The following is a 71,396-nucleotide window of genomic DNA, read 5'->3' on the forward strand; positions in this document are numbered from 1 at the left end:
CCACATAACTCTACAGGCTTGGGGCAGAGTGGCTGGAAGGCTGCCTGGTGGGGAAGTACCCTGAGGGTGAGGATTGACAGATGGTTGAGCATGAGCCAGCAGTTGTGTGCAGATGACCAAGAAGGCCAATAGCATCCTATCTGGTATCAGAAAGAGCGTGGCCAGCAGGACCAGGGCAGTGATGGACCCCCTGTACTCGGCACTGCTGAGGCCACACCTCAAACAAAGTGTTTGTGGTTTGGGCCATTCAGTTCAAGAGAAACGTTGAGGTGCTGGAGTGTATCCAGAGAAGGGCAACAAGGCTGGTGAAGGGTCTGGAGCCTTGCTTGGATGAAGAGGGTCTGAGAGGACTTGGCTTGTTCAGTCTAGAGCAGGCGAGGCTTCAGGGAGACCTTTATGCTCTCTAGAAGTACCTGAAAGGAGGTTGTAGATGAGTGGGGGTAGGTCTCTTCTGCCAGATAACAAGTGACAGGACAAGAAGCAACAGCCTCAAGTTACACCAGGAGAGGTTCAGATTGGATGTGAGGAAAAACATCTTCACTGCAAGGGTGGTCAAGCATTGGAACAGGCTGCCCAGGGAGCTGGGGGAATCTCCAGCCCTGGAGGTGTTTCAGAAATACACAGTTGCGGTGCTTAGGGACATGGTTCAGTGATGACTTACTGATACTCAGGTTACGGTTGGATGTGATGATCTTTAAGGTCCTTTCCAACCTCAATGATTCTGTTTCTGTGCTTCTATGGTCTTGGAAGCCTACCTAGACCACTTGCTGAGCAGGCTGCTCTAGCTGACCCTGCCTCAGCTGCGCAGTTAAAGGTCAGTCCAACCAAAAAGCAAACCATAGAGATATAAGAGCATCTATAGAATGTGTCAACACAAATAGAGGAGCTCATCTGAAGAATGTTTCTCCACTCAAATGGATTGCGGGAAAGGTATTTGATAAATCTGAGAAAAACAAACTTGTTTTTTGGTGGTCACATCCCTGGACAAAAGGAGGGTGATGGAGGGGTCTGGTATTAGGAGGGCACCTGGGTCTCAGGAACTCCTCATGCAGGAGGACGTGCCTGACTGTGAGGGGCCTGTGAGGTCAGTTCTGCCTCTGGAGGTGACAGGCCAGCATCAGGAACGTGGCTGGGACAGTCCCTCTGCCAAGGGACCCCACAGGCCCCATCCAGGAGAAGGGCTGGGATAGGGCTTGTCATGTCCATTTTGCCTGTGGACATGACAGGACAGCGGCAGGCACAGGGCTTGGTCATGTCTCTGGAAAAAGCTGAAAGGCCAGCAGCAGCCATGTGGTTTGGAAGACCATGTGGAGGTGACTTCACTTTTTTGAGGGGAAAGACCACCAAAAAAACCCTAACAGGTTGGGTTCCCTGCTTGAAGCGTAGTTTCTGAGATGGTAAAGCTTTGCTGGGCAGTGGGAAAAATCTCAAGAGAGGAAAAAATGTGACAAAGGCAAGCTCTGATGGTGGAGAGTGGCTATCGGGAGGAAGAACTGTCACTCCAGGGGTCCTGCTGCGGTGCAAGAGCTCAGCCAGAGGGAGCCTGGATCAGCCCATGGCAATGTTGGGGTGAGAGCAAGGCAGGGCAGCGAGATGGTGCCTACAGCCTGCAGGGAAACAGGGACATGGGTCCAACTGCCGCGATGAGAGACGGGACGCTGCTTGATGCAAGCAAATGTCGATTTATTGTATACAATCACAAGTTTATATACGTTATCAGAGGCCGCGCGCTTTAAACAGATTGGTTCTTTAAACTACACATTACATAAGGCAATCCCTCATCGGTTAACTACAAACAAAGAGCGCTTTAAGTAAGTTTCAACAGTCATCAATCAGCACAAACTTGTTACTTCTCTTTTGGGCCATCTGTTCCTCATTCCCTTATCTTTACTCAGCCTGACTCCTCCTGTCAGTTGTTACCTATTCACATGCCTTGTCCTCCCGAGGTTTGTAGCCATCCTGCCAAGGTTTTATGGCCGTCCTCCCAAGGTTGATGGCCCACAAGCTCCAGCACATCCCCGCTGATCAGCTGGACCGTACTTGGAGACTTGCCTCTCAGGCCCTGTCCCACATCTCCCCCTTCCTGTTGCACAAAAAGATCTTTCTTCACAGACTGTGTTATCCACTTTTGTAGACACCGCAACAAACAGGGTAAAAAGAGTAACAAGAAGACACAAACGGCTAAGGCATAAACAATCATCTTCACTAAACTTCTTAAGCATCCCGACAGTCCCCATCCTCCAAAAAGTTTATCCAACCAATCCCAGCTGTTGTCTTGTGAAAGTTTAAAGACTCCAGCTTTAAGTTGTTGAAATGCTGGTATGAACCGGTTCCGAGTGGTCAGAGAGATTCATGCAGCACATGCCATCAAAATCCTCACAGCCGTGTCCTTGCGCTAAAAGCAAAAAATCGATAGTGGCCCTATTTTGCAATGAAGCATGGCGAACCCTGTCTACATCTAATAAAAGACCAGACAATACATTGCTAGTAGCATTCCCTTGTTGAGCAAGCCAGCAGCCAAGCTTATCTAAAGTTGCTAATGCTTTTCCAGTGGCCGCTCCAGGTATAAAGAGGGAGGCAGCAAAGCGTTGACGAAAAGACCAAAACTCCACGTGGTCTTCACAATCGGGTGCATATGCATGAATGCTACACTTTGCCCTATGAGAGAGACGGTGCTGTAAAATCAGAGATGTATTAGGAGTCAGGACAGAAAGGCGGCCGAGGCTACGTGGACCTCCTATTATGAGAAGGGATGATGGGCCACGCTCTGTCCCCACAAATAAAAAATACTCCCGATGGTAATGACAAGGGGGCATTGCTAGACTTGGACAAGTTTGTTGCCGTGTAATTACACCAAACACTAGCATTCCTAAAAACGGGATGGGCAGGAGAGACATTGCATGCTTTGGACTGATTTTTCCCTGTATAGTTCAACTTCACACAAATACCCATTTTCACTGATCCAAGAAGCTCAATCTCTTGTGGTTCTAGGGTAGCCTGCGGGAGACAGGGGACCCATATGTCCCAATTCTCTGTCAGATTTTGTGACCGATTTGGAAAAATTGCTTTTAAATTTGTAGGTACCGGCCACTCATCTAGCGGTAGGCCCACGAGGCATGTGGAAAAGGGGTTATTAGGTGAAGCAGTGGCAAGACACCAAGTGTCTTGTCTGGTCACATTTGCCAATGTAACCCATACATTAACCTTAGGAAGTGCAGGAAGAAATGGGTAGCCTTGCACAATCCCTACTGTCACCATGAAGATAAGCACTATTTCAAAAATTGTTTCTGGCCTGCCCTTAGCTTCCATGCAAATCGTTTTTCACATTTTTCTTTAGTCTACTCCCAGTTTTGTTTAAGAACAGTCCAAACAGCAGGCACCAGGTTAGTCTTACTGCACTCAAAACCACAGAGCAGGACTCTTTCTGCTTGTTTATATACAGATAGGGTCCAGTCCCGGGAATATCCCCAATATCTTTGTTCTTCTGCTGACTCGTGACCTGAAGTAAGCAGAATTTTAACAGTATTAATTCCATTAACAAGACAGCCTTCACACCATCGTTTGGCTAATACTACTCTACACCACCATTCCTTTTTACAGTTAGAGCACACACATAAGACCCAAGGCTTACAGTGCCCGCATACAGCACATGAAATTCCCGTGACTGATACTTCTCTACGTTGATTCATTTAGTTATTTTCAGTCCACAGCGTTCAGTTTATACTGCTTCTTCAGTTATTTGTGATCCCAGAAGGTTCAGAAGCTTGTCGATCGAGGTGATGATGCAGGGGATGATCCGGAGGATGATCGGAGTCCTCACCAGATGATTGTGGTAGGGATTCATGGAAGGGTCGTATGTTCTTCACCAGAATCCACCCGGGGCATTTTTCTGTGGAAACACAAGCATAACCTCTTCCCCATGTCACAAGAGGATATGGTCCCATAATCTTACCTGTTTCTGGATCACGGACCAACACCGGAGGTTTAATTCATGCCTCAAGTGAAGCATTCACATTAAAATGCCCAACTATCGGAGGATTATTATCTATTAAAGAACAATTCAAAAAATTGAAAACACACAGAGCTTTCTTTAGTCGTTCCTCAGGGGTTGCAGTCCCCATTCCCCCTTTTTGTTGTTGTAGTAAGCGTTTCAAAGACTGATGAGAGTGTTCAATCAAAGATTGGCCAGTAGGGGAATGAGGAGTACTGGTAATGTGAGATATGCCCCATGAGTCAAGAAAGCCCTTTGTTGCAGCTGAGATATATGCGGGACTGTTGTCCGTTTTTATTTGGGAGGGTATGCCCAAGGTGGCAATAGCATGCATCAAACTGTCCCTGGACACACTGGCCGAGCTCACGTGTGGTGCTGCTAACCCCCGGGCTTGTGTCATAGGTCCATTTTAGAAGATGATTTCTTCGACAGACTCCCTGCGAAGGACATAAATTCTGCAGAGGTGAGTCCAAGGTTCAGGAAAGAGCCTGGGAGTCCCGAGGGCTGGGGCTGAGCCGGGCCAAGGTTGCGGCGGTATCACCCCGGCCAGGTCAGCAGTGGCGTGCCAGCGATGAGCTGTGATGTCTGGCTGAAGAGGTAACCCCTCTCCAGCATCCCAGTGGGGTGGGGAAGACAGGACAGGGCGGGGGTGGTGGTGGAAGAAGGGCTTCCTGGTGCCTTGGGTGAGATGGAGCAAAGCTGGGGGGCACGTGCTGCTGCAGCCCAGCCTTCCTGCGTGCACTTTGGGTAAAGTGTTGTAGGAAGGACCTTCACCCAGAGCAACGGCCTTGGGTTTTCCTGATGCTTCTCCTAGAGGCAGCAGGATCTCAGCAAAGGAATTGGGGCACAGGGGGTTTCCAGAGAGGAGGACACCAGGAGGAGTTGGGCATGTATTCTTCTATCTCATAAAACGGATATCAAGGGATATGGGGTAAGGGGTGAGGAGTTTCCAAAAATCTCTTCCCCTCTGATGTCTCCCCTCCCTGGCATGCAGGGATCCAGTGTCTCCGACACAGACCCACAAGCTGTGCTGCAGACCCTGAAGGCAAGTCCTTAAATCCCCTCCATCTCCATCCATCCCCTCCATCTCCATCCATCCCCTCCATCTCCATCCATCCCCTCCATCTCTGCCCCAGCGCGCTGCCATGGCCTCCAGCACCAGCCTCCGAAGGGAGAAGCAGCTCTCACCCTGCTCCCCATCCTTGTCCTCTTGCTTTCCAGGATATGGACGACATGGAAGCTGATCTCCTGGGAATCCCGAAACCCAGTTCTGGGCCAGGGAAGGCAACTGTGAAAGGTCCTGGGAAATGTGACTTCTTGGGAGGAGGAGTAAAAAACACAGGGAAGCTGGTAGCTCCTGAGGAAGGTAAAAAGAAGATTCTGCTATTCTTTTCACACCCTGATTGTAAACGAGCAGGGATATTTTCCTATCCTTATCTGGGATACGGAGCAAAAAGTGGATTTGTTCCCTAAAATGCTTTTCCTGGTTGCTTTTTGCAGGAGTGTTATTCTGGCCATGTGTTATCCCTTAGGAGATCCCTGGACGTCACTCACACCAGCAGCCGCTGCCACCTCCCACCAAACACCACTCGGCTGTTCCCTGGGGCGGTGCAAAGTGTTTCTGGTGGGGAGCCCCCTGCTCTGGGGGCAAGGAGAGCCAGAGGAGCTGCATTTCAGATCTGCCAGCCCCTAAAGTGCCCTGATCTTCCCCTGGCCCTTTTCTCCTCTGCTTGCAAGGAGACCCCTCCGGAGAGATGTGCACCTGGCAGGGCTGTGGGGGGGTCTGTCCATCACAGCGGGTGCTTTTAGGGGGCTGCCACCCAAAAAGCGACCCTTAGCTAGGGTGGGACCGGGGCATTTCTGCAGTACCTTGTCTCTGAGAGCCGTGGCCTCTCTTTCTAGGAGAGAAAGTGCCTGCGATGGAAAAGAAGGCGCTCTCATCCCCTGCCGCTCCCCGACACAACAAGAAATTTAACTTTGAAGGTGGGATCTCACTTCACGCGGCTGCGGGGGGGCACTGGGGGCTCTGCCCGTGCTCTTTGCCTCCTCGGTTAGCTGGAGGCTTGACTGGTTAATAAGATACGGAGTCCTTCACCCCTATGATGCTAGTGCAAATGTAATCCTTCAGAGGTGACCAAAGGGAAAAAAACCTCTGCATTCGAGGCCCTCCCCAGGACAGGACTGGGGGGTGATTCCTGGGGGCATTTGCATTTTTATATGTGCTTTGGTTTTTAATGATTGTAACACTTGGGAGCCCCTGTGTCAGGGGGGATTCTGTCCAGCTTCTGAACAGGGGAGTGGTTTCCTGGCACAGCTGAAATCTGGTTCTCAAAGCCTGTGCTTTAACAAAGATCAGGATCTGTTAAAATCTGTTAAAAAAAAAAAAACAAAAACAAAAACCCTAATGGGCTTTAGGTGATTTAGGTGGCCTTTCTCCCCTTTTTCTTTGCCTAAGCTGTGTTCAGGCATTAAAGCACCCAAATTTTTGAGTTATTTTCTTCTGGGAGGATGAAAATGTGGAAAAACTGAACGGAAATCTAAGTCTTTGAGTGTTTGAAGTTCAGGGAGACTCAAGGGTATCCCAGGTCCCTGCAGGACCCGCGCTCATGGCTTTGGGCAGATACACTCTGCTGTCCCCACGTGCACGTTGTGGGGAACAGTGGCTGGCGTAGTGCAGAGCTCTTCTTCTAAATAACGTTGCGTTTGTTTGTTTGTTTTGTTATTCTCTTTTCCTGTACCTGCTGGGTAATTCCCAGATTTAGATGATCCTTTGGCAGGACTTTTGTCTGATGAGGAGCAGGATGCTCCCAAGAAACCAGCTCCAACAGGTGCTAAAAGCAGCTCTGAGGAAAAACCAGAACAGAGCAAAGAGAAAGGTAAGTGGGGTTGCTCAGTGCATCCTCTTTGTATTACATAAATCAGCAGCATGGATTAGTCTGTGTGAGATCCAAAATGATTACATTGAAAGCCACCTAGTCCTACCTCTTATTAGCCAGTAACGTAATTTATAGAGCAGCTTGGTAACAGGGTTAATTGTGCCACAGCTCACCAAGTGCTTGATACTTGCAGTGCGCCGCAGATTATGGAGCTGAGCTTTCCTTTCCAGGAATGGAGGCTCTGATCTTACCTTTGACCTCATCCAGCCCGTTCTGCACGCATTGCCAAATGAGAACAAATTTTCTGGGTCAGGATTTGCGTGTCTGAGAGCAGCACCAGTCCGTGCCACACCACAACTGGGGCACCTCTGGGTGGGATCCAGCTGTGGCTGTGTTACAGGCACTTGTCCCTCTTGTTCCTGCAGCAGGGATGCTAATGGGTCTGAGGGTCCCCTAAAATCACCTTTCACCCTGATAAATCTACTCTGGATGCAAGTAGCAGCTGGTGGGTTAGGGCAAGGTCTAAGGTGTGTTGGTAGAGAGGGACTTTAGGCAAAAGGGGACAGGAATTATCTGACTGGAAACTTTCAAAGCTAAAGAAGCTCCTGGCGTTATCCAGAGCTGGAAACCCCAGTGTCAGTGGCACCCAGCAGTGTCCCAGCAGTGGATGCATGGCTGCAGACCAGGCAGTAGTGCATTGCCGCTGTGTTACTTGCTGTGAGATCTGTTCGCTGATCTTAAAAATTACTTTTTAAATGGTCCTGAGAGATAAGAGCAGGCAGGGATGCTTTGATCTCCTGTTTAAAAAAAAAAAAAGCCCTGATCAAACCTTTACCATGTGTGATCCCATCCACAGAGCCACCTCCACCCCAGACGCCCCTGCACACCGTGGCCCCGGTCCAGAGGAGGGCTGAGCTCACTTTTGAAGATACTGATGACGACCTGATGCATGCGCTGGGACTTGGCAGTGGCTCAAAAGGAGCTGAGAAGCAGGGAAAGAAGGCAGAAAAGTAAGGGCAATGAAGAGGCAGTGAGAGTAAAGCAGGGGATGGCTTGTGCGTTGGGATGGTGCCAGCATGCTGTGGGGGGGGGGATGCTGGAGCTTCTGCCTGTGGGTCCCAGAAAGGGGCAAGAGCAGCCTCGTTTCACAGAGAAGAGCCAGAGCACCCTGGCAAGGCTGTGTGACAAGAAACAGCCCTGCCTCCCAGGGAAACCTATCTGCCACTGTGTCACCAACAGAGAGGTGCTCCGGCCAGCCCGCTCCAAGCTGGATGAGTTGCTGGGACAAAATTCCGTGGCCAAAATCCTGGAACAGCCAGGCACAGGAGAGCGCAGAGAGTTCAAACTGGATAAGAAGTACCAAAAGCAGCCAGGTGAGCGTGGCCAGGGATGCTGGGAAGGTCTGCAGAGGTGATGGCGTTGGCTTGGGAGGGCGAGATTGATTTCTAATGTCCTTGAAGGGGAAATACCCTTTCTGTAGTGGTCAGCAGGGTGGCTAATGGGCTCCCAGTCAGCTCTGGGGCAAAGGTGACTGATGCAAAAGTGTTGTACCCTGCCTTCGAGGCAGCCTGGGGGCATTTGCACAGCAGCTGTAACTCAGTTGCCTTTGGACATGGACTGATTCTCAGCAAAGCAACTTTTCCCAGCCACGTGGAGGAGACACGTTGCTTGCAGGTTTCCAGGGAAGATGTTTCCAGCTGTGTCTTCCCAGAGGCAGCAATCGCAGTGGGAATTGCAGGGGAGGAGGAGGAGGGCTGGTGTCTTTGCAAACAGCCGCTCCTCTAGGCGCTGACTCAAAGCTGCTTGTCTGAACAGAGAAGGAAGACGGCTGGGACAAGGAGGATTTTGTCTTTGGAGCGTACCAGCCGACGGTGGCCTCCATGCCCAAGGGCCAGCCGGCGAGGAGGCAGCCTGTGAGGTATTGTGCTCTGCGTGTGGAGCTCCAGCCAGCAGCCACGCTGCCCCCGCGGCAGAGTGGGCAGGGTCCCCGGGCAGGGTCCCCGGGCAGGGTCCCCGGGCAGGGTCCCCGGGGTCCTCTCACAGGCACGTATGTGACTGCTTCTCCTTGCAGCAGGTTTCCAGCCGAGAACAGCAGCGAACCAAAACCAGAACCCCGCTCCAAATCTCCTCCTTCAGCCAGGCACAGCCCTGTGCGGAGCAGCCGGACTCGAGGTGACTGGCTGGGCTTGAAAGATGAGGATTTTATGGATGCGAAGCCAACATCTGCAGCAAAAGCCAATCCTGCAGTGAGCTACCCCAGCCCTGGCACAGCCCAGCAGCCCGGCCCCACCAGCCAGCTCCCGGCTGCAGAGGTAGCGCTGGCTAAACCTGACCCGCTGGAGGAAGACAACTGGCTGAGCGCTGCCTTGTCTCGCAAGAAAGCCCAAGCACAGGCGAAGGCTCAGGAGCAAAGTGCCAAGCCCTTGGAGTCCCCAGAAGGAGGGCTGGATCCCCACGCTCCTGTCAGGTAAAAGCACAGCTGGTGGCCACAGGGCTCCCATCATGCAGCTGCTCCAACAGGACGTCTCAGAAATCCTCTGCTCGGATTTAAGAAATCCATTTTAAGTGCTCTCTTGCCTCGGGTTGGGTTAATAACGCAGAGGTTTCTCCCACTGGTGCAGCCTGCAGGGCCATCGCACCTCTGGGCTCTCCTTCTAGTCATGGCTGAGATTGCATGTGCTGCCCCAGGTCCTGTGGGATTGTCCTGGATCAGCATACCCCCACGAGCTCCACGCATGCTCCTCATTCCTGCCTTCTTTCCCCTTCGTTCCTCCTAGTTCCAGGAAAACCACCTCCTCCAGCTGAGTTGGCACAGACAGGTTAAGGCTTGTGCCATTGGGATGGGACTCAGAAGTGAATTGCAGAGAAGCAGCCGCGTGTGTCGTGGGCAGGGGCATGTTGCCCAGGGGAAGGGGGTGGATGCAGCAAGGAGGAACTGGTGTTCCTCCAGAGATGGAGGTTCTGAGGTGTCTTTGCTCCCTCTGAAGCCAACAGGTTGAATCCTGCCGCAGCTGAGTGGGATAGGTTTTCACCTGCAAGGCAGGAACTGGTGTTGAGGGAAAGGATCTTGTCTTTCCTTGCCTCCTGGGCTCTCCCCCATGGGGTGTTTTTTGCTTGCAGCCAGCCAGCCAGCCCCACAGGAGCACCGCAGCAGGCAGCTGTCCCGCAGGACCAGGCAGCGAGTGCAGATGGCTCCAGGTGAGGCCTCCTTCACCTTTCAGACACCTCCACAAGGGAGAATTCCTGTGGGAAGCGGCTGCATGTGTAGGTGGGGGAGCGGGGAGGGCTGGTAGCCAGCCGTGACCACTTTGGTCTGGGACCTGTGTAACCGGGAAGGAAGGCAGTGCTGAAGGATCGTCGGGCCCTTGCCTGTTCGATCGCAGTGCGACAGCCAAGCTTTAAACTTGCAAAAATGCCAAGCGGGATAATGTCTGCGTGCCTCTCCCTGCGCTGTGACACTGCTGTGCGTCACTTGTGTCTCTGTGCCCACGCAGGCAGCCGGTCCCCTGGCTCAGCACCACGAAACAAGCCTCGGTTCAACCATCGGATCCTGCGAAGGGGCATCCCTCCAGAAATGCCGGTGCCTTGGGTGCGTTTCCTGTGGTTGTACGGTTCGGGCAGCAGAGATTTGTACAGTTTGGTATGCGGAGAAGGGTCTCCCTGCCCTGAAAAAAAACCAAAACCAACCCCCCAAAAAAAGGCAGGAACCACAGCACTTCCCTTGGCCACATGAATGCTGCCCAGGCTTTGACCAGCCATTGTCGGAGCAGGTTGCTGAGCTGCAGGATCCCACCATCCCCATGTCAGCTGGTGTGCTGGGGCACACTGAGCTCCGCAGTGCTGCCTTTGGGGTTTCGGAAGGCTGTGAGGGACTCGCTTTGCCGGAGCAATGGGTGTGCATAAGTTCACGCTGCCCCATCTGTCTTCCCTTTGCTGCCCCCACACTTGTCCCACCAGTGCTATGTGCTGGAAAGACCCCCTTCTGCTCTGGGCTGTGGCTGTGCGCCGGTTCAGAGGCCGCTGAAAGTGGCTTAGGGGACCCAGTCTCCTCCCTAGGTGATGGAGATGGAGGAGGAGCTGTGCTTTGTCCCTTGATTTACTCTGCAGAGCAGAGTCCCACCGTTGTGTGTGGAGTGGGGATGCAGACACGGACAAGCCTGTCTGACCCTCTGCCCTCATTGCCAGCTCCCAGAGCGGAGCGCGACCCTCATCGCTGTGCCCAGGAGACCCAGGCCCTCATCCTGCTGGGAGGGGATGGTTCCCATTGCTATATTCAAATCATGGACTTGTCCAATTTTCAGCCTCTACAGGCTCATTCCCAGGAAAGCAGGAGGCACCAGGCCCTGCCCCGCTCACTCAGGTAGGTGTGCTGGGTCCGTGCCCCGAGCGGTGCAGGATCAGGGCAGCGATCGCGAGCCCTCCGCTGCCGACTCGCCGCCATCCCGCTCTGTCCGTGCTCCCTCGGCCTGAGGAAGGATGTGCCCCACTTTGCATCTCTGGGAAGCCGTGTCCATGGAGGCAAAGAGTTTGGAGCTCCCCGAGGTGCCACAAGTTGCGTTTATCAGGCCAAAGCATGGGTGCTATGGATGCTTTGTAAATCATGTGTGTTTATAGCCCTGCATGGCCTGAGCAGCATTTACACAGTTCCCCAGGCATATATACATATTATATTAACTAGACAACAGAGGCTCCAGGTGATAAAGGACTTTTTCTTCAGTTGATTTTCCCCAGTATAGTGTTGAAGATGCTCTGAGATTATTTCTAGACAACTGAAGGAGAATTGAAGCCTTTCACAGAGAAGGCAGCTCTTGCTTGGTCTTTGAAGCCTCTCCTTCTCATCCAGCTGGGCTCCTCGCCCTGCCCTGGTGGTGGGACACATGTTGTCTCCCAGAGGGCTTGTGGTCTCAGCCTTGATTCTGCCCCCAGAGAAGGAAGAGCGCAGCATGCTTGTGTCTGGGGTGGGGGCTGCCGAGTGTCACCTGGGGAGAAGGGACCCACGCCAGCACGGGGATTGGGCTGGGGAGGGGGTGGGGGTGGTACTGCAGTAGGCTGGAGATGGATCGCCGTTTCCAGGCTAGGAGGAGATGTTCTCCCCAGGGCTTTACCTCCCTGAGAGCATCCCTGTGTCTCCGCAGGTTCCTGCACCCAGGGCACATGTCCAGGCTGCCCCGCAGCTGCAGGTAAGGCAGGTGCCTTCTTTTGGAGGCTGATGGCCGCACCACAAAGCCACTGATCCTGAAGGGCCTCGATCTTCTCTCTCCATCCTTGTAGGCAGAGTTCTCAGCCCCGGGCTTGCAGCATGAGACGAGGCAGGGGGCTCCCGCAGCCCAGCTCCATGAGGATGCATCAGGCTGCCAGGCAGCGCTGCTGAGCGCCCAGGCCCGTGTGGCAGAGCTGGAGAGCCAGGTGAGCCCCATTGCCTGCTGAATGGGGGACCACGGGTGACCCAGAGGGAGGAGAAGGAGCCATATCCTGTCCCAATAGCATCAGGGTGACAGGGGAGAGAGGTGAAACCTCCCTGTCCAGAGACGCCTATGGCCACCAAGTGCTGCTGTGGGAGTTCTGTCCCCAGGGCAGCACAAGGACTTTCTCTCCGGGTGCCTGGCAGGTCCGAATGCTGGAGCTGGAGCGGACACAGCACAAACTGTTGCTGGAAAATCTCCAGCAGCGGCACCAGGAGGAACTGAATCTCCTTGAGAGCACCCACAGGTACCAGCCTCTCACCTGTGCTTCCCTCCTCGCCTACAGCTCTGTCTCTCCTGGGGTGGGAGTGCTGGGATGCTTCCCAAATCCGCCCCTGGGGCAGGTGGGCGCAGAGCCATGTCGATGTGGACGTGGTGGGGGCAGAGAGCAGCCCCACAGGTGAGCCAACATGGGAGTCCACTCTCACCACCACTGTCCCCTGGGTGACAAGGAGGAGGGGCTGGTCCCATTGCCAGTGCACCCCCAACCAGGCAGCACAGTGGGCAGTAGCAGGAGGGTTCAAGGCTCAGGTCTGCGTGTTTCGCCATGCACACAGCAACACTGATCTGCTCGCAAACCCCTGTGTGCGCTCTGCGGGGGGGGGGGGGGGGGAGTGCTGGGTATTGCTGTGGAAGCAACACTTCTTCCTGGCTGTGACCTCTCGGGGCAGGAACCAGGTGAAGGTGGTGGAGGACACCTACGGGCAGCGGGAGGAGAGGCTGCAGCTGGAGAAGGAGCAGCTGATGGCTCAGCTCCTGCTGCAGAGCCAGGATGCGGAGTGGGCACGGGCAGAGCTGCTGGCGCAGCACCAGCAGCGCCTGGCCACGCTGGAGCAGCAGAACAAGCTGGAGATGGAGCGTCTGCAAGAGCTGCAGAGGTGAGAGTGGCACGAGTGGCACACACGTGTGGCTGGTACCCACAGTCTCAGCGAAGGAACCAGGGAGTGGTTTGGGGACATGGTGAAAGGAGAAACCAGACTCCAGAAGCACTGGGTTGTGGGCAGCTTGGTGCCTTTTGGAACGGGGATTTGCTTTGTAGGTGGACACAGGGAGATCTGACTGGAGACGTGGTTTCAGAGTGAATGCATTGTATTTTGAAAGATGCTGAACCCAATGTTTTATCTTCCCCCAAATCTCTTTTATTCAGGTCAGTGAGTTCAGTGAGTCACTGATGTCCACATAGTTTGGGTCAATGACAAATCAGTTTTTGGTAGAGGAGCTCATAACCCCAGAATTGGGCCCATCCCAAATGCGGATGCCTGTCGGTGGAATGCCCCAGGACAGACCCCCATGCCAGCTCAGCTCCTGGCACCTGATTCTCAGCGCCACAACCAAGCCTCTCCCACAATGCCTATCATGGGGAGCACTGGTTTGTGCCAGCCTGTGGCAGGCTCCTTCCCCGTGTCCCGCAGGGTGTCTGTCCAGGAGATGCGCAAAGACCACGAAGAGCAGCTCCAGCGGCTGAAGCGGCTGAAAGACCAGGAGATCGATGCAGTGACCAGCGCCACATCGTACACCAGGTACTGACAGTTGTGTTCCCACATTGGTCCCTGGCCACAGCATTCCCTGTCCTACACGAACCAGGCTTGGACCATGGCAACAGGGGCCATCCCCTCTCCCACCCACTGCCTGCGGGGATGCTGAGCTGTGTAATACCCGTCAGTGCCCCCCGGAAGCAGGAGCTGCATCTTCCTACTGCTCTGCTGTGACCCAGAGAGGTTCAGGGCAGGGCTGCCCGGCCTTTGGGCCACCAAATATCCCCCTCTCCATTGCGGTGAGATGAAGCGTGTCCCACAGGGGTGACCCTCCCCTCACTTCTCTCTGCAGGTCTCTGAATGGCATCATCGAGCGGATGGAGAAGTTCTCCAGCAACTTGCATGACCTCTCGCGAAAGGTGGAGGCCACACACCACACCACCTCCCAGGAGCTGGCCATGGGGGTACGGCAGCGGGACGAGCAGCTCAAGGGTATGTCTGCTGTTCCTCTGTGCCGGAACGGCTGCGGGGTCTCCACCGGAGCTGGGGGTACCCAGAAAACAAGGAGAAGTTGCTCTGAGTCAGCCAGAGGCTGGGAGCTGAGGCTGGCAAAGCCTTGCCTGCCTTGGTCACTGGACATCTCGGGGTCTTCCCTTTACAAAGCAGTGTCCTGGGGATGTGCCAGGGGTGATGAGCACAAACACACACAGTTTTTCTGTGAACATGGTGTGGACAGAAGGGAAGAACTTCCCGCCTCATGCTGCTCGTGCCTCTCCCCAAGTGCTCCAGGACAGGCTATCGCAGCAGCAGAGGGACATGGAGGAGGAGCGGAGCCAACTCCAGGAGGTGATCGCTAAAATGGAGGCCAGGCTGAGTGAGCAGACTCGGCTGCTGGAGCAGGTGAGCCCACACTGTGTCCTCTGCCCGGGTCGGCCCTCCTGTCTGGGTATGGGGTATGTGTCTCACCAACTGGAGGTTCCTGGCCTGGAGGTTGTGAATAGCATCTGTCACCTCTGTGTCTGAACGCAGGAGCGATGGAGGGCAACGGCAGAGCAATCCAAAGTGGAATTACTGCAGCACTCACTGGAGGAGCAGCGGCGAGTCATGACCCAGCAGCTGTCCATGGAGTGAGCAGAGCTGGAGAGGGCGAAGGTGAGGTGGGGCAGACATCTCCAGGGCTGCACTGCATTGTGTGGTGGAGGCAAGAGCTGGGTGCTGGGCTGCAGCATCCTTCTGCAGCTCTCTGCCTCCTCAGCCTCACACAGGGGGAATCGCAGTCAGGCCAGCCCTCTGGCTCACGGATGCAGGAGGCCGCGGTGTGTGCGCATGGCACGTGCTGGTTCTTGAGGAACACGGGACCAGAGCTCACGGTGACAGGGTTCACACCAGGCACCGTGGGCTTGAACCAGCCCCTAGATGTTGCACGGCAGAGATGGGTTAAAGGAGAAAAATCCTGTGGCGAATGGGACTTAGTGCTTCTTCTCTCCCTCTCTGGCAACGCTCCCCAGAGTGCTCTGCTGGAAGAGCAGAAGTCCGTGATGCAGAAGTGCTCGCAGGAGCAACGGAAGCTGGCAGCCGAGTGGGCTGAATTTCACACCCAGCAGCAGCTGAGGAAGGAGCAGATGGAGCGCAACATGGACCGAGCCCTGAAGATGGACTCACAGAGAGAGGGCACCATCATGAGCCTGGCCAAGGTACCACAGTAGAGCCCCTCTCCATGGCCTCCAGCACCACCTGGCAGCTCACGGATGGGTCCTGCCCACCGGGGAGATGTTCAGCCCTGCCTTCAGGTGTTTAAAACAAGTTTTAAGAGACATCACTGCGGTGGTGAGAATCGGGCTGTTCCAGGAGCAGCCTCCACCAGCCTGTTTTAGATGTTGACTGAAGCATCAGTCACCTCTGTCTCTCCCCTTTGCCTGTGAGGAGTTTGGGCAGCCAGACCAGGCACAGCCGCCTCCATTGTAAGTCTGGTGAGAGGAAACCCCCATGGTGGGTTAAACAGAACCTCCCCATGCCATGGGGACATGTTTGGAGCCAGTTCTCCCCCCTGGAGCTGTCCAGAGGAGATATGTGGCACAGACTGTGGCAGGGCTGCATTTCTGAGGGCTACCAGGGTGGAAAATAACCATTCAGGCTGGGTGTTTCCACTGCTGACAAACTGCCAAGCCTTGAGCATGTTTTAGAGTGTGTAGCATGGGTGAGGGGCTCCGTCCTTTCTGGGGAAGGAGTGTGTGTGTGTGTGTGTGCCTGTACAATCCCAGCTCTGCCAACCCTGGTGCCCAAGGGTGGGTGGATGAGAGCATTGGTTGGGTACCTGGTGGTGTTGCTCTGCACCCCAAACTGGCAAACACAAGAAGGAAAACAGGGGCAGATCTCTCCCATCACTTGGGGGGACATGAGATAGTGTCCAGGATAGGGCAGGTAGTGCATTGATTTTCCCCATGCCCATCCTAGGAGCAGGCAGAGCTGAAGATCTGGAGCCATGAGCTGAAAACCAGGGAGGAGCAGCTGGTGAGGGACAGGGAGCTGCTGGACAAGTCCTGGCAGGAGCTGAGGCTGGAGAAGGAGAAGGTGGACAGGGCCACACTGCGCATCCAGCAGCAGGAGGAGCAGATTAAAAGCACGACCAAGGTAAGTGAAGCATCTGCGCTGCAATTCACAGCTGGGGTTTCACATCCCTCCTTGAGTGCTGAATCCCAGCGCTGTCCTGGGAGGGGAACAGGGGGTGCACAAAGGAGCCCTGCCCCAGGGCAGCGAGGGTCCCTGTCCCCAGCCTCCACAGCTGCTCTGCCTTGCAGCTCTCATCCCAGAAGTACAAGGAAGGGGAGCAAGCCCTGCAAGAGGCGTGCAGGATAGAGTCCGAGCACCAGAGGAGGCTGCAGGTCATGGAGCAGCAGCTGGAGCAGCTGAAGCAGCAGGAACAGCGTCTTCACGAGGCAAATACTCCCTTGCCTTTCCTTCTTGGCCTGGGGCCGCTGTGCCAAGGGCCTGAACCTTTGCCAACAGTTTCTCTCTCTTTCTCCCGGGGATGGGGCAGGAGCGGCTGAGCATGGCTCGCCAGAGGAGACAGCTCGAACAGATACGTGAGGAACTGCCCACCAACTCTGCGATGCTGCTGAACACAAACCAGGGCCTCAGTGCCCCTAGGAGAGGCCTCTCCAGCACACCGTGTAAGGCTTCCTGCACGCTGCTGGGGGAGGGGGGGGACGGGACATGCTGGGGGCCAGTTGCACTTGTATTCCACTTCTCAGGAGGCTTGGGATGTTCCTGGGGGCTCATCACACACTCAGATGTGAGTTGGCCTCCTCACATCCTCTGAAGGAGCTCAGCAGAGACCTCTGAGCCAGGGCAGTGCCAGGAGGGGGCAGAGGGGGCAGGAAGGAGAGGCAGGTGGATTAAAGGCCGTTTGCAGTGGGAGGTTGGGGAGGACCCTGCTGCAGGGACATGCAGGCAGCAAAAAAAGGGACACTTGTCCGTCTGCTGTTCCTCTAACGGCAGCGGTACCACACGGTTGGGCTCTTGTTCCAGGTTTTCCACTTCCCACCAGCGCGCTCCCTTGGCATAGCCCAGGGGGTAGCAGGGACACTGGGGCTGGCCCCACCGAGCTCTACGCCACATTGTTGCTGCTGAAGCACAGGGCCCAGCAGGTGAGGTGGTGGGAAACCAGGGCTGGAAAGGGCTTCAGACCAGCTGGGTGGGAGCAGGGCTGGGTGAAGCCTGGGTTGAGCCTGACGGCCACAGGGTGGGTGTGAGATCGTTGCTGGGCTGGGTGGGCTCGCAGAAGCCGTGGGCACCTAGAAGAGTGATACCAGCAGCAAGGGTTGGTGCGTCCTCACGGCTTGTTTCAGGCTGGTTGATAACATCCTTGGCTTGATGGCGTTGCCCCATCCCTGGGTGGCAGAAGCCAGCTCTGCTGGGCTCTGGCTTCATGATGTCCCCATCCTCAGCCCCCTCCTTCCCTGCTGGGTCCTTCCCCAGGCAGGGATGCTCTTTGAGCCTTCCTCTGTGGGCCTCACTCGGTGTGAGGTTATGGGCTCTGTGGGGAGCCCATACACCCCGGGGGCTACCACAGATGGGTACCTGCCCGCTGCTCGCCACACGGAGGAGGGTTTGGGATACTCCCATCACTCGTGAGCAGCACCCTGGCCTGTGACCCCATTTCTGTGGCACTCTGATATCCGTGCCATCTATCCCTCTCTTAGGACCATGATTTCTTAGAGAAGGAGCAGTTCTTCCTGGACACCCTGAAGAAAGCAACCTACAACACTTCATCTCTGTCAGGCTGAGGAGGTGGCATCCCCACGCACCCCAAGGGATGGCTGTGCCTGTCCCCGCAGGAGGCTGCTGTGGAGGAAAACAAACAATAAATAATCCCAGTTCTCTGCTGAGGAAGTGTCCTCTTTAAAAGCAACCTCGGAGTGTTCAGAGCGTGAAATCCATCCCTGGGCTGGGAAGTCTGGCCTCCATCCCTCAGGGCCAGTGTCCCTGGCCACCTGGCAGGCACTGCTGGGAGGCAGTGGCCACCGTGGGTGTGAGAAACTATGGACTAGGGTATTGTTTATTAAGATTTATGTTAAGCTCAATGTAAAGTTTAGGCAACAAAATATATGAAAACGCTTATGCAAACAGCTACCAGACACTGCTTGTGAAAGATAAGATAACCGCCAGATGTCCAGGAACCGACAGAAACAAGACAGACAACCCCACATAAGGATATATGAGTGAAGGGTCAATACCTCCACTACTTCATGAACACGGGTAAAGATGTATAAAAAGGGACTGTTTGAACTGCTCAGGGCGGCAGTTGGTGGAGCGCAGACTCCCCTGCCGTCCAGCGCTGTTTTTGCTCATATTCTACTTGCTATAATTAATAAAATTTTAATTGGATTATGATCCGTTGTGGTCTCAATTTATAACAATTTCTGGTGCCGTGACTCGGATAAGGAACAGTGGGCTTTGGTCCTCCGGGGAGGCGCCCCGCGACATTTCGCGGCCCCGCGACCAACAGCTTACTCCAACCTTACCGACGAACCTAAATTCTAGAATAATGAGCAAAGGAGAAACCGGTAAAATCCCATAAAAATTCTGTGCACGGGAGTCCGGACGAAGACGCAGGACGCGTAAGTATATTGCGAAGTTGTTCGCGGGTTTGCCGTTCGGGCGGGATTGGGTTTCCTGGAATATAACAAGTGAGAGGTTCGATATACTGAACCAAGCGAGTGCGGACTCTTAAGTACTGCGTCTCCCATCTCCCGCGAGGGACTGGGCCAGGAACAAGGGGAGCGAGTGAGTGTATGTTTGTGGATATTCCAGAAGATGGGGGCGAAGGGCAGCAAGCCTTCGACTCCCATGGGAAGGGTACCCACTGTACCTAAGAATACCCCTCTGGCATATATCTTGGACAATTGGAGATATTTCCCTGGAACCCTAGGGAAAGATAAGCAGAAAGTGATAGAACATTGTACTAAGATATGGGGAGGGAAGAAGATTTCTAAAAATGTCTTTTGGCCAGTCTATGGGTCAGAAGAAGATTGGGTAAGACAGCAATTAAACCTCTGGGTTAATAATAAAAAAAACCCCTTAACCCGGAGGAGAGTCAATATGCGGAGGTGTGGCTAAAAAACCGGGAGCTAGACTTTACCCGCTGAATGAAATAAAAAAACTAAACAAAAGAAAAAGAAGGGAGAGTTAGACGAAACCCTTCTAACCCCCCCTCCTTACATTTCTCCTCCTGCTCCTGCAGAGGTCCCCAGAGCGCCCACTCCCCCACCAGAGTCGGAACAAGGGTCTCCCCCTCTTCCTAAACGCGTAACTAGAAGTCAAAAAGGGGCAGCTCAAATATACCCCCTAAGAGAAAAGCCCATGGGGGGACCTCAACCTGTGATCGGATATATTTCTGTGCCTCTAAATTCGGCTGACCTATGAGATTTTAAAAGGACCGAGATGGGACACTTAATTGAGGACCCACTCGGAGTGGCAGAAAGATTAGATCAATTTCTGGGACCAAATCTTTATACTTGGGATAAGATGCAATCTATCCTTTGTCAATTATTTACTACCGAGGAAACCCAGGGACCCCAAGCAGATATTAAATGGCCACTCCAAAGACCTAATTGGGATAATCAGGATCCGGCGCATAGAACTCATATGCAGGACCTGAGAACTATAGTAATTCAGGGGATTAGAGAAGCAGTACCCCGTGGCCAGAATATCAATAAAGCATTTAATGAAATGCAAAAGAAAGATGAGAGCCCCACTGAGTGGCTGGAACGACTGAGGAAAGCCCTTCAGCTGTACTCTGGGGTAAATCCAGACAACCCTTTAGGACAAGCGCTCCTCAAAACTCAGTTTGTGGCAAAATCATGGGAAAAACTTTAGCGGAACACTTCAGCAGGAGAGGACAGATAAGGGTGAAAGAAATAATTAAGCAAGAAAAGCAGATGGCCAGCAAGGGCATAAATTACCTTAGACTGATAAGAACACTGCAAATGAGCAAAAGGTGAAAAGTACACCATGAGGAAGACCTACAGCCTTCCTCCCATAGACCACTGCCCACATTCTAAAGACCCCGGCCCACAATTTTTGGAAGAATCTGCGCAAGGGTGAAAGACTGATAAGCTAATTAGCATACGAAGAGAGGGTAGGCGGGTTCAGGTAATGAATATGTATAGGCGTTAATGGAATATTCATTGTTTCAAGCTTATTTGCTGCAGTGTTGCTTATTTTGGTTACTGGATTTATGGAATGTGGAATTTGACTTTGATAATTGTTACTGTGATTTTGGCTATATTTTTGATAATAATAGTGAGCTCTTGGTGTTGCTGTAGAAAGATACCTGTGTGTTGCATTTTGTAAGTAGTAATTCTGTAAGTGATAAGTGTGTTCTGTGAGTGTAAGCTGGGAAAAATGGGAGGAAAGCAGAGTGGTGGGATTTTAAAGAAAAATCCGCTAGGGTGTGTTTTGAGTCATTGGAAGGATATTGGAGGATCCGCTGGTGGAAATGTGAATAGGAAAACATTGATAAAATATTGTAATCAATGGTGGCCGCTTTATAAGCTGGAATGTGGAGAAATGTGGCCTTTTAATTAATAATTACAAGGTTATTAATAATTGTTATACTCATTTATGCTGGAAATGTGAGAACATTTCTGTATTCAGTATATTACAAATGTTGGTATGTGGTTATTGTCTTGAACATCCGAGGGGTGAATGTGAACCTCTGTATGTTTTAAAGTGTATATGGTGTAAAGAATTATTATATGTATGGTGGCGACAAGAAATTGAATGCCCTGACTGTAAGGTTTGGACGCCTTGGGATAAGAGAGAGAGCTGTAAGTGAAATTAGAGTCTCTGTGGCTGGGATAGCGATTGAGATAATAGTAAGAAAGGTCACTGGAAGGAAATGGGGGGGGCAGCTGGGGGAAGCGTGAATAAGAGAACTTTGGCTAAGTACTGCAATCAGTGGTGGCCCCTGTATAAGTTAGGGGACAGAGAAAATGGCCCTTAAACGGCACACTGAATTATAATGTTGTGCTAAAATTAATGTTATTTTTAAGGCGAGAGGAAAAATGGGATGAAGTAATGTATGCTGGTATGTTTTTCACTCTGAGGAATCACCCAGAGTGGCAAAAGAGTGTGGTATTAACCTAGCTCCACAAGATCCCTTAATATTAGCAATGGAAAAGGATCAGAGGGGAGGTTGTGGTTCCTTCTATGGAGCAACCAGAATGAAACACGTTGTAAGATAAAAAACTTGTGCTAATGTATGTAAGATCTGAAGCCGGGGGGGTGGAGAGTCAAAAAACCCTATGAAAGTGTTAAAAGTATTGGGGTGAGTTTGTACAAAGCCCCGTATCCTCTCGAAGGTGCGGCTGAGTCACGCTGGACGCATGGCAGGGTGTTTGCTGTTTGCCTGCGAAGGCTGATATGTAAGAACACAGACTTAAAGCAACAAGTAGCAGATGTGCATTCAGGGTAAGAAAGAGTTAAAATAGAAGTGCTGCTGCAGAGGCAGGCTTGTGTAACCTGCAGAGCAGGAAGAGCATCTCCTGCCCCGAATCCTCCTGATGGTGGGGAGGAGGGGGTTGCTGTTGCTGACGATTGAGCAGAAGGACCTGACAATGTCACCCCGATTGCTGCAGCATTTGCAGCACAACAGGACCGGTAACGGCCCCTCTAGGGCAGGCAGCGGGTCTGAGGAGAGTAAAGGTGAATCTCTGATGGGGAAATTTAGATGTTTGAAAGTCAGTTGTGAATAGGACTGGATAAAGGTTCGAGTTGATTTTTACTAAGGTAATCGTGATGTAGAAAAGTTGGTGAATACAAAACCAACTTATTTGGTGTTAAACTTCAGTGAAAAGAATTTGTTACAGTTGTGGGAGCTGCTGGCCACCAGGAAAACATCCTGAAACCTTTAAAGTACAAACTAAGAAAACAAGTAAGAATGCCAAATTCACCAAAATCTTTAAGTGGAAAAGAAATCTTTAACCAGGCATATCTGGAAATAAATTCCAGGTAAGGAAAAAATGCTTTCCCTGTTACAGTAAAAATGATAAGGGGAAGGTCTGCCTAGTTCAGGTAAAACAATATCCCTTGCTCAGCAAGGCTATGGGGAATATTGGCAGAAAAACTGAAATAAAATACACTCTGTAGCAGTTCTACTAATGTAAATCTGTGTGTTTTACCATGACGGTGACTTGTTATGGGATGTGCAGATGACACTCTGCAGCAGCAGAGGAGGTAGGAAAGGAGGAATTATCCTTAATACCAGATGGTAAAATCCAAACTGTAAGTACAGATCAGGAGCCAAACTATTCTAATGATTCTGGATTACCTGCTAGCCGAAGAAGGAAGTGTTTGTGGTAAATTAAATGTTTCCAATTGTTATTTGAAAATTGATGGCAATGGTGAGGGAGTTAAACAAATCACATCAGAGACAGGGAAGTTAGCCCATGTTCCGTCCGAACTCGGAAAGACTGGAATATTGACTTGTTTTCCTGGCTTCTCGGGAGCCCCTGGGTAAAACGAATCCTATTTTGTTATGTGGTTTAGCCACCTTATTGTTTTTGCCATGTGCTGTTCCATGTTTTATAAGATTAATTCAACACGTTGTAACTAACATGCAATTTGCTATTATGATTTCACCCAATGGCATTAAACAAATTCTAGTAGTACGCCGAAATGTACAGTCGACAATACAGATTATATAGTTAACACAATAACAATTTAACAGCAAACAGGAATCTGGGAATAATTAACTATTAACAATTCATACAACAATGTAGGCTGATGAAGAATACAAGTAGAATAGCAGAGAAAACAACCATCAGGAACGCACAGACGGGGATGTGGTAACATCTTTTATACTTTTCCACCTCCGCCATAAGTTCTTGACGTGTGACAGCAGAAAAACGCATCCTCTGCCTAAACAACGAGGAAAAAAAAAAAAAAGGGGGGGGGTTTGATTCCCCTTTATAATGAACCATACAGGTTAGACGTTTAAGAAACACTCACCTTACGGGATGTTCAGAGGGGGAAATGCGCACTCCAGACCCTTCCTCCCTGGCAGGTGACATGGCGGTCTGATGGTGAGAAAACATTGCATTGAAAGCAAGGACCTGTCATTTGGCCATAGTGCCATAAATGTTACCATTAACAAACTTACCGGAGTGGTAAGCTCGGGAAATGGGTCCAAGACTTCATCTGGACACTCAGCAGCCATCTTTTATCGTGTATGCCTTTGAACATGCGCATGCGCAATTTTAAACCCCACAGAATGTACTGGAACAATCTGGAAAGACCGCGCATGCGAAATCCCTGTAGTCTAGCCATGGTAGTGACGCATATATGTATATATATATATATATATATATATAAAAAATGCTTAAAGAAACTATAGTATTTATAGTTCATTTATTACTTAAGTGGAATGTATAGTTATAAGTGTTGTTTTTAGGTTTTGTTTTTGTAGGTTATTATTATATGTATTACCCAACCCTTTTGATTTATTTTGAAAACCGTGTGTTAGATGTAAAGTAAATTCAATGAATCATTTGACAACCAGTAAACAACAAATAACAATTTCTTAACAAACATGAACTAGAAGTTGAATAACAGAATAACAGTCCAGCAAAGTCTCATGTGAGGTGGAAAACAGGCTTCTTCACTCGTGAGTCCAGCACGGTCCTGAATAATGTCGGGGTGGTAACTCCATCTGTTCCCTCCACGATAGTCTGTCTCTGGTCCTTGGTATTTTTCTTCACGAGGTAACGAAAATGAACAGAAACAAATAACAAGTCACATGGTAACTGCTGGAGGTCAACAGTTTTCTTTTGTTTATATAACAGTCTCTCGCACTCTGCTTTGGTATCCCATGGGTTCCACTTCTCGGGGCGGATTGCGAGGAAGAGATCGCACTCTTCTGTACCGGCGTGACCAAAAACACTCACAAAAGCACATACTGATGGTTACTGTAGTCACGATGGGACAAAGGCTGAACAGCAAAACCGTACAGACTGTGTCGTCTCCTGCTCCCATCTTTTCCAAAATGATAAGGATTGTTTGTGGTGAGACAAACAAATTGGTCCGTGACCCTCCTGGTCAAGATTCAGGCTAACGCCCTGACCAAAACTGCACAATGAAAATGCATGCGCAGCCTAACCTTAAAGGGGCATGAAAATTTACCCCTTTAAATGCCCACCTCTTGGCTCTTGATTCTTAACCCCCACAAACAAACCTTATATATGCTAAGAAATGTTTTATTGTGCTTTGTTATGTCATCCTGTTATGATAATGTTTTGAAATTAGCTTATGACATGTTTGAGTTTTGAGTTGTTAGCTAACGTTTGTTAGGGATTTATAGTTCTTGTTAGTCATTTGTAGTTATTGCCTGTTATTGTTTATTGATAATGGTAAATGGGTTTAATGCTTAGATAAAGATTGTTAACCTCCTTTGTATAGTTGGCAGAATCTTTTCTCTGTCTCTATCTATGCCACCCACGGAGCAGCAATGTTGAGCCACGGGGCGGTGTGAAGGACGTTATTGGGACATCGCTATCTGTCTCACCATTGCTGGCTGACCGCAAAACAACACAGAGACGGAGATACCCGAATCACCCAGAATAGGAGATGTCCGGGGAATACCCTGCTTAAAACACCCCACTTCCAGACATGTATGTTGGGTTGTTTGCCGATGTCTAAATTGTAATAGAGATTGGTCCTGTGTTTCATTTAAGAGACAACCTTACTGTATGAAATGTCACAATGATTCGATACGTACCAGGGGACCAGAGGATCAAGTGGAAATTTGTAAATTATTTTGTGGATGGGAACTGTCAGTACCTGAACTTTGGGAAGTACATGAAACAGACTGGTACAGAGTTTTAAGAAGTGTACTATAAGATTCGCCTGGAAACGGACACAACAACCAAACAGGTGGAAATATATTTAAGAGATAACTAACTCTTTAGACCTTGGAAATTATTGACAGGATAACAGCAAAATTCCCCTCAAGACTACCTGCTGCTGCCGAGAAGATACTGATATCCCGTTGCTCTCTGCAAAAGAGTAGACGAGGAAGGCAGAGAGGTACTGAACAGTGGGGAAATGAAAGCTGGTATCCTATTAATGGTATTGATTACCATGACTTTAAAAAAAAACAAAAAAAAATGAGCATTACCCTTCAATTGGACCTTAGGTTGATGGGAAGATTCAATAGAAGTTCGGTACAACGTGACAGCCGGATCCCCAAAATTCCAAGTTAAATTGGAAGATTTAGTCTTTTATGAACTAGACCCACCCGGTCGACGAGAAAGAACAATAAAACCTTTTTATCTCTGCCCCAGTTCGAATCCAGGGAAAAGCTATTGCAATTTCCCTAATCACTATTACTGTGCATACTGGGGATGTGAAACCATAGCTTCAAACTGGGACGTAGCCATTAAAAATAGATTCTTAACTATAACATGGGGACCCGGAGGATGCAGTCCGCCAGCTCCTAGCTGGGATAGACACGTAGAGGACCCCCATCTTGGCAACTGTAAGCTTGTTATGTACTAGAAATCCTGCAGCCTAATGACCACGGATGGCTATTAGGACGAACCTGGGGAATAAGATATTGGGAACCTGGAGCTGCTAGAGGGGTCTCTTCTATCTAGTTCCCCCAGTCTCTCCCCAAAAGGCAAGTAGTCCTGCTCCTGGCAAAGTTTGATGGCCCTCCACTGAACTCGCTCACGGATGAAAGACCACTCTCTCTTGCACTGGGGCCTCAAAATTATACCCAGGGAGCTGGACACAACCCAGGGACTGCCAGGTAGCAGCGTACAATCCCCTCCCTCAGTCCCCTGGCTATGCTGCTCTTCATACAGCCCAGGACACCGTTAACCTTCTCAGCCGGCAAGGCACCCTGCTGGCTCATTCTCAGCTCGCTTTCTGCCAAGACCCTCTGGCTATTCCCAGCAAAGCAGCTCTCCAGCCAGGCAGCTCCAGCACGTGCTGTAGCAAACGGTTGTTCCTCCTACTCTCCTTCCACGAAGGTACGCTTACCAGACTTCTTCTGTCACTTCACCAATGTTCACTCAGGTCACAAACAGAAAAATGCAGGCAGCTTCCTACCATGCAATTTGATATGCGCCATCACTCCCATCATGTAACATGGACACCACAATTTTGCTTAGAAGATAAGACTTAGATGTGGATGCAGGAGAGCTGTGACACCTCCCCTGTGCACAGCACAGGCTGAATGACCAGCTTTTCTGGTCAACTGTATCTGCCTGAAAACTGGATATTTACTGCAGGTCGATACTTGAGCGTATTCAGGCGAGGGAACAGCTGGGGAAATGGTAGGTGAAGAACTAATTGCTTAGTGAAAAGGCTGCTTATTCCGTCTGACGTGCGGAATTAAACTCTGTAACTCGGGGTAAGTTATAAAGCGGGGTGTTTATTGCGGTGCCGGGTGCAAGGGGGGTCGCTCCTCCTAACTTGCACACGTAGTTTTACTCACGATACTTATTTACACAGTGAAGTTGGTTAGTTCTGCCCAAAGCCTACACCTACGAGATAATTATGGGTTAGTTGCCTTCTCGCTGCAGTTTAAAGGTAGAGTTCATTTTAAATTTCCTCCCCATGCTCCCCGGGCGGGGGGGTTCACTCTCTTCGGGGGGCCATTTGAGTAGGAGGTCGGGATCTCCCCCACCACAGTGATTGTACCCCGGTGTCCTTGAGCCTTACCCCTTCAGCAGCCCGTTTTCTTCCAGCAGCTCGCAGGCCCCTGCCAGAGGCTCCGTATTCACAGGCCGGTGGGGCTCAGCTCCCCCTGCCCTGGCTGCCCCCCGAGGCGCTGAGCGGGCGAGCCCCAGCCCCTCTCTGCAGGCAGGGAGGCTCCTGCCCGCCTGCCGGTGGCTGCTGGCCCCGGGGCGGCTCCTGCCTGCAGCCCGGCTTTCGGGGGGCACCGCGCTGTCTGGGGTCGGGGGGGCACAGCCCTGAGCGCTACAGCTTGCCTACCGGCAGGCAGAGCCGCTCGGCGTTAAGGCCAGCGTAGTTTTTGCGTGTGTTTGGTCGTGATTTGGCTTCCGGAGAATAATGCTTTTGAGGTATGATGGCATGAAATCATGATTGAAACAGAGCAGGCATCTGCAGGAGAAATACCAGCTTGGGTGTAAGTCGGTGAACTGTATTGCCTCTCCCCAGCATTACCGTTGTTCGTTGTTGGAGGGAAATCGGTCGTGCCAGAGGTATTGTTAGAGTTTACCTGTCCAATGAAATGCCAGAGACTGGCCAATTAGAAAATGTGATTTATTAAAGCAAGCGACAAGTAAGCAAAACAGCGCTGGGCGGCCGGGGAGTCTCCTGCTCCACCAACGGCGCGCAAATTCAAGCAAGCTGAGCAAATTCAAGCAAGCTCTTTCACTCACTCTTTGTTGCGGATGTCTTCAGTGAGCTGAAGGCTCTCCCTGTCATGGGCACTGTTGTTATGCTCCAAGGACACCGTGATTGTGGTGTTGATTGGTTCCGGCCCAAGCTCAACTATAAAGTGCCGACTCGAGGGAGGAAACTAGCTGTTAACTTGTCCTGCGATGGAGACATCAACAGAAGTGCCTCGGCTCCTCAGCATGTGACCTCTACTTGGGAGGACTATGTCTGGTTTCAAGCACCAGCGGCGCTCAAAGGCTTTCACGAATGACCCACACTCTGTAGAACTTTAATGGAATATCGAATAACCTTTGGTGCCGCTTTAAGCGATAACTTTATCAAATACAACTGTGTATTCTTGTCTGTCTGGATCCTTTATTCAGGGTGTCTACTACCTTCCTGTAGTTCAACCGTGTCCATCTGTTTTCATCTCCTGAATGGCTGTTGAAAGCAATTACCCTTTAAGGCACAGCTGCACAAAGATACAGTGATTCTTTGGGGACCTGAGTTATGGTACAGGAGACTAATTGGCGCGTTGGGAGTAAAACTTTCCTGCTGTGTACTTGCTGAACTGGCAAATACTGGATAAACCTTTTCCCTCCCGAGTTTTAATGCGGCCATTACTAAATTAGCTGATTGCTTGGGACTCTCTCTGGGTAATGTACATGACTAATTAATACACTTGGCCTTTACTAAAAAGGCTATAGCCATTCTTACCCGTAAAAGGAGACCTTTGTAGTCTGATCAGGCTTGAGTGAGTACTCGAGTGTTTGCCTATCTATTTGATAAAATTAGACTTCTCTATAACTCAATTTCAGTTACTTAATAATCCAAACAAAGAGTGGGACTTCTGAGTAATTGGGAGGTCTTGTACTGGTGACAAAAAGAGATTGATTGGCCCTGTGGAAGTGGGGAAGCACGTCTTCCTATTTTTTTACTAACCTTTAGCCCAACAGCCTTGACGGTCAGTTAGATATACAGTTAGAACTAAAAGCAAGCGGTTTCTGCTCTAACCCTCTTCAGAGGAAGTAGGACTGCGGCGAATGAAGAGACGGGACGCAGCTTGATGCAACCAAATGTCAACTTATTGTACAGAAGCACGAGGTTTTATACACTTTCAGAAGCTGCGCGTTTGAAACAGATTGGTTCTTGAAGCTAAGCCTTGCATACTAGGCAAACCCCGATTGGTGGTTAGCTGCCATCAATTAACAGCAAGGTGTTACCTTTCCTTGGCGCCATCCGTCTCCCACTCCCCTGTGCTCTGCAAACATGCCTCATCATGTTAATTGTTGTCTAGACAAGCTCGAGCACATTCCCCTCAGCAAACGGATTGCCACGCATGGTCCTAGTTTCCAGCCCGCTCCTGCATCTCCCCCTTCCTGTTGCACAAAAAGAACCTTTGAAACCGAACGAGTAAAAACAAGGTATAAGTAATAGAACAAATAAAAAACCAACTGAGACATATTATCAGTGTCAAAATAACCCGCTGTCTCTGTTCCGTACAATTTGACAATTGCCCCTTTTTGTTTTTGAACAGCTAGGACCAGGTTTGCCATGTTCTGCAGGGCCCTTGCAAACATGACAGCAACCAAGGTAATAGCAAACAGCCAAGACTGCCAATTGAGTGAATGGATGCCAAAAAAGGCTGACATCTTCTCAGATTTTGATACCATGTTGCTGCAATGGGGCGCCTAAAATCCCCGCAGCACATACCATCCAAATCCTCACAGCCATGTCCTTGAACCAACAACAAAAAGCAGTGGCAATTTTGACTCACATGCTTAACTGCCTACCAAACAAGGTGATTTAACTCTTTAATGCTTTCCCTGCTGTTACTCCGGATAAGAGAAGAACCGCTGCGACACGTTCCCATCATAGCCTCCTACTACATTAGCATCTACAGAAAGACAATGATCGACATTCAAAGTGTAAACAGTATCATCTTCTTTTGGATTAACATTATACATAGGTGGAAGGGCACACCAAACAAGAACTGGTTCAGTCAAAAAGTTCGAAACATAGTGTGCCTTCTCTGAACATACCTCTGGGGTCATTCCCTTCATTCCCTCTTTTTTTATGCAAAGAGAAACACTTCCACCAAAACAGAGAAGCCCCTATTTACATCTCTGAGCCCGGACACAAACCGCAGCTGTATGCGCCACCAGGCTCAGGGCAGGAATCATTCATGCCGTTGCACAGCTATATATCTCTACAAGCATGCAGACACCTATTAAACACTAGATAACCATGTTTATCTTTCCTATTCTCCTTCACAATACCTAGCTGTTTCTCCCATTAGTTTCCAGCCCGCTCCTGCATAGGACTCCTGCCCCAATATGCTAGCTTGTTCTCACTTAAGACAACAACAATAAAAGTTAGTTTCTTGCTTGCTTTTACTTCTAAGTCTTAGACTCTTCAATGTTTATGAAATGTGAAGAGGCGGTGAGGCGAGTGTGATCAAGTTCAGCACTATCTTTACTTGTCAAACTCCTGTTCAAAGTCAGAAGATATTACTTGGGAGCAGAACTTGAGCCCTTTCTTCTGGCCTGGTGTCTAGTGCAGAATGGGAGAAGGAGGGAGGGTGAGAAACACTTGAGAGCTTTGAACAGTGTGTCAAAACTAGGTGTCTGCTGGACTTAACCTTCAGTCAGCTACTTAGAAGTGTCTGTAATGTAGTGAGCTTAACAGCTCCAAACAGCCCTATCCCATTTGAAGAGAAACTCGAGCCTACTGGTAGCAAGGTTGCTTGCAGCTTCTTGCTAGCAAAAATTGCACGATGGTGTGATAAGAATCGTTTGAAATGAGGGTAAAGGTTGAAGTAACCTGCTACGCTTGGTGCATATTTTAACTTTACCATTTGGAATGGAATGATAAAGAACGAAGAGGAAATTAAGTTGGTATTTTTGAGCTTGGAGCACACTAGGAACGCTGTCTCTGCCTTGTTATCCATTAAACATCTGTTTACATAGTGTAGTAGCTGCTAAAGCTAGCCGTAGGGGGAAAACCTGTTAGAATGAAGAAAGCTGCCTTGTGTGCAGCTGCCCACTTGAATATGTAATTCCTGGTCTCTTGAATGAAACATAACTTGAACGTAGGAGTGTTTGTGCTCAGGAGATCAAAACCCTTTACACTTCCACCAAAGCTGCTTGTGATGCATATTTCAGACGCTAGCACTCGAGTGTTTAAAGAAGCTTTTAAACAGAAGCCTTTGTTCTAAGGATCAAGGGGCTGGTTTCTTTCTACTCTCTTCCCCAGATGAGTGCAGTGTTACTGCAGTAAACCGTTCATGTATTCTGTTACACTTGAACTATGAGTGCAGCAATGATACGGTGCCGGGAGTGAAAGAAGACAAGTTGCTTATTTTGGGTTTTTTTCTTTTATTCTTTAGAAAAGCTTTAGAGCTTCATTAACAATTTTAGTACTGTAATGATTATCAAAATGAAATGTTGTTTTCTCTATGTGATTACATTGGATTTATTTGATCCCTCAAAGTAAAGGTTCTGCTGGTGGCAGAACAACTTGCTTCTGTTCTATATATGTATCTAAAGTGCATGTTCACAGCTGTTCCACCTTTCTGACAAAGTGCATGATGTCTTGTGCCAGAAGCTTTGGTTCCTCAAAGGCAGCAAAATGCCCTCCACGTGGCATGTAAGAGTAAGTGATGATGTTCTTGAAGACCTCCTTTGCCCAGACCCGTGGTGTATGTACTAGCTCCTGAGGAAAAAGCTGCAGTCCCTGTGGGAACATACACTGCAAACCTAGAGGACATTAACTAAGTGCCTTTTTGAAAAAAGTCCTGGGGAAATTCTATAAAAACCTCCTGACTCTAGTAATTGCCACAGTCAGCTGGCAGAGCTTCACCGCAGCGACACATTTTGTGGTTTGTACTCTGCTGAAAAGCTTTGCTTGTATTTGAGTCTCCTTGAGTATGAGAATATTATACCCAAAAACGTAAAGTAGAGCCAACTTCGCACACGGTTCAATCTTGAAACGTTTCCTATTTTTAAACTTACCTTGTTTTACAGTTTTGCGATAAATGGCAAGACGCATCACCTCTTTGTGACAGTCAGAAATGAGCCTGCTCAAGTTTACTTTAGAATTTATAGTACCAGCGTAACGAATGAGTTGAGGAAAGGTAAGCTGGCTCGGTCTACAAAGGAAAAGACTCTTCTATTTGTTTGTGTGATCAATCACATGGAATTCCGTTCTGCAGCATTTTCTGGTCAGCCTCTCTTATAGTCATCTTAAAGTCAGTGGCTGTTAGAAGGTGCTTGGTTTGTTAGAAGGTACTGCTCTCCAGATTGCTTCCCCAAGTTTGTGCTTAACACTTGCGGTCGTTAGTTTTATCCACCACTAAGCCGTATGCTTCCTAATTCAGTTTAAACGTCTCTCTTGGAAATGCTCCTGATTTTCTGTTTTGTTTTAACTGAACTGAGCCAGAGATCACATTTGTTTGGTGACTAAGTATATAGACCTGTAGTTTGAACACAAGACTGAATATAGTTTGATATGTCCGCTGCATTGTCTTGGCTACAAGCTACTTTGTGTGAATTACAGGTTCAAAAGAAAAATGACTCAACTATTTTTATCAAAAGAAAATAAGAACTTAGATTATTTTTTTTAACAACTTAAGTTTGCTGTTTTAAAGTAATCTAAATGTTTATACAGGCAAACGTGGTTCAATCTCATTTGCAAATCTTTCTTACACCTACCACTTCATTACCTGGCATCACCTGTTAGACCAGGGTCCTTGGAGATGTTCTCCTTGTAGAATCGCATTGAGGACACAATGGAGGATGTCACGCAATAAATCATCACATTGGCCAAAAGCTCATCAAGAGTGTATTTGCTATTGATAGAAAAAGATGAAGACGTTTCATTGGAAGCTGTTTCTCAATACGCTATATTGGGCTCATGCCCTGAAGAACAGTTGTTCTTGTTCTCCACTTGTTTTCAAGCAGCAAATTAATTGGCACCCATGTGCCCAGAGCAAAACTGCCCGGTGCTGAAGCAGTAGTTTGCAGGCGGTCTGCTGTAAGTTTACACTACTACTTGTCATGTGTAACCTTTCATGCTCAAAATTCAGCTTTGGCCAGTCTTTTACCTATCTCCTCATTAGTTACCATTGCTCATTCTTTTAATGAGTCCTCTCATGGAAGAGCACCTGTTTTCTTACCTTTCCAAGCCTCCATCATCTTTATGCAGAAATGATTTATCTCTCCAGGTAGAGAATTTTTCCAATATATATGCAGCAAGCCCCACAGGGGAGTCATTCAGTCCACAACCTAATTCAAGAGAAGAAGAGAACCATTGCAGTTGCCTGGCATTGCAAATACTTCAGTGGGAGTTAAACTGGACTTACATCAATTCTTCAGAGTTTTCTATGAGAATTCAGTAAAGAGTGCGTTTTACTAGCCCTGGTAGTACTTTATTCTTGAAAAGTTCACCCCAATGGAATTTTGGCTATAACTGACAGCACTATAAAGTTGAGCAATTCCTATACAAAAGAAAATAGGAGTTAAGAAAATCCTCTGGGCTTCTTGGTAATGTGTGGCAGAAAGAGCAAATTCAGATGTAAAGGGATTACACTCTGAAAAGAAATTTCAGATAAACTGTTTGGGAGCACTGTCCTGCTTAGGATGGCTAACTGGGACCCTGAGTGCTGTTCACTTTCTATGTAATTTAAACAACAGTGGAGTGTTGTGTATCTGCTATCTGCTCCTGCCTTTGGGGAATGCTAACAAACATTATAAACACAGCATATTATATCTGTGTTTTAACCTGTAAAACGGGTGGGGATTACTTCAGCAGTGGTAGAGCTTGCCTTGGGAAAATTCCTGTACCACACTCTAGGCTGTAGTTTTACAGTATCCATAGAATTGCCTACTCTCAAGTGTATTTTAGTGTGACTTTAGCACTGAATGACTGCGTAGAAGATGATGCACAATGTGATTTCAATTTAATAGTGGACATAGTTAATGCAAAGTAAGTTTGTGCATTGGCACAACAGTTTCCCTGTGCTGTCAGGCCTAAAGTGATTTGCTACACATCAAAGTCATGTAAATGCTTTGACCAGCAAAGGTAGGGCAGGCTAAAATGTGCCAGCTAACATATGACCCGTCTGGAGGTGAGCATTTTCTGAGCTGAAAGCTGTCTCCGAATCACTGTATTCAACTTTCATGGACTGGATGCTCAGAAATACCAGTCTTGTTTGCAGCTTACTAATGATTCAACCTGTACACATCTTAGGTACCACAGCTTCTGGTGAGTGAAAATACTGTAGCTTTGCTTTAAACCTGCCTAATGAGAACTAAACTGATAATATAGATATTTTTTGAGACTAAGCAGGGAATATGTATTTTTTCCCCCTATTTATTTTCTGCCTTTCACAGTGTGCTACAAAATCCCTGCTCTTCTTTTTTTCCAGGTTAAAGAGTCCTAGACTACGTACAGTGCTTGTAGGGAAGCTGCTTGGTCACTTTAGGGTTCTTTTTCTCCCCTTCTTGTATTCTTTTGATTATAAAATATATTAATGAAACAGGGGTGGAACAGATTCTAAATATCATGGATTTAGTGTTTTGTCTTACTCTCTTTTTGCTTTCTTTAAGAGTTTGTAAGATTCTCTTAAAGTCTGAGCTGGCTGACGTTTCAAAGCACTGTCCTTGACTCTTGGATTCTCTCACATAGCAGCAACCAAACTAGAGCCCATTGTGATTTTCTTCCTCTGCTTAAATTGCTTTGGTCTTTGTTGACATCAGTTTTTATTGGCCAGTTTAATCAACCAGTCACTTAACTGCAGAGAGTTACCAAACCATTTATCTTTAGATTAAACCAAACCCTGGATAGGTGTCAGATTTTCACTTAACCATTAACTTTTATCTGTAGAGAAATTAAGATCATATTGAAAGGTACAGGTGCCAGCACAGATTTTTGTGATACTCTCTCTCCCCTGGAACTTGCTTACTTATTTATATTCATGAATTCTCATGTTAACTAGTTATTAACCCATGAACTTAATCTTTTTCTTAAGGCAGTTTAATGTCTTTAAGAACACTGGGGGAAGGAACCTCAACAAAAATTTTTTTGGAAATTAAATATGTTCCATTACTAGATCCACAGCTTCTTGATCCTGCCAGAGCTCTGATATTTGAAGCATGATTTCCCTGTGATATTATCACCTGTAAATGAATTCTCCTTTTAAAAACATTTCTGCTAGTTTTCTGATCAGACACTAGACATACTGGTCTTTGTTTTTCTGGGGGCTGTCTTCATTGTTTGGCTTTTGAAAAGAAAACCCCAAAAACCCCAACCTGGTATCTGGTTTGTCTCCTTTTATTTCTCTGATATTGCAATCAGTTCAAGCAACAGACTAGGCATTAGCTGACGTTTCACTTTGAGTTTCCTCTTTTCCAGTTAAATACCAGGATGGGGTGCTATTCCTTCTATGGTCTCCGTACCTGATGCCAGTCTGAGACAACTCTGCTGTCTTTCCTGATGAGGGTTTATTTCAATAAAGGAATACCCCATAATCTTTGATAATATTATACAAATAAATCATGTAACTTTTCTGAGATGGCCATACCTTTCTTCAGACTCCTTATCTACTGGTCCCACTACATCATGCTTCTGGCTTCAGGTATTATGGCTGTGTCTACCTTTCTGCAAGTTTCACATTGCACTTGCTTATGGTATTTTTCTTGTTTTCACCCACATTTATTTCTAGAAGCTTCAATGTCAGGGTCCTGTGCTTTACTTTAAGAGGCTTTTTGCAAAGGGTTTCTTTGCCATAGAGAAGTGGTATGCCATTTAACAGACCTTGAAAAGTGATATTTGTAGTCTCCGTCTTTCTTTAAGCGGTTCCTTTTCACTTCCTTTTACACAGCTCTTGTCCCCATGTCTTGCATTCAGTCACCAGAATTCATTGCTTCTCAAACATGGTTGGCTTTTGTTCAACTATGTGTTTATACGCCTTAAGCAGTCAGTATACAAAGTTCATAGTGATATAGAGAAGGTTCATTACCTGCAGTGTCTGGTTTGGTGGCTTGGATGTGTAAGTATCCAGACTCTCGCAATAGTTCATGTATATTCTTCTGGATGAAAGGATACATACGTCGAACATCTTCCCTAGTAAAGCCTATGAGCCATGGTATATAAGCCCCAAGCATCACGGAAATCATCCTTCTCAAACCTTCTCTGCCAGCGAAGATAAGATTCACAGATCTGAAATCAAGTTAATGAATAGAAGGTTAAATCAAGCCATTTTCTGTTTCCAAATTTTCTAGAAAATAAGTCTGACGGGAGCTGTAATAGAAGCATTTCACTAAGCCAAATACATAAGCCCTTCACATTTATCGTGATTTCCAAAAAAAATTTGGGAGAGTTAAAAATGGTACAGCTGGTGCCATCTCCATCCAGGAAAGTCCTATACTTCGTGGTACTGATCAGCTGCTGAAAGGCTGAGCTCCTTCCTTTTCTCCCTGCCAATTTTAAATTTATCTCCTTCCTGATTTAGAATGATGATCCTTGAGGTCTCAAATCAAAATGCAGCAGAGCTTACTTCCATGCCTAGTGAAAGAGAAGCCAAACAGCACTCCATTTTTCTCTGTACAACTCTTCCCTAGATAAGGGAGGCCAACAGCATCCTGGCTTGTGTCAGAAATTGCGTGGCCAGCAGGACAAGGGCAGTGATGCTGTACCCAGCACTGGTGTGGCTGCACCTCGAATACTGTGTTCGGTTTTGGGCCTCTCACTACAAGAAAGATGTGTCCAAAGAAGAGCAACGGAGCTGGTGAAGGGTCTAGAGAACAAGTCCTATGAGAAACAGCTGAGGCAACTGGGCTTGTTTAGTCTGGAGGAAAGGGGGCTTGGGGGAGACCTTCTTGCTCTCTAAAACTACAGGAAAGGAGGTTGTAACAAGGTGGGTGTTGGTCACTTTTTCCCAGGTAACAAGTGAGAGGATGAGAGGAAATGGCCTCAAGTCGTGCCAGGGGAGGTTCAGATGGGATATTAGGAAAAATTTCTTCACTAAAAGGGTTGCCAAGCATTGGAACAGGCTGCCCAGGGAGGTGGTTGAGGTATTTAAAAGGTGTGTAGATGTGGCACTTAGGGACCTGGTTTAGCAGTGGACTTGGCAGTGTTAGGTTTATGGTTGGACTCAATGATCTTCAAGGTCTTTTCCAACCTAAATGCTTCTATGATTCTATGAAATTTAGAAAGCGTGAGAATGCAAATACCACTGTCAATGCAAAGCACGTGAATATGACTGAATGCACAGGGGTGGGGATACCCCTGGAGAAAACAAAGCAGAAGGCGATGAGAGGCAGGGCAAACAGAAGGCAGGACCCGGACCGTGGAGCCAGAAGGTAGGGTAAGAACTGGAGAAACCTTCTCTGCACTGATTCCCTTTGCTACTCACTGTGGCAGCATCTGGGCCATGTTTGTGGTAATAAGAGATCCCCAGTCTTCTCCCTGTAGGTAGTATTCTTTGGAGCCCAATCTATTCATCAGCTTATGAAATTTCCGAGCAGTTGCTTTGCTGTCAAAGCCTGTAGGTAAAGAGAAACAGAGGAAACCTGTTTGTCTTGGTGTATCATCCCCTGGCCAAAGATCATGGTCTGACAGAGGCACATGAGTATGCTGCTGTGTAAAGGCACAGTGTGCTATGCTGCTCTGCCTTGCTCCTTGGCAATACAGTGAACACAAGATGGAAATTCAGTGGAAAGTGGATAAAGTGGATAAAGTGGAAAGCAGACCTGGTTTCCAGCTACCATTACCTTCCAGATCTCCACAGCCAGCCCCAGAGCCTCAGCCACATGGGTGTTAGTGCAGAGCCAAGCATCTGCATTCACAAACTGCATTCCCTGGTGAGGGCCAGGGATGACTGAGGCTCCAAGAACCTGGCAATTCCAACAGCGCCTTTTCATCGCTCACCTTTCTGGTGTGGTGCCTCAGAGAAGCCATATCCTGGGATGGATGGGCAGATGACCTCAAACACCATGTCACCCTCATTCAGGCCATGCTCAGCTGGCTCTGTGAGTAGAGCGATGGTCTTGTAGAACTCGTAGAAGGAGCCAGGCCAGCCGTGGACCATCAGCAGAGGTTGAGCAGCTCAACTGTGAGGGACATAGGAGGGCTTCACGTGGATAAAATGGATATCAATCCCTGCCACACATCCAGACAGATAAATTAAAGCCTTAGTTCCATCACAGTTTCTGTTCCAAACTCTGAAGAAGGAGGGTGGCAAAACTGTGATTAGCATTCACAGCAGAAGGTACACAATCAACCCATGGCAAGAAGATGCCTAGCTGAAAGGACATGCCTGGTATTTTACCTGTGTCTCATCTTTTACTTACAGACAGAGGTATTGATCCCAGTCCCAGTTACTGGGGTCACAGGAGACTGAGCATCCACCTCCTGAGAAATTGGTCTTACAGTATATAAGTACAGCTGCACTTCAATGAATAGCATAATGCAACTAAGACACGTGCAAAAACATGACTAAATTACAAAATGTGTGGGTGATAAAAAGAGAAACATGGAAAAAGTAAGCGCAGGATATAAGTTTAACCTGCAGATCACTTATCTAAAGTCTGGCTAACCTCACCTGGCTAAACTGGGTGGTGGTGGTGGATATTCCAACCTCAGGGCCTGGGTAAATTTTACAGTTTTCAAAGGTGGCTTCAAGGCAATAGCAGAAGAAAACCTCGTTGTTATTTAGTGCAGGTTCAGAGCCAGATGAAGCCCATCTTCAAGCAGATCTAATCTTATCACCACTGTGCAATGATCTTAATCTATAGAGGGTTACTAATAACATAGCCTCCACTACTGATCCTTCATTAAGCTGTTATGCACACTGTTGTCTTAATAGAGTAACCTCTTAAAGCCCCCCATTCTCTCTGTGCATTTCAGAGTGAGACCTGCTCAAGCCACAGAGACCCCCTCACCTTCAATGGTGGTTCGGAAATGGGGATATTTGTTCAGGATTTCCACTTGCTTGCGTCGGTCAAACGGGTTCCTCCAGTAGGCCACCACCTTCTGCAGGTAGCTGGAGGTGAAGCCGTAGCGGAAGGCAGCCCCTTCCAGCTGCGGTGTGTAGCGGGCCTGCTCCAGGCGGCGATGCAGGTCCTGCGGACAGGAGCTCTTGCAAGGCTGGCCAGATGCCTGCATGTGCCCTATGCTAAGGCAGGCATGAACAGGCTCTCCTGGCTCCACCGGCTTCTGTGTCTCTCTCTGGGACACCACAAGCCCTCCTGAAGCAGTGCCATACTCTGTATAACTTCCTGAATCATTTATATGGAGAATATATTTCTCTACAGGTTAGCAGTTCCCCTAGGGCACCCAGGAGTAGTGGGTTCTACGCTTGCCTTACTGCTAACTCGCTTTAGGGTTTTGGGCACTAGGAACTTGCCAGCACTGCCAGCTGAGAGAAGAATAAGCAGCTCAGCCTGTGCTACCGACTGCTAGTTGGCCAGATAATTAGTGACAGGCTTGTAGGGACAGAAGGAAGGACCCCATCTTTCTTCACCCTTCCAACCCTGTCCTCTGCGGAAGCCCCTCAGTCCTGACCTACTGGTGCCTTTGCTATCCCGGTGCCCTCCCACCCCATTCCACCACTGCAGACCTGCAGTCAAATTCTGCTGCTCAAAGCATGGCCTTTCTGCAGGAGCAGCCCCAGGTTGCATTGAGAGTCTGTGGTCTCAGAAAGCGTAAAGACATTGCAGTGAATCTGAGCTCAAATCCCATTCATAAAGGGCAGTGAGCCAGAGCATCATCTAACGGACCTGCGCTGGCTATTGCCCCCAAGGCATCACCTCAAAGCAGTAAGGTGGGTGATGAACTGGCTCCACCTCGCAGCTTTCTGCCCCTCCTTACCTCCCAGGCACGGGCACCTCAATTTCTTTGTCAGATGTTTCAGTCTTGAAGGGACAGATACTTTCATCTTCTTTCCCTTTTAGAGGTCTTTCATCTGAGCCCCACCGTCCATTGCCCATTTCAATAGTCTTGATCTTGTGTCTAGACCTCAGCCAGTAAACCAGCATCCCTCCAACGCCCAGAGCGGCCACAGGGACCAGGACTGCATTCCTCTGAGAACATTTGAATGACCTGGGGAGGCATAAAATTGTTTGCGCCCAACAGAAGTGTCAAGGGTAAAGGGACTATGCTGAGGCTTGTAGTCACATTGGTTGGACGTGAGTAACAAACCCCATGCAGTCAGCAGGGGCTGGGTGTTTCTGTTATTTTTGAAGATCGCAGGCAGGATTTGTGGCAGGGTTACATCTACCAGTGTTTCTTAGGGACCTTAAGCCTTTGCTGATCAGGACTTGTTAATCACAAGGCTTCTCTGTCCCTCTCCTTATGAACCAGGTGTGCCCTGGGAGACAAGGATCAGTAGGATCTGGATCTATCTGTTTTAAGGCAGGTACTGAAGTGAATGGGATAGTAGCACCTGGACAGCTTCAGGAATAAAAACTGCACAGAGTGGGCTGAGGAGCAGAGACAAGAGTTTTCAGCTGCTGGAGACAGCTGGATGTGCTAGACATGCCCCTTGACTGTGCTACATACATAGCTCCCCTACAGATTCAGTCATCTTTTAGGGCAACGCTAGCCCTCCACCATAGCTGTCCATAGGTAAAGGTCTCAACTTGTCTGTCTGGTGCCTCTTTTTCTTACCTAGACAGCAAAGTTTCAGACTTTCTTGAGGTGTGGGAGCTAAGGCGCCAGAGCTGGATTTAACAGACAGACAGCAATGTTTTAAAACCGTTCAAACCCTTCAGCAATCAGTCCTAAATGTAGTGTCCCTTCCCATCCCCCTGACCTGTGCCTCAAGCTCTCCAGCTTCCCTTGGGGATTAGCAGAGCTGTCTGGGGCTATTGCAGGGGGCTCAAAGAAGACTGTGAATGAAGATTTTTTGTCATACAGGGTATGGAAGGGACTATGCTGTGCCCCAGCCCAGGTGCTAATAAAAAGTGAACTCCTCAGCACAGAGCAGCTATTTCACTTACCTGATCCAGGACAAGGTGCCATCCCTAGAAAATGGGGGTGGGGGTGGGGTGGGAAAGATTCTTGGTCTGATAGTGTTGTCTGAATGGTACCATCCCTTGGGGATGGTGTAAGGAACATCCCCTGCCAGCACCATTTACCGCGCAGCCATGGGATCACAAGCTGTTCAGCTGGCTGGCAACAGAGACAGTGTTTCTGGGCTGTGTTTTAGCTAGATAGTTTGTCACCATAATATTCCCGCCTTCAGCACAATTTAGATAAAAGGCACTGAACAACTGGGTAGGTGTCCTTGTGGTGTTTCATCCTACAGAGGGCTGTGTTACTTCAGCCAAGTAAATAGTTTATTTTGGCAGCTGTGTAGCGATAGGTGCCCAGCCTTGGCAGGGGACTTCCAAGCTCAAGGGTTACTCTGCTGCCAGCCACGTGGTACTCATCCTGCCCAGGGCTGGCATGAGGAGCAGCTTGTGGGACCCTTCCCTGTTCAGGTTCAGTGAGCTGCTGTACCTTTGCTACTTCCAGCTACTCCTGACTGGATACCAAGCTTTTAGGTCTCATCTGCCCGCAAGAAAAAGGAAACATCCTCGTTGGTTCTCTTTTAGCCTGGTAGATTCTCTTGCAAGAAAAGCAGAATCTAAAATCTACCAAAAAGTTAGAAGCAACAGAGAAAGTCTTGTTACTCTGCAGCTAGATGAGGGAGCTGTTTGGTGTCATAATTACGATGCCTTGAGACAAAAAAAAATTAAAAAGGACAGGAAACTCCATGAAAAACCAAATCCACTGGGTGTTTCCTGTTGCCTGGTACCCTTTCCCACTGCTACCTGTGATGCAGAACACAGTGCCTGTACTGGACACCCCAGCAGTAGTGAAGGCAATTGGGTAATTGATCTCTGAGACAGTCTATGTGATTTTTAAGGAAGTATCTCCTGAAACCACTCCCAGACAAAGAAGACCAAGAGCTCCTAAGAGCAAACAGTGTCAGCCTCCACCTCCCTGGAGGCTGAGTAGCTTATGCAACAAGTAATAACAACCCCCTGCACTTACATCCTGGAGTTTAGTGAGTCAGAGGCATGAAACCAGTTATCACGGCAACAGCACAAACTCGGCACTGCTAACAAAGCAAGCATGTCCCAGAAACAGCTCTCTGAGTGGCACAGAACAAGGCTCAGTCTTATAAAACCTCCTCCCTACCCATGCTCAGGAAAGCTCAGCTGCATGCTCCCACCCACCGATGGCCTGGTGGACCCCACCGGGCCTTTCTCCTGCCCCAACCCTGGGGACCCCTGTTTAGAGTCCCTCCTCCCTGTGCCAAAGAGATCTCACCAGGCGTTTGGAAGCATCTCCTGCCACATGTCCGCTTCTCCTCGCCTAGCCACAGCTCCCAGCGAAACAACCCAGGTGTCTCCTCTGCTGGCTTTCTCTTCCGCAGCGACACTCTCCTGGTGACAATGCAAGCTACATCAACCGTCAGTGCCACCTATTGCCTAAACGTGCGCTTGCAAATCAAGTTCAGCAAGAGACAAATGCCAGGTCCTGCACGGGGAGGGAACAGCTCCGTGCATCAGCACAGGCTGGACGCCAGATGCATAGAAAGCAGCTCTGCAGAGCCTGGCCTGAGGTCCTCAGCTGAGCCTGAGTCAACAAGGTGCAGCAAAGGCCGGTGCGTACAGGGCTAGATAGCAAGCGTGTTAGCCAGCAGGCTGAGCGAGGTGATCCTTCGCTCTCTTCAGCACTTGTGGGGCCACATCTGGAGTGCCATGTCCAGTGCTGGCCTTGCTGGCAGAGGAAGGGCTGGAGTGAGGCTGCCCACCCTCGGTGGTCAGGGCCACCAGGCTGCTGGGGGGCTGGAGCCATGTGGTGTACCAGGAGAGACAGAGAGACCTGGGCTTGTTCAGCCTGGAGGAGAGAAGGCAAAGGGTGGGGTCTTACTGCTGTCTGCATCTACCTAGTGGAGAGTGTAGGAAAAATGGACCAAGAACAAAAGGCAATGGACGCAAATTGCAAGAAGGGAAATTCTGGTTAGATGTGAGGAAAAATTAGTTCACCATGGAGGTATTCAGACACTGGGACAGGGGCCCAGAGAGGATGTGGGATCTCCATCCTTAGAGGCAATCAAAATTTGACAGGAACAAGGCACTGAGCAACCTGATCTACCTGAACCTGCTCTGAGCAGAAGCTGCGATGAGCTGACCTCCATGTGTCCCTTCTGACCTGTGCATCGTGTGGCTCTATTCCATGTGCACCTGTGATCTGCAGCAGCCCAAACAAAAAAGGAAAAGTTGCTTTTCATTTTCCACAGAAATCAATGCTTTGTTTTAGCTCATTTTTAGACTTCATTTCCTTCATGGTTAGTAAAATCTTACTAGGTAAAGGCTTCTCTTTCCTAAATTGTGTCCTTGCTGTGCTTCAGTCCAGGAATAACTACATCTTACTGTGAGAGAAAATGATTCCTATCTCCATGCAACGCTCTAAGCGAAGTACCATCACCAGTGAGCTCTGTGATGGTTAGGTCTCATACCGTGACTTCATATGCAGCCACTGTGCCATCAAAAAAGAGTCATCAGGAAGAAAAGCTTGTAAATCCTTCATTTGGTCAAAGTTCAGTTTATTGCTACACCACAGCTATTTCTGGTTACATCCGTCTGGGATTACTTAGCTTTAAGGTTCTATTTCCCAAACAAAACCAGCTCTTTTGAGGCCTCTTGGAAGATGATATCCCTGATTGCAGAGGGACTATAGTCAGCAGACAAGAGAATTATTAGCAACAAGGGGAAAGAACTACAACCCATGTGGAAGGTAGCTGAGGACCCTGTAAAGAGCCAGGTTGAGGTACTGCAGGCTGTGATGTCGTCAGTAGACAAAAGAGACCTCGAGGAAATTCTGTTTCTTACTTAGCACTGGGAAAAAGCATAAAGGCTGGTGGAGGAAGGACTGGCTTAAACAGCTGTGAGTGAATTTATCTATACCAGGAATGTGGGAGAAGAGCCAGCAGAGCTAGTTACAGCTACAAAGAAAAGACAGAAGTTGCTGCTTTCTGTATAAAAAGCTTGGGAAAGTCAGAATGGCTTTTACTTAAGATACAAGGTGACACACCAAGGCCACTAATACCCTGGGGCTAAAAGGCAACACCTCACCACCACCTTCACCCCCGATAAATCTGGAACAGCTGGGATGCCAGGATCCCATCTACTGAAATGCAGGGGATGTGCAGGAGTTTTGTGTGAGTGCTGGTGAGCAGAGATCAAAGGGTTCCCAGAGGAAATTCCGTCCTGGGATGCAGCAGCAGTGGAAAGCAAGGGGTTTTTCCCCTCCTCTCTTACAACCTCTCGAGGCCAAAATGCACAAATTCAGGCAGAAACTGCTTGCTGGAGACAGCAAGGCTGCCTCCCACGAGATTTTGATGCATGTCTCATAAATGGAAAGGGGAATCCCACAGGAAAGGACCTGCAAAAATGTCTCAGAGCATCTCCCTGCATTGGGGCAGGATCCTTTATTCTTAATGACAGACGTCTTAGCAAACCCATTTTTAAAAAGCCCCTTCGGAGCACTATTAGAAAAAATTCTGCCTCTGTCCCAGTGCTGTGCTTTTGCTGGTTCAGCTGCTACTCTGGCATGGGAAAAAAAAAAACAAACCAACCCAAAAGGAGAGAGAATAAAATTTGATACACTGAATCTCACTATTGCACCTCTGTCTAAACTTCCAAATGTCTAAACTTCCCACAGTCCCTGTGCGACAGGCATCATTTTATAAAGGGATTTCATATGTTCCCATTGCACAAATCACATACTAACAGAAAGCTTGTTTCCTATGCTTTTCTCTTGCTCTTGTCACTGATCTGCAGGATCACCCCTGCAGCAATGATAGAAAATACAGACATGGAAATGTTACCGTAATGTATTTTTTCAGCTGGTTTAACAGCTGGATACAAGCAGGAGGAGCCAAACACAACACAACCTGCCAGCTCTCCCAGACCCGTTCGCTACTGCTGGTACAGTGTGACCTGCTGCTGGAGAAAGCACCCAAAGGCCAAGCAGTAGTTCTGCAAACACTGGGTGCCCTCTTGTGGGAAAGAGGAGCTCGCAGCACCAGTAATAACACTTTTTTTGTGTGTATTTGGGCTTTTTTCTATTTTGGACTTTATGTGTTTCTCATTGCCAGTTTCACGTAATCACAATCCAAGCCTCATCAATGCCATTAATACTGAAACCTGAAACACAGGGAGGAAAGCTGGTGACTTCTCATTATGAAATGGGCTATTGAACAGGGGTAAGAATGGAGCACAAAACCTTTGAACGCAGCTCTTTTATAGCTTGAGATGCTGTGGCAACTTGGAAATGATTATTCTGACCTTTGGAGCCGTTGCAAGGCCCTTGCTGGGATTTATGGCCCCAACTGTAATGCACTGCCCTTCACAGAATCATAGATTCATGGAATTGTTGAGGTTGGAAAAGACCTTTTAAGATCATCAAGCCATCATCTTACAGCATGAAGGCATTGCTGCGTAATTTTCCTTTTGCATGCACAAGATCAGGTTCACTGTCTTAAGCATTACTAGAAAGCAAATGGTGCTCATTAACAGGGGATCTTTGTGAATATGGTCTCCTGACTTATACCAGGGACCAGCTCTCTTCTTTTTTTTCTGGTCGGTGGCCACTACCAGTGAGCTGCTGGCCAGTGATGTTGCAGGGCAGGACAACTGGAAGCTTCAGATCTCTCCTGTGCTCTTCCAGGTTCCCGAATTTGAACGTTATGTTCTTCCTTTGCTTTTAAGGAAGGTCCTAAGGCTAACAAGGATTTCATGTGTTATGCCGGATCTTTGCTCCTACAGGCCAAAGACACTGAATGCTGTATTTCCCTGCATGACTCCTGAAGGAAAATGGTCCCCATGGTCCAACAGGTCCAAGCTGGGACTGTCCATGCACATGCAACTCTTTCCAACTGGTATTGTATGAAAAAAGCCATGCCCAGAGATGGGATTAGATGGGGAAAACTGGAGATCTTACCACGTGTGGCTGTGTCCTTGGGGTTAAGGGAAAGCCCCCAGCACATCGCCCTACTTGCAATGGACAAGCAAAGTTTTCACCTTTCCAGTGAGGTCTCAGGACATTCAGCTGGTTGGTGGGAGATTTGTTTGGTACCAAAGTCGACTCTGGCACTGAATGGCAGGCTCTGTGCTCAGCCTCAGTGATCACGTCCCTGGAGGAAACACTGAGCTCCTAAGCACCTCCAAGCTGTTAATTCCTGAATCTTACTAAAAAGAGCCAGCTCAAACATCTGAGAGCAGATGGCAGCAACACCTTGCTCCTGCCCTCACCGGTAGCCAGTCCATGAGGCCTCTGTGCTGCTCCATGGTATATTACATAAAAGTCGGATTGCAGGAGCAATGAACAGCTTGGGAGAGCCCAGGACAATCTCTCCAACCTCTTCCTCCCCCTCCACAAATGCTCCTTTCTTGCGCAGAAAGCCCATTCTCATTTCTGAATATACCTTCCCCCTAACATCTCTTTAGTCCTCTGCTCTGCACTGTATGCTGAAGAGAAGTTACTGTTTTCCCAGCTGGAAATGGCCCCTTCTCTGTCTCCCTTATTGTCGGAAGACCTCACAAATGTTTCACTGCTACCTCCGGCAAGGACTGGCCCCTTCTGTTGCTAATTAGGGAGCTAAGAGGTTCCTCCAGGCACTTCCCAGTGAAACTGAGCCCATTAAATGAATGGCAGGCAACATCTCTGGGGGTGGGGAGCAAAATTACACAACCGCTGCTTGGAAATAGGCAGTTTGTTACGCGTGCTGGTTTTAGAGACTCAGCAACATTAAAAACAAAAGCAACTTTCAAATCCAAACCAGTGTATTTAGGTCACTGATACCCCAGGGATAATCTTGGGGATATTGGTGATGGGAGGCAGGCAGCAGGCTCTGGAAGCTTGTGCTCAGAGCCTGGATGCACAACATGTGATAGCTCCCGCATGTGTGCCAGGCCATGGACTGAAAGGCGGGTGTACAAGACCTTTCTGTGCTCTAGGATATGGGTACTGCTGTGCTGCGTGCTAGGAGTGTTAATCCTGGAACGTAATGTGAAGGATAGCCCTTTTGGGCTTGGACACACTGTGAAGTTTTGGTAGGTGAGTGTGGTGGAGGCTTGCAGGCTTGGCTTAGCTAACCCAGGTGCCCAGCAGACGTGAGGAATTTCTTATACAGAAGGGAGCTGCATACAATCAGTACAGATATAACTTTCAACTCTGCTCAGTTATCCCATTTTTGTTGTTTTACAATCTTAGGATTGCATTGCGTATCTCCTGCAACCATTGCTCCAAGCCATGTAAAATTATCATCTTGCAAAGAAAGCAAGAATCATTTTTTTTAAAAAAGGATGCAGCTGACCAAAGGTACTCGAGAGAGGGACTAGTCTTAAGATTTGTAGGACAATATAGATATAAATGTCTTATGGAAAAGAATATGCTGGGTGATTTGTCATTAATGTAGTGAAGAAGCATTGGTGGCAGAAACAAAGGCCTTACCTTCAACAAAGGACTGCATATAAATTAGTATGTGTAGAGGGTCTATACTCAATGATTTATTTAGTTTAACAAAAAATCTCTAAAAAAGCAGTTAACAGCAAGTATTTGGCTGAGGCAGAAAGAAATGCTAGAGAACGATCTCCATCCTTCTCAATAACAACGATTGCTGCTGAGGATCCTGTAACAGCAGCTATTACGACAGGCCAGATCCCAAGCTGCTTTTCTCCATCCTTACCCTGGAAAACTCCTGTTCTTGCTTTCGGTGGGCATGAGTGCTCAGTGGCTGTGAGGGGTAGCTGTGTTGCAGAGTGGGGCGGGTTGTCTCTGTCCCACCGCTCTGCTGGAGCTCTGCACAGCCACCTTCCTGAAACTAGCTCTTACAACGAAGGGCTTCGGAGGGAAAGGGCGAAGCCCAAATCTAAGCATGGGTTTTGCAGTGCCATCAGCTGAGCATTAGGCGCTCACGGAGCTCCCACAGTCGGTATGGCAGGCAGCTGAAGGGCTGCTGGAGTGTGTGAGCTCCCCTTTGCAGGCCTGAAGAAACATGCAAGAAGAGATCTGTTTTTGAGACGTTGGTCTCATGATGTATTCAGTTCACTGGAAATTTTGGAGAGTTTTCTGCAATGATCCTGTGTGTTATTACCTCCCTTTTGGGGAACTGTGTTAGCTGTTTGGAAGTATTTGTGGCCTTCTTCCCAAATTATTTATTTCTCTATGGTTTTTCCTACTGTCCATTATTAGTTGTTATGCCTACATTGTATAACAACAACAACAGTAATATGAGGAGACTCATCAGGTCCAGAGGCATTAAGAGAATGAAGACTGAATCAGCTGAACTTCTGACATAAGGATATGATTTTCATTTTTCATTAAAAACATCTAGTCTGGAAAACGAGGGACGTTTGAGTATAATGTAATAACAGCACTGCAGATATCTCACCTAAAGAAAGCAGCACTATGGACCTTGAGCATTATATCAGGACCCACAAATACAATTGGGAAAATAATTAGGTATTGTATTTTAAGATATTGGTCTGAATATGGTAAACAAGATTCTATCAACAAATCTGTAAGTGTAATTTTTTTTTCTCCTCCAGCTTTTCAGCATTCTTGGAAAGACTTCTCTAAGCAAAATCCCAGATACGTAACTGACTGGCCCTTCCCAAAGGTACAAGGATAAAGCCCTTTGCAAGTGGCTGTTAAGAAAACTGGGCAGCAACAGCTGCAGGATTAATCCTTGCCTAAGATTAATAAGCAGTTCCACAAGCAGTGTAACTAATGAAGCCTTGTTTCCTACATGTATTTGCAAAATACAGCTACTATTTGCAAATACAAAGAATTTGTATTTTGCAAGTACAAACACAAAAACTTTCTAACAATTGAATTGTTCTAAGATTTTGTTTCCTTTAGGTATGTTTATAAAATCACTCCTGCACTTCCAAAGAAATCACTTTTCATGAAATGTGTAGAAACACCTTTCAGAACTAATTTTGAAATGTCTGCTTGCCGAAGTTGGTGAAATCAGCAAACAGATCAAAAAGTTACTGAGAGGACACATCTATAGACATACCCAGTGATTGCACCAGCACTGGTTCTGCAGGAAGCAAGGAACAAAAATGAAGTTGTGAAAGAAAACATAGGAGAAAGCACCTATTTTTTAGCAGTGTTGCAGTGAGAGGAGTTGCAAGGCTCACAGAAGGAACATCCCCCATGATCAGTGCTGAGACATATGGTAGCCCAGAATGATCGAGTCCAGCTCATTTGGTTTTAATGGTGAAATCTTCAGCGCCATTGACGAGACCACCGCTTGCTTTTGCACCGCATCCAGAGGATGAAGTGTTTAGTGAGGCAGCCAAATCTATGTAAGATAGAGAACGACTGGGAAAAACTTCAAAAGCCCCTAGTAAAGGCTGCTGCTCTGAAATCTAATTCATGTTTTGGCATTTGCCTTCAGTGGGAGCAGGAATGAACCAAAAGTTGGGTAAGTGGCACAAAGTGATTGCAGATGGAGCTCTCTGTGTGCCAATATAAGTTAAGGGAAGCTGGAAAAAATATTTCACTGACCTAATATTTAAATGAAATATTCTGAGTTAGAGCTGATTTCAGGGAAAAACTCCAGGCACCTCTGTGGACAGCACAGTGCTGAGAGAGAAAACTCAGTGCAGAGCAAAGCAAAGCCAAAATAAGATGTCGTGTATTAAATAGGCCAGGAATGTATATATCACCGTAACAATTCCAAAATAAATCAGCTATGCATCCCCACTTTGAAATCAGTGTTAAGTAGGGTCACTTCCATAACAAAAGGGCAGAGAGGAATAGAAAAGGCAGAAAAAAACCTGGCACCATAATCACTGGGACAGTGGAGGCTGTAACAGGAGAAAGGAATGAGTGAGCAGGACAGTTTAGCTTTATGAAGAGTTGAGTCAGGGGAGAGACTAACATAATGAATATCTAATTTGACCTTTAATAAAGTCTCTTGTCACCTGCTGAACACGCTTCATGACTTGACATGGATTATAATCTGGGAGTTACACAACACCTGATGTAATAAAGAAAGGAAATGTAATTTTATGATGCATAGAATTCTGAGATAAAAAGAATTGCTGAAAAATGTCACCAAGGCAAGTAGCTGTAATCATAAAATTAGTATTAATAAAGTTGGTGATGGTGAAAATCCGTCAGTTCTTGTGCCTCTTGTTTTAGGATTTCCATTCAGGTTTGTGTGGCTCACTGAAGCTGAGATTATTCCTGCTGCTCTTTAAGCACAGCAGCATCCACATGGTGAAATACACTTTAAACACGGAGAGTTAGAGCTCAGGATGGAGAGCCAGAAAAAGCCAGTGTAATCCTGGTTTCTGGCACAAAGGCATCACTTAAAAGAGTGCAGAGTTATCCATTCCACAGCTCTCATGCGGTTGCAAATCTCTGTCCTGAAGACACTGGATGGTTTCTTTAAAGCTGCATCTTCTCTCTGGAGTAACCACCTGAGAGCAACATCACAGACGCAACGGGACACACAGGGTTCCTGTGCCTGGAATATTGCGCTCACTTTGAGTGACCCCATTACCAGAAAAATTGTGATGACTGGGAAACAGCTCAAAGAACAGCAACAAAGATGATTAGGAGGCTGGAGCTACTATGCAGAAAAAACGTTACAAAAGCAAAATCTAGTTTGCCTAAGGGATGACTGACTAGGAGCAGGATCCTGGCCTTCAAATGTTTGGAGAGTGAAGAGAAATTATGTAGCGTAATAAAGGGAGATAGAAATACCAGTAACTGGTGGAAATGAGGCAAGGAAAATGTGCCTGCTCTTCCTCTTACATTTTTCCTACGGGTGAGATACTGGGTTGTGAATTGGAAGTATTCATATTCTGACTCTCTAATGAAAGATCAGGGTGAGGACAGTGCGGGCCAGGAGCACAGATCCTTGCTCATGGAGATCAGCTCACAGCCTACGTGACAGTCAGGAGATGACTAGTGAGTAAAGCAGACCACTGTTGGGTGGGCAGGAAGATAGGGATACCACGAAGTAAGAAATGATTTACAAAAGAGAAGTCATTCCTTCAAGAAAGTCCCAAGAAATCCAAGCTGTTCTCCCCCATCCACAATTTTCAAAATACATATGGCCCCAAGAAGGATCTTTCTTCTTTGCCAGCCTGCGACGTATTTGTGGGGGTGCTCTAGAGCAATACTGATTTCAGGACAGGGATACTTCACCTTCTCATGCCTTTCCAAGGAGGCAGGTGTTGGGGCCCTTGATCAGGCATGACAGTGGTTGGAGGCAGCCAGTGGGACACATCACCATATGCTCTGATTCTGGACAATTATTTTTCTGGTGGAGAGGGTAGTGGAGGCATCCTGCCCTGTGCAAACGCTGAGCTGGTGCTTAGAACACGGAGTGGAAGGGAGCGCTGAATTTATAGTATCGATGTGAAATGCCACCTACGTGTGCAGAGAGGTCTAGAGAGGAGACAGAGAAGTCCTGCCTGCCCTGCAGTCCAGGTTTGGCTTCTTCACTGCATGGGTTTGTGTACCATAGCACAGCACTGGCAGAGCCTCATGGCAGTGGCTGATGAGGTGTCCAGGTGAACCAGGAGCAAGCTGTGGGCTGGAAGGGCTTTGCTGGAGGGACCCAAGGGGACTGGGAACTGGGCACTGTGCAGCGTGCACACAGCTGAGCACCTCCAATGGTCCACAGGATGGCCATGATGGAAGTCGTCCAGCCTGGTCCCTCCTCGGGGCAAGCAGCCCTCCCCAGCTGCCTGACCAGGTGGGAGGGAGGCACAAGGAGTCACAGCAAGGGGCTGAGAGGGATAAGGCAGGGTGAGCTGGATGCACTGGGCAAGCTAGCAGAGCTGTGACACTGCAAGCCCTGGTGCTGCCTGAGCCTCTTCAAAGAGCGGATTTAGCAACCTGAGAACATACATAGTCGGCAGAATCATGCTGTGCCAGGGCTGAAGGCAGAGCTAAGCTGCAGAGCTAAAGCTGTGGCACTTGGGCATAGGTTAGTATCCGTTCTTTGCTCGGGAAGGGAAAAGCTTAACGCAGTGTTCAGGGGGAGGGGAGGCTCTGGGTGTTCCTGTAAGCACAACGCGAGGAAATGGTGCTAAGACAGAGGCATGACCCATCATTTGGTAGGAGGTGCCAGCCTGCCCAGGTTAGCAGTGCTCAGTAAAGCAAGTGTGACAAACCAGGGCAGTACAGGGGTGGCACCTCCTGTCTGCTCGTCCAAGCCCAGCCCGTACTTCTGCCATATCCTTCTCCCGTGTGGCACCAAGTGGGTGTTTTTGTGCAGGTTTTGCAGTTACTAACTCTTACCGCACCAGCTTTCCTGCTCTGTTCCCCTCTCAGTATCCCTTGCTGGTGAGGTCTGAGGGACACTGGTATAGCTGAGAGACATCTCTTCCCCTACTTTTCCCTCTGCCAGCTGTCAATCACCCACCTGGCACTCAAATTCAAACCTCCCCATATCAGGCTCTCCTTTTCTTCCCTTTCTGTCCCTCCATCTACCTCCTTTAGCCAGTGATGGGACCACACCAGGCCCTGGAACATGCCAGCATGAAAATGAGCTTTTTGTGCAGAGCTCCCTGCGTGGGTTTGGGTTTCATTTGCTTAAAAAGCACAGAGCCAAAAACTTCAGGGTGATCTGGGGCCACTGGAGAGCCCTGGAAAAGGAGCAGTTCTGGACCTGTCCAGCATGTGGAGTGCCCTGTTATACATCAGGACTTTGCAGAAGGATCCACAAGATGTTTCTTATTTAAAATGCAATTGGAGAAGGGAATGCTACACCAGCAGACTCATCGAGCTCCAAGTCATTGGGATGCCAGCTGCAGTGTGGTCTAACAAGCTTGCTCAAGCCCCTGACTAGACTTGACTGGCCTTCCTGAAGTCTGTCTTGCTGTTACTTCATCCTTGTTAAGAGTTTAAATACAGTTGCTACGCTGCAGTTAAACGCTGATGCTGTGGTAGGCATGCCCTAAGTGTGATGGAGCCTGAAAATTTGGGAAGCAAACCAAGCTCAAGTAACTACTCCAAACGGAAAGCAATAAAAGACAGCAACTCCTCCTTCCCTTCACAGATCCCCTACTTAAGAAAGAAAATCCTAATTCTTCTAACAGTCCCATTATAGGACTGAACTGCACCAATGATGACAGGCCTTTAAAAAAAAAAAAAAAAAAGATTGGCAAATCTATTGTCTCCTCTTAGAAGGCTTATTTGTAAATATGGCTAACCAGATCCTTTTCCTACAGTCTGCAGCAATATTTTTCCCTGAGATCGAGGAGTTAACACTCAAATACATCAGCCTATCTCAGACCCTGGAGGCAGACTAATGCACCATCTCTGCTAGAGCATTATCCCTACCATCCACTGTTTTCAGGTTCCTGTTAAAGATTAATGATCAAAGAGCAAACAGCTTTTGCTTTGACTAATTCTGATTCAAGCCTGGATCTCTGTTTAAGCAAAAGCAAACCAAGCAAGTGTTCATTTGTTTTGAGAACCACTGGTTCCCAGGAAAGAGGACAAATTTCTCTTTCTGTCTTCTGGGTAGTTGGTGCGGGCAGCTCTGTGCCTCAAAGGCTTTCCTGCCTCCATGGCACAGCAGCTGGGAGCCGGTGGAGCACATAAACCCGTAAGACAGGTCCCTATCCTGCAAAGTGAGAAGATGTTAGGAAAAAAAAAAAAGTGATTTTCCAATAGAGGGCACTAACTCATGGCTTTTGTGGCAACATAAAGCCCTATCTGTTCTTTACCAGCACCCTCTGCAGGCTCCCAAACGGGGTATGTCTGAGTTGAGGATGAGAAGGGGAAAGGAGACCAGTACTGAAGTGCTTATGGCTCCGTGTTGGTTTCTAGTATCTTCTACTCATAGGTTCCACTGTTGCAAAGCAACATACAAAGGGTATCTGGCAATGCATTCAAGTACCTGACCTGTGCAGTGACATGAAGAGGGAGATACAAACTATTTTGTTATGGAAGGCATGGCAGAGGCTTCCCTAGCTGGAGGGGAAGTCACTGCTAGGAGACTGTTTTGTTTTTTCCTGGCAGTTCCTTCCTGGCTTTGTAGGGTCCTTGCCCATAGGCTGTTTTCCTGGGAGAAGCAGTCAGTGAGGTTCGTTTGATTTCATCACATCCTGTTTTCAGGGCTTCTGGAAAATAAAGCTGTTGTGAGGCTGAAAGAAAAAAAAGGATCGCGTCCTTGAACAACGACCTGTGGAACAGCAATAGCTTCCACACCTGTATGTGCTCCCCAGCCATAACAACCCCCCCCGCTGCACAGACCCTGAGGGAGGAGGTGTGAGAAAGTCCAGAATCCTCCCTCTAGCACAGAGATGGGGACAGGAAAAGGTGTCCAAATATCCACTGGTGCATCACCAACAGGTCACGGCCATTGCTGGCTCCTGCCTCTTGGACACATGAGCAGGTGCCGTGGTTTAACCTCTGCTGGCAGCTCAGCCCCACACAGCTGCTCGCTCACTCTCCCGGCATCAGGATGGGAGAGAGAACTGGAAGAGTAAAAGTGAGAAAACTCGTGGCCTGATATAAAGACAGCTTAACAGGTGAAGCAAAAGCCACACACGCAGGCAAAGCAAACCAAGGAATTCATTCACCAGTTCCCATCGCAGGCAGGTGTTCGGCCATCCCCAGGAAAGCTGGGCTCCATCACCCGTAACGGGTACTCGGGAAGATAAATGCCATAACTCCAAACATCCCCCCTTCCTTCTTCTTCCCCCAGCTTTACATGCTGAGCATGATGTCACACGGTATGGAGTATCCCTTTGGCCAGTTGGGGTCAACTGTCCTGCCTGCGTCCCCCCCCAGCTTCTTGTGCACTCCCAGCCTGCTCGCTGGTGGAGCAGTGTGAGGAGCGGAACAGCCCCTGGCGCTGTGTATGCCCTGCTCAGCAGTAACGAACACACCTCTGTATTGTCAACACCGTTTTCAGCACAAATACAAAACATAGCCCATGCTAGCTACTATGAAGAAAATTAACCCTATCCCAGCCAGAATCAGCACAGGAGGGCAGCAGCACAGCTTTCCAGGTGTTTTTTCACTCTTTTACTTTAGCTGCAGAGTGCTGTTGTCCCACACTACCCCTTTTTGACTTCAAGAGGAGGAGAATGCGTCCACCAAAGCAAAGACACTTGCCAGTGTGAAATTATGTTGGTCTAGGAAATCTGAAAGAGCAGATTTCCTCTTAGGCTTGGAGGCCTCATGCTTCATTCATCCTCCCTTGCTCTGAGTTTTGGGAATATAGACCCAGCCAGTTTGTCTTACAGCTGGACATGGAAAAGGGTCATTTCACAATCCTTTGGAGCTGCTCTGGGGTTGCTAGCCTCCATTATCTGTCCCATTGTGTATTCCTGACATCCCTTTTCCATCTGAACTGCTCTTCCATGCGCAATATTGCCATTATTACTGCTTCTGAGTGCGGCACGCTGTCGTGCAGAAGCTGGTGCCTCACTGCTTCAGCTAAGTTCAGTTCTGTGTGCGTTCCTCTGGCTGGTGATTTCCTGGATGACAGGCATTTGCATGGATCCTGGCCCTCATGTTTTGAAAGGCCCAGAGGTGGAAGACAGTTAATACTATCCTCCTATGCTTCCTGACCTGCAGGAGTTGCAGGACACCATCAACCACCAAGGCAGAAGGAAGTTATCTAGAGTTTCATGCATTCTTTGCAGAGAAAAGCACCTCCCCTCCTGAAGTCTGTCTAAATCCTTTGTATCACAAGCCTTCACACTCCAGGCTGCTGCCCTGGATGCTGCTTTGTGAGTTCCTTCAGCAGGGGGTTAAATGGAGAAAGACACCACAGAGTATCCGTGACTGCTTTTCTCAGCGGGAGAATGTCTTTGGCTCCCTTCCCAGGGTCACAGTGAACTTCTGGAGGTAGCGGTGGAAGCAAGACCTTTGTGGAAGACTGGTAGTATATTATTCCCCTCTTTCCATTTCTCCTAACACAACTGAGTATGTTCAGTTCAATGCATAAGCCTGAGGTTAAAAGTGTCAGTAGCTCCAGGCGAGCAGACCCTGCAGGCGCAGACACTAACTGCATAATGGGGTGTGAGTGAAAGGAAGCCCTGGAGGTTGTCCTGACACAAACCCCTTGTAATCAAAACAGCTGGAAGCCGTGACATGAAGGGGAGCTGACTTACACAGTTCAGCCTCTTCCTCACGGGGTCTGGTAAGCCCTGGGACTCCTGCTGGATCTGGTGGGGCAGGAGGAGCTGGGCCATCATGAACACACTTGAGTCTGTAGCCTGCGCTGTCTCCTGACGCATCCCAGCCTCCGAGAGCTCTTCACTCCCAGCAGCACTGCGTGCCGGAGGAACCACTGTCCAGGAGAGTGGCTGGGGATGTGCCAGAGCATGCAATTCATTTCATTACACACAAAAGTGCTACAGCAAAACGTAAAGGAACAAGAGATTAAAGGGGAACAGATGTTGGCTGATCTTGCCCACCCTACTGCTGGGAGGCAGCCCTGGGCAGCTGCTGTCTGACTCAGGCTCTGCTAGCTCAGGGTAGCAAGGCTGGGATCTTTGCAGTCTTGCATTGCTCTTCAGAGGACAGTACCAAGTATGGCACTGCGGGTACCCTTTTCTGCTGTGGCAGCTTGTTTCATGGGGTGCCCTTTCTGTAAAAATTCATTTAAATGAATCCTTGTCATCATAAGGCATGAGCATTTAACTGTGGAATGCTGGGCCCCGCTGAGGTGAACCATCCAATCCATAATGAGAAAGGAGATCTGAACCACTGGATCATTAGTCCCAAACCAGGTTAAACCTCCCGTGGTGCAAAGCTTGCCCATCAGAAAAGCCAGAATGGGTTACTGACACTGCCTGATTCTATACACAGTTCAGCTGCTAAAACTCATTTTTTTCACTTAGTGCATAAGCCACATTATTCCCCATTTTTGTATCTTTTTCCTGCCTTCCTTTCATTGTCCGTAGCCTTCCTTTCAATACTCTCTCTATCCCTGCCTCCCTTACTCTGCACTCTGCTGTATCAAGCCACCACTTACTCATATAATGGCTGGACTCCCTCTCCTCATATCCTCCTTGCCCAGCCTCTCTTTTTTTCTGAATCTGCACAGAAATGCTGCCACTCACACTGACATCTCTAATAGATGTTTAAAGGTACGTCAGCCAACTTCTGAGGAACTTGTGCTCCTGTGTCACTTAGTACAAAAAGGCCCAGTCTTCAGTCATTTAAATTTCTTTCTCTAGAGGGATGAAAAAAACCACTAACCAAGAAGAAACAGCCCAAATTGAACAGTTTATTCTCTTTTTAAATATTCTCCCTCAATATTTCTAAGCCCTTTTCACTGTTTAGTGATCCCTTACTTCTGCCAGTGCCTACCACTGGGAGCTATTGTCCGCCTAATGCAGAGCAGAACATGCCAGCAAGCTCCAGCCAAATTCAAACAATTAATTGTAATGTGCCCACCACTACAGTATCTGCAAATAGCTGTGAAATCCCAGAGAATTAAGCTTGAAGACTTAATGGGTGAAACTGGCCTCTTGATTTTTATTTGCATGTAATGGCTCACTCATACATGTTTGGTAACTGAGGAACTGCAGCTGTAACCGTGCAGTGGAGCTCATTGCCTTCCAGCATTATTTTTTTTTTTTCCTTAAATTGCCTTGCAGCTTTTCCTGCAAGTGTGTCCTGTGTCCTGCCTTCCCCATCTCCTATATAGTCAGAAACAGGAGAGGGGGTCAACCTTGCCGGTGCACCTCTTGGACTGTCTGTCCCCTCTCCTTGCTGCACGCTCCAGGCTTCTGCGCTCACAGGGCTATGCTGAAAGCCCAGTGACACGGCTACAGCTCTGAGAGTGCACCGTGCCTTCCCTGCAGGGCCACCATAATAGCTCACTGCGTACCCCTGCTCACAGATGGGACTTCCCCAGCACCCAACACCACCAACAGCACCTTTCTGTGTCTCCCCTGATACAACAGCATATGCTACCTGATCCTTGCAAAAAAGAACATCTTTCTCAGCAGATGTCCTGAGCCCCCCAGGAAGTGTTTGCTCTTCTCTGTTTGCAGATCTCTTCTCATTTATCAGGCCAGCCTGGTCACTCATCACCTCCTGATGTTAATGCTGGGAGATAGGGCCACTGAGTGCAAGAGTGGCAAAGCTGTCATGCTCCAGCTGGGCAAAAGTGGAGCCTCACTCAGTAAATATTGACACGTCTGCAAGCAAACAGAAGGCAGCTTTCAGCAAGCAGCTCTCTGGCTCCCTGAGCTGATGCTGGACCAGAGACACTTGGTGCTCTGTGGTTATGAGCTGCTGTTTACAGAGGGCAGGATACAGGAATGGATCTCCAGCAGCTGTGATGACAGTGGCAAATTGATGGGCTCACAGGAGCCACCAGCTGCGTGCCCGCTGCCCACCTGCAACACAAGAAGTGGCTGCAACCACTTCAGCCCGTGGAAAAACAAGCTGTCTTTTTCATTCCCCAGCAGCTTCCAGATGGGATTTCTTCAAGAGGATATTCAGGACAATCTCCATTGAAAATAGATAGGATAGCACAAACCAGATTTTTGTTCCAAGTCTTTAGTTCTCTGGTTTTCCTGTTCCAAAACAATGTCCTTAGCATTTAGGTGGTTATTGCACCTCCTGTAAGTTGTTAGATTTAGGCAAGTCACAAATGCAAGTGAGTATAAACATAGAGATAATCTGATTGAGTCCTTCTTATGGGTCCATGGAATTGAGTAGCCAGTCATTAGCAGCATCAGTTCTTACAGAAATCCCAAAGTTTAGTTCTTATACCTTATTAAAACTAACTTGCATCCTAAAATGGGAGATCTATGCCCCTTTCAGACTATTGCCTGTTAGCTAAGTGACCACATTCCCTACACAGGTGGAGCAGAGTTCTTATGCAAAGAGATGGGATTGCAAGCGAGGGCTCATGACGGATTGGGTTCACTTCCTGGCTCACCCTTCCTATGACTTTGGGCAGGTTATTTGATCTCTTAATGCTCTAGTTCCTATCCATGAAAAGGAGGTGATAATGCTTTCCAGCTCTTTCTTTCATCTACTTAGACTGAAAGGGACTTTGCTTTTTCTGTGCTTCAGTGTTTTCTGTTTGTATTATTCCTAGAACAGTTAGATTCTGATCCGCTGCAGAAGTTCCCCGGTACTGCAGTAAATGCAAGTAATTATCTGTTCTCATTTAAAGCCTGTGGGCACCATCAACAGCCAATAAACAAGAGGATGACTCAGGTCCTTAACTGACACTGTGTGGGTCTTAGATAGAGAACTAAGGAGTGGGACAGTAATTTCAGCAGTAGATCCCAGGAGTCACCATGCCGTTAGTCCCTAGTCCCTTTCGCTTCCTTTTCTGAATGTCCAAGCTGTTTCTTTACATTTGTTTTCCACTCTCTGGTTTGTTTCTACTACCTGCCTCTCACTTGCAGAGTGAAGACAACAGTTAATCTCCATTTCCTTTCCCCTGCATGAAATAAACACTAAGTAATGTGCGTGCTTTGGAGACAGGGCAGATCCCTGCCATGAAGGACATCTCTCTTCTTCCTTACTCTCTATTGCCATTTTTCATTTCTAAATCAGACTGACAGTTTCTTAGAGCAGGGACATTGTCTGTGTCAGGGAGTAAGCACAGCATGCCTAACGCACTGCAGTATGCTTGACAGGCCGTTGGTGTAGACCGTGCTAGGAAGGGTTTCTTATGTATTAATTTCCTAGAGTAAATCAGTCACTGGGAGTTTTCTGTCAGACAGCTCCTTTGCTGAACCAGGTGTTGGGTGATGACAGGTACCAGAAGTGTGAAAGAGGATGGTGGCACTGCAGCCTAGGGACAGTGGAAGAGCGACCAAGGATTTGGTTGGTGCAAGACCAAATGTCTCTGCTACAACTACAGCCCAAGCGCCATGCAGGGCCAGAAAGCACCTAGGCACTGCTTCAACAGCACTGGTCATCTGATCCAAACCTCAGCTTGTACAAAGCAACTGTTTGATAGTAAATCGTTTCAGCTGTTCCTCCCCTTCGGCCATCCCTGCTCTGTGGGGCCTCTGCAAAGCCCCATAAGGAAACCCACAGCTCCGGGATGGGGTCAGCTCTTTTGTCAAGACCACTGGAGATCATGCCAAAGCCAGTGCCAAAACTGCTGTGGGCCTCCAGCACTGGCAAGTCTACCAGTACAAATGAATTACAGGGAATGAACGTAACAAGACACGTCGATGGAGATCCAGGGGAGGGACAGAGAGAGGGGAGGGAAACATGGCAAAGGATGAAAAGAAAAAGAAGGGACATAGCAGACACAAAATGGACCTAAGGGTAAATGCGAAAGGCAAACTAGTGATACCTTTTGTTAAATATTCATTGAATGGTTTGCACAATTACAGCCAGAAGCAACATTAACAGCAGGCAGCGAAACTTCACTGTGCTGGCAAGCTGCATTCCTCTTCCAGAAGTCACTCATTCCGACCACTGCAACACTATCAGTGTAGGGCTGTCAGTACATGCGATGCCGAAAATTTTCTCAGGCAAGTTTTTCCTACAAACTCCTTCCAGTATAAGAACATACAGGTGGAGAAACTACACTGTATGTCACCTATGCATGGAAGACAAAATGAAGAATCCTGTTATTTGTGGCTGGTCTCCCCACTCAATGCTGGGAAAAGCTGGATTGGACTGCACCTCTGCCTTCCATGCTTAGAAGAGCATGAGCAGTAAATAATTTATCTGGAAGCTTTTTCTGGCACGGACAGATGTGTATAGACACAGAAAGGAAACACTGCTTGTTAGAAGGTCGGCATATATTGGTTATGAGCACAGGAATGTTCTCACAGGAAACACTGAAGGCTGTGCAGAAGTAAACATACCTCCAGTGTGGAGTGGCACGGTGACCCAGCTGAGACCCTCTCTGGGGACTAGATTCCCAGGGATGATGCACAAGGCCCTTTGGGTATTTACACAGCCTGTTCTCTAAAAACCAGCTGCCACTCAGAACAGTTTATCTTCTTTTCCTGATTATTCAGTCTGTGTTCTCTTTGCTCCTCCTGGCTGCTTTTCCTCCAGTTCCTGGAACTGTGAGGAGCACAGAGGAGCCTCTATAGCACCTGTGTGTGCATGCCAGGCACAGCAGCTGCCGCATCCCCCGATGCTCAGTGCAGCCTGTCCACCACACACATTTCCACACCACTGGGCAACAGGCTACTTCCAGATCCTTCCCATGCAGGTTTGTTCCTAAGACCAGAAACTTTGTATTTTCCTTGAGCATGAAAACTCTGTTCTTAGCCCTAGGCACCTCTGCATTTTGTGTTTCATTAGATCAAGAGGGCTACCCAAAAAGATCCACCTTCTTGCTGCCAAAATTAGGAGAGACAGTTCCAGCTTGTGACAAGCCTGGACGAACTCCAGTAGAGGCAGAGGGAATAAAAAGAGCGAGGGCCTCACTGGATTCCTGCATTTAGGTCCTGCAAAAGGCTCCAAATTCCAAGAGCCTTTCAACAGAAACAGCATTTAAAGTGGACACAGTTCTAGTGCTTCTACAGAGGGTCAAAGCCCTTCTTTGTCTCTGCTCGCAAAGGCTTGTGTGTCCATATCTGCTAGATCTCCCTGCAGGGACACAAAAGATGCTCAGATACTTGTGGTCTCCACTTGGGCTGGAGGAGCCCTGACTTCCACAGGATTTCCAAACACACAAAGATTAAGCAGGCGAGGCTAAACGGCTGGCATCTCTTCAAATTTTGCTTACTTCTTGCAACAGCAAGGCTCAGAGGGGTGCATTATTCTTTGTGGAACAAAGAGGGTACTATCTACCAAGCTTTTGCTGTATAAAATCAGTTCAGTTCAGTGAAATTCACGTTTGCTGCTTGCATGCTCCCTACTTCCACAGGCTTGCTGTCTCAACTGCCTTCATTAGTCCCATTATTTTTTGACCCAACTGCTGTAACAATAAAAAAATCAACATGAATTGGCCACAGAACACAATTCACATCTGTTTCTGGAACCCAGCACCTAAAAGGGAGATAGATTTCTTTATCCACCCAGGCCTTCTCTAGAGTCATAAGAAAAATGCACAGAAAGAATCCTTATAAAATATGATCTTCAAAAAGAGAAGTACTTATTAAATGTGCAAACAAAAGCTTCCCTTGCTACTTTCAAGTTCCATTAGCATTGAATATCTCCATTTAAGAACAGTGGAGGAGAGGAGAAATGATAATGTTACGATTCACGAGTTGTTCATAGCACCCAAGGATGTGCTGTTTAAACAGAAAAAAGATTTCTTGCCTGCTGCCTTCTGCCGAACCAGTTCTTACAGGGTAGGAATGTGTGCCTTGATGTTCTTACTACTGAGGGACCAGGGGGGCTGCCTTGGTGGGTACGAAGTCTACGGATGTTTACAAGGTAGGATTTCTACAGCATACAAGGGAGCTAGTCATCAGCCAAGGTTACTTCTGGCTTAAGCAATCAGTTCAATGGACTTTAGCACTGTTATAGAACTGTAACCTGAAGTCCTCTGGGAGTTTGAACCATGCTGTTGTGCTCTCACAACAAGTAATTTGTGAGGCATCTCTCCCCTTAGGAGTCCGTATTAGTCAGTAACGTGAAGCAGCTGTGAGCTCTCTGTGGGAGAGAGGTACTCCCAATGGCCAGAACCTAGGTCATACTCTCATCAACTCCCATGATGTTATCTCACAGCTTTTCAACAAAGCATGTAGCCACCTCTTGACCACTTTAACTTTCTCATCAAGTTCATATTGTAGATTTATAATTTTGTTTCTCCACACAAAACATCCAGCATCATACCCAACTTCACCACAACTCTTTTACTGCCATTTATGCTACTGCCGTCCCATTGGCTCCTCATTTGCACTCCACAGATGAAATCCTGTTCCAGCAAAATCAATGAAAGCTTTGCTACTGACTTCTGCCAGACCTAGCTTTCAACTGGTAGCCTCTGGCTGTCACAAAACCTGTATCTTAACCCAGATACTGTTTCTGATTTCAGATATTTTCACAGCACAATTCTTCTAACCATTCAGCAATACACACATCTAACAGCCCACTTGAGCTCCTATTTCTGCTTACATCAAGTAGATAATGTTTTGAAATAGGCTGCAGCTTTCACCTACCCTCAGCCAAGTTCATACAGCTGTGGCCCATCAGTTCAAAGATAAATGAACTCAAGCTGCCAAGATGTGATTCTGGGTTAACAGGGGCAAAAATAAAGCTATGGCCAAATGAGAAGGAAACATTAAGTTGTTTCGTATTTTGAAACTGATTAGGCTTTTGTACAGAGAGACCCACTTAAGTCCTAGAACTAGGCATCCAGATCAGTCAGTACTGGCCCAAACAGCTCTCTCTCTCCCAAAATAATTACACCTTAACTCATCCCTGCTGGTAGTGTAAAAGTAGCTGTAAAATAAATGGTGCTTGAAGTTGCCTCATGGTGGTTCTCTGGGAAAGGAAATTTGGTTCACAAGCACCACCGTAGTCCAAGTCTGCATGTCCCAGGTGCTCAGAAGTTGGCAACAGCCCATCCCACAGCGATTCTACTGTGCCAGGCCAAGCTTTGCAATGTGTTGTTATTAGTCTGAGGTGAACCGTAAGACACACTATGGCTGTCTAAACCAGTAGTCCACCACAACACCCACTCCCCTGCCCTCAGTCCCAGTTTTCTTTTGAATGGAAAGCTGGAAGCATGGCAGGGAAGAGAAGGCAGACCATTACACATCCAGGCTGCATCCTGTCAAGCAACCAGGATGTGACTGCAGTGCGCATCTGGGCCTCTGAGCTGGAAAACGGTCCCACGACTCACAGTTCCGGTGTGCCTCTGTGCCTCAAAGGTTGCTGTGAGCATGGAATTGCCCTGTGGCTGGCTATAAAGCCCGAACAACTGACTGTGTGAGACCCACCCCATTTTCCATTGGCATAGTGCTGTGCTGCTGCATTGACAAACTCACGGTGGGGGCTTGGGCATGTGATTTCTCCTATTGTTGTTGAGGAAACTTCCCTAGTTCAGACCTACAATGACCTCCAGCCCTTGCTGGCCAAGCTCAAGGTTACTGTGTTGCAGGAAATCCAGAGGTAGAGGCCAGCAGAACTAAAGGCACATCTATCAGCAGGAAAGCAAGCTGGTAGTCATTATGATGTGTGACACCACTTGTATTCTCATACAGACTAAAGGCCACAAGTGAGACTGGGGGGAGGATTAATTCTCCTAGGTGCTGAACAAACCCAGAGTGACCCTCCACCCTTGCAGTTTACAGGTGTAAACCAGGCTTATGTAAAGGAAAATTTCTAAAGTTGCAGCATTTACTTGCTCGCTTTTTTTGCTCTGAATACTTTCACTTACTTAAAGACCAGAAAACTTGAAAAGAGATCAAACCAAGAAAGGCTGGAGTCTGCAAGGAGCTGTGTGGCTCAAGCCTACAAATTATGATTTTATAGAGTTAATCTGGTTTTGGGAGTGATGCAGACAATTATAAACAAATCAAGGCAAGAAGGAGAGAGGTAGGAAATAAATGTCAAAAGATCGTAACTTATTAAGAGAAGTCTTCATGCATGCCCATGAAACCACAGACTGCATTCTCTCTTTAGATCAAGTAGGAGTCTCTAAGCAGACAAGAAAGAAAAATTTCTCCTACCGGAGCTCTGTCAATAAAGAAATGTCAATAAAGGTTCAGCTGATTAAAACAATTGCCCAACACAGAGGATAAAATAAATTTGACAGGGTGGTCTATTACTTCTTTCAGTGACAACCCTTCTCCTCTCAGTTACAAATAATTACTTAGCTTTTCATTAGCTATGTTGGAGGCACGCATCCATTTAGTATTTGGAATTTTTCACATATAATTCCCTCCTGAATGATCAGTGTGTGTTTAAGATTTTACTAAAGGAATAGGGACAAATTCTGCTCTTTGAAAATTTGATGTAAATCTGAAGTATCTGCCCTAATATAGACTTACACTTGTCGTTAAATCAGAGTAAATGAGAGGACACTTTGGCCTCGTGATACCTAGCACAGGGCCAGGAAGATAATACAAGAAAGGGTTACTTTCTAACTGCTTGTAAGATTTAAGTCAGACAAATACATGATAATAGTAAGTCTTTGTTTCTGAAAGGAGATATTCAGTCTACCCAAAGCACCATCCGAGTCATTAAAGGATTCCCAGGTGCCAGTATTTGGAAAGGGTATTAGCTATTCAAACAGTTTAGGCAGAGGTCTCTGCTGTTCTCTCTCCTGGGTCATCTCAGATGTCCTCAATCTCTGCCCAGAACTGAGTACAGGCAGCAAAGAAAGGCTGGAAATTTCAGAGGAGTAACATTTTCTCCAGAACTAGACAGAACATATTTTTCAGTCTTGCGGTAAAAAGGAGGAAACCCCTCCTTTATTAGCGCTAAGCAACTCCAAGGCTGGCAGGGTGAGGGCCATACAGTGCATGTGGAGGGACAGACTCTGCAGCAGATGCTGTGCAGGGGGCCCTCTTTTCCTCCCCTTTTCAGATATAATTTACCTGGTTCCACTCCATTACTGGGAAAAGAAACCAGATGAAAGTATCAGCATGATGCAGCTGGGTTGCTCAAACAAAGCAATTCAGCAGCAGATTGGAGGAGTGAATCCACACAAAGGCAAAAGGCTTGCTGAGGAGATGAGTGAGCTCCGCTGACAAAAGTCAGTGCCTCAGAGACAGGGATGCAAACACAGCAGAGAGGTCTCTGCGTGTTTGATGCTTGGAGGGTGCAGACAGACATCTGAAGCCACCCACCCCACCTCAGCTGGTGTCTGGCTCCTGCACATTTTTAAAGATTAATAGTTCTAAGCAGGTGCCTGAGACTGAGCAGAAATTTCAGACTGGGAACTATTTTCCTGAGGAGGAAAAAAAAAAAGGTGTTGGAAATGGCAATTGCTATAGAAAGTGACATGAAAAAAGGCCAGTGGTCTCTGACTATCTGGCAAAGGGAGGGATGCAGATATCTCCAACGGGAATAACCTCTGCCTAGATAAAAGCAAAGCTAACTAGAAGGAGCATGTTTTCTGAAAACGTCATCTTTAATTAATGAGATCTGCCTTGTTGATTACTCTGATCCCAGAGCTCCCCTGGATTCGCTTCCTTACTTCTGCTCTGGGCTCTCAGGCAGTAGGCCAGAAACACTTATTCCATCATCAGCTTGCTGCATGCTTTTCTCATGCATCACCCAGGTCTTCCTTGCCCCTGTGCTTAAATGGTTTACAGAGGTTCTGCCTGGAGCCATCTGCAAGCTGCAAACTTGTTGGGCTTTCTTCCAAGGGCAAGTTGACTAAACCTTGTTATACCAAGACTGTGCTTACTGATGGCTGCCGATTCATTCCTCTCTGTCATATGTAATCTTGGTCATGGCTCTGAAAAACCTAAATCGTTCAGGTCCCTGCCACTATAAGACATGCTCTTCCACCACTTTGCTGTAGCAACTTCAGCTTGTAGAGACAAGATGAGTGTCAGCCATAAAAACTGAACTTGCAAAGACCAGGGATCATTGTCAGCAAGCTGCTTCCAGGGAATCACTAAAACAATTTGGCAGTATTTCATGCAGTGCCTGTCCTTGCTTAGGATGTCTAAGAACCCTTTTATTATATTGGAGTATATATTTGTGTATATATTAACTGCTAGTGCCAAGACACTAGGATGATGGGCAGCCTGAAATGCGGCTAATACCTATACCAATGCATTAAATCCTCCTGAAGCCTAATCACAGCCAGGACTACACTTACGTAGCAGTTTCTCACCGTCCTGTTTTGTCTTTCCCAGGGTTCCTCAACAGCATCCTCCTACTCAGACTGCTGGCAGTTTGACTGGCAGTATGGTGGCTGCAAGGTCAGAGGGCTGCATCTCACCCCTCTGGGTACCTGAAAAACACAAAGACAGACGTGTGTGTTCAGCTGCCAGCTGGAAGAATCACAGCTGCTCATGTGATGCCTGGGCAAGATGATATAATCAGCACATTAGTACTTCTTACCCCAGTAAACTCTACCTGTCCCCTGTGCCAAGAGCAGTCAGGAAGACAGAGGCTATTAGGGGAGTGATGAAAAATACGAAATGAACCTTAAAGACATAGAAAACTTCATGTCACAAAATGACAAAGCTCTTTGGCTCTTGTGCCTTCTTCCTGAGTAGGGCAGTATAACACATAATGTCTGCCCCGGATTACGCCAAAGAGAATCTCCAGGGAAGACTTGTCACAGTCATCCCACAGATTCCTCTTTTATCTCAGCACAGCTGTTCCCATCCTGACCTACTAGCCTGATTTCTTGCTGCCTTCTTACTGAGAATGCTACTGCAGGGATTCGATTCCAGATGTGGAGGAACCCAGCCCACAGCACACATTGTACCTTCACCCCTTCCTTTCCGAGTCTCCCAGTGACTGCACACAGCTAGCTCCGGTCTCAGTAATGGAGACAATGGCACTGGTCCCAGACAAGCCAAAAGACCCACATTCTTTGGACAGCTTGCAGTCAAAGTATTCCCAGAGTTTTTCTGTATTCAGTACGATCTCCAAACCAGAGGAAAGCGTCTATATTATACCAGGTCGGGACACCCCTGGTCCCTTCCATTCCTGTTAAACTGTTACTTGGCTGCAGTTCCTTACTTCATGCTCAGCACAGCTCAAGGCTTCATTTTGCAGCTCTTGAAGTTTGTCCAACTGTTCGTCACCCACAACCTCCTCCCCTTCTGTCAAGCAGCCACCTATCATGCCTTCCTTATTGAGAAAAACTGTACTTTTCTTTCTTGTTTCCTATCTTTTACTATCCTTACACAGTAATGACTTACACGCAGGAAAATGATTCAAAACCACACTGTTTCTGAAGCCAGACAGTCCGAACTTTTGAGATAACTGGAAGGAAAACCAGACCTTATATTCAACACACCTGGGAGGAATAACCCCAATCTATTTCTTGGTGCATCAGAACCAACTGCAGCCTGTCCCCACCACACTGAAGTGACCTGGATGATGGATACCAGTATAACTCGTGAGCAGTGTCAGTCTAATGGGTGCCCAGGACAGTGAAACAGTTTGTCCTGCAAGAGTATTTTGAGGGTAGCCTTCTTAATCTGTACCAGCAGAAATGCTGACATGGATTAATAACTATTTTTCTTTCTCTTGAGATCAGTATACTACAGAATGCAAAGGAAGGTGAGCTAGCTTCCTCCTAAATCACTGAAAGTTTTTTCAAATGTTTTATAAAGCTGTGCAAGCATACAGGAGTCACTGTGCACTCAGCATTAACTTACAGGTACTTCAGGATTTTTAACTCTGATGCTGTAAACAGTTCTGTGAGCTTCATTGCTCAAGATGAGCGGAAGGGAACCCGAGTTTGATTTCTCACCCAAAATGATGCCAGCTCTAAATGAGTGGAGCTGGGAGGAGCTAAAGCTGTTTGGCACACAGGTACACACACGTTCTGTGCAAAGGCAGGAGAGCTCAGTCCTCTGACTGGAGCTGCTGGGCATTGCTGGAGCATGGCACCTTCCCTCCCTGAAGCAGGTGTCCACGCAAAGCCGCCTAGCCAGCAGCCGGCTGAATGATGCCTGGTGCCTCTCTCCCCTCCTGGCTGCCCGAGTGCTGCTCCAGCCTGGGATGGCAACGGATGGGAGAAACTGCTTTCAAACTGTTTAATAGCAGTGATGGTAACCTCTGACCTTAGTGAATAGCAGCGCTTTTGACCTTTCATTTGTTAAATAATGCAACCACTTACTTCCCGATCCTTATCAGTGTTCAGTAATTGGGGTCAAGACAAAGCAAAGCAGAGTACAGTTACCCACCAGACTTCACTGAACCAGGAAGAATTTCCTTAAGCTATAGATTTCCTTTTTGATAATCTTCAATCAGGACTGGCAAAAGCTAGACACTGGGTGGCTTAGAAGATCCATAACAGGCTAAAGAGCCTCTCAGCTGTTAGCATCTGGTTTGAATCCAGCTGTGGTTGACAGTGGCAGAAATTCACTTCAGATCTCAGGTTGACTCTGACTGGTTTGCAGTTCTGTTTACTAGCCAGAGAGCCATAGCATATTAACATGTGATTCTAGAGACATCAGTGATTAAATGAGCTCACAAAGCCTGAAAATGCCTATTCCCATAGAGAAAATCAGACTATGGCACAGTGGTAGGTGACAGCATGGACAGAAAGTTTGCAGTCACTCCTACATGTTCTGCCTGATTCATGTCTAGGAGAGGTGGTTAATCTTCAGGAATCTGAGTCGCTTTTTGTGTGGCGTACATAAAACTAATGGGTCAGATTGTGTGCTGCACAGCTCCTTAAAGATTTCACGTGACAGATCAGCAGGTGACAATTGTTACAGGCAGCAGTTCCAGGATCACTGTTTTCCTTAGAAATGAACAGGAAACATGAAAAAGAAACCCAAGAATTTATGATGTGACAATGGATTTAAATGTAAGTGCATACACATATATTTATTTATATAATGCACACATATAAAAGCTTCAACTTCCTGAAGATGTCAAACAAATTCTGTTTGTTTAAACAGCCACACAATCTCATTATTTATTGCATTTTGTACTAAGTCAGGTTGCAAGGGCAGGGACTGTTTCATGGCTGTCTGTATGGGATTCAGCAAATGAGCTCCCAAAGAGTGACTTGCACAAAGAGTGAAAGCACAAAGAGTGCTGTCGTTTATAAACGAGCCAATTGATTATAGATGTACACGAGCTAGGTAAGAACTGTAAAAAAGACACTGCAAGTAATGAGATTCAGAGGTTTGGATTTTTTTAATATTTTTTTTTTTTTTTGCTGCCGTTCATGTAACAAATGAGGAAGGTGGAGCCCTTTGTGGTATCCTTTGTGGTGTAATTGTATGCCCTCCTGCTTTTGGACGTACATTTGGATTTGGGCCTCTTGAAATGGAGGCCATTGACCTAGGCAGGGCAGCCACCCCTAACCGCATTCCGAGCGGGCTGCTGCCCCTCAGGGCCGGGGCTGGCTCCCCACAGGCCCGGCACAGCCTGCCCTGCCTGCCCAGGCTCTCCAGGGCCCTGCTTTCTCCGCCGTTCCCCGAAGCCCGCGGTGCCCCAGGCCTGCGCACAGCCTCCGGGCCGCGGCCACCCCGCTCCCCTCAGCCCCGCACCGCACGGGAACGGCCGCCGCCTCGCGCCAGGCACTGAGGTACACCGGCCCCGCACGGCTCCCGGCACGCCCGGGCCCTCAGCCCCGGCACACCGGCCGCCTGCGCCCGCCGGCGCCACCGGGAAGGTGGGACCCGCCATTGCCGTGCATAGTTTATGTCAGCGGTTAGCACTTATAGCTGCAGCGAGTTCTCTAGATATAGGGTGTAACCAAATGGGCACAGAGGGTTGGTCTCAACTCAGTGCCCGTTGCTCATCTTGGACTGCAGTTAGCATGGCGTGCAATGCACATCATTGATGACTGATGTCACCCATTTCCAGCAAGTCTTCGGTCTTCTGTGGAGTCCACTGAAGAAAGATTGTGATTCTTTCCTATGTTGTGGGCATTAGAGAAACGATATGATACTCTATGGTGTGACGAACGTTAGCCTAGCTCACTCTGTTAATGGTCATCAGTGGCTGTTTGCAGGTCTTTCTTTGATGGAGGCAAAAAAGTTAAGTTCCTATTTCCATTTCACTGAGCCTGTTAAGCTGAAGAATAAAACCCTGCTGGAAAAGGCTGACCTCGACCCATCCACTGACTTTCTAGACTCTCTGGAGCGTGATATCCCACAAGGTAAAGGTAGAAGAATCGACAGATGCAATGAAAGGGAAGGCAGCCTTGAGTAGTCTGGGAAATGCTGAGGTGACAGGATGCAGGTTACTATGGAGTTTGGTATGCTTGTGAGGAGCTCCTGCAAATCTGTAAAGGAATTGTATCCTTTACTAACTATTTTACTTAGTTCCCTTCTTAAGCAAGTCTAAATGCTTACAGTGGTAGATGTAAGTGTACCAGAGCTGTTACATCCTCACAACAGATCTGACCACATCAGCAGTTAATAACCCCTCTGCCTGAGTGGCATATTGTCTCTTGGCTTGGGTAAAGCCTGTGACAGCTGGTGTCCCTGTGGGGAGAGATAACTCCGCCAGTGACAGAGGGAATTTATGTGGTTTGAAGTATTGAAGAGACCTCTTGTCTCACCCAGTATTGCTGCTCTTTATCTAAATGGGCTCTCATTAACACTAAGCTGGTATCTCTGAGAGGCTGAATTCAAATGTTCCTTTGATAAACTGTGTTAGATGCTGCAGTGTGGAATAATCTGTATTCTAGTGGGATTACACTGGAAGCAGAAAGGAAGATGTGCCTACTGGAATGTATTTTCAGTTCACATCTCTATTGTTCTGCTGGACAACTGTTAAGTATATTTAAAGCTTCTTCCTCTGGCAGGCTATTTCTCTAAAGAGATGGGCATGATTTTTATTTGCTTCTAACTACCTTTTGCTGATTTGTTGCATTTTTTTGGATTGGGATAAGTGTTTTCATGGCCTGCTGTCTAGAAAGAACAGAAAGAAAGATTCTTGGGTCATAGTCAGAACTTAAGTTTGCTATTTTATTCCTATCCTGGAGTAGCAGGATAGGATAGTAGGTGACCTGTGCCTGATGGATTTGGCTGGAAGGACAGTGAATTACCAGTGCTCTGACTTTCAGACTTCATGTGTGTGTGATTAGACAAGATATATATATATATCTCGTCCAATCTTTCCT

At 47.8% G+C, this 71,396-nt stretch overlaps 1 long non-coding RNA gene and 1 pseudogene across 2 annotated transcripts; one reads left to right on the top strand and one right to left on the bottom strand.

Annotated features, from left to right (window-relative positions):
• Positions 1–5,168: 5,168 nt before the first annotated feature.
• LOC308062176 (fas-binding factor 1 homolog) lies at positions 5,169–18,190 on the top strand (annotated as a pseudogene). The gene is made up of 24 exons: positions 5,169–5,357; positions 5,894–5,974; positions 6,748–6,867; positions 7,724–7,877; positions 8,107–8,240; positions 8,683–8,785; positions 8,939–9,334; positions 9,988–10,065; positions 10,362–10,456; positions 11,169–11,227; positions 12,003–12,047; positions 12,139–12,273; positions 12,476–12,576; positions 13,001–13,207; positions 13,742–13,849; positions 14,157–14,296; positions 14,586–14,704; positions 14,834–14,956; positions 15,313–15,498; positions 16,259–16,435; positions 16,603–16,740; positions 16,842–16,974; positions 17,333–17,451; positions 18,007–18,190. The product of its transcript is annotated as a fas-binding factor 1 homolog (transcript).
• Positions 18,191–32,520: 14,330 nt separating this feature from the next.
• On the bottom strand, positions 32,521–36,075 carry LOC308062404. The gene is made up of 3 exons (XR_013927561.1): positions 35,733–36,075; positions 32,889–32,997; positions 32,521–32,561 (listed from the first exon to the last, which is right to left on the bottom strand). It is a non-coding gene; the product is annotated as an uncharacterized lncRNA (long non-coding RNA).
• Between the last annotated feature and the right edge of the window lie 35,321 nt (positions 36,076–71,396).

This window comes from Falco punctatus (genome assembly GCF_963210335.1).
Source record: "Falco punctatus genome assembly, chromosome: 4".
In the NCBI taxonomy this organism is placed as follows: Eukaryota; Metazoa; Chordata; class Aves; order Falconiformes; family Falconidae; genus Falco; species Falco punctatus.